Below are 71749 nucleotides of genomic sequence, written 5' to 3'. Positions count from 1 at the left end.
CAGATGTTTTGAACGAATTAGCTGAAACTACAACCTTGTGTTGTCCTTTGCTAGAACTGACAGTAATTGTTTTCATGGTGGGGCTGTCTGTCAAGCAGTAAAGAGACCTCTCATCGCTTTTCTCCGCAGCTACAGAGGACTAATTTTCACTTTTGATTTAGGCTGGGCTTGAATAAGTGACCTGTCTGCATGGGAAGGACTTTTCCAGTTGCTGCAGTTGCTCACTTTAGAGTGATTTTGATCTTGTTTCCTTTGATGCATTCCTACTGATATTCTTCTCTTAATGACGCTTATTCAGTATTTTTCTTAAACACCTTGCCTTTACAGAGAAGCTCCTTGATACAAATCAACCATTGTTGTATTAGGGAGATGTGCAAAGCAGTGACTGATACAGCAGGGCAAACTAATGGCTCAAAACCAGAATCACTAAGGAGTATAGGTCCCTCCATTTTTTCTATTTTTTTTTTTTTCCCTCCTCTATTATTTTCTCCCTGCTCAAAAAAAATCACACAAAGTGTATTCTCAATAGTGAAGAATACAGGAAGGGGAGGAGGCATTTATCACAGCAGCTTGAGTGCTGGAAAGGGACCATTTGAAAAGGACAGCGGATGAAAAGCCATGAATCAATATTTCTATGTGCCTTCTGCTGCTGTTTATTTGAATCCATTTGTTTTGCTGACATATTTCCCATGTGGCTGGAAATGCTATTTCCTTTGATAACATCAGCAATTGATGTGTTGCATTTGCTGTACAGCTAGGTGTATCCTAGGCAAAGGGACATCTCTCTGGCTCCGTGAGTGTTTGGTGTTTTAAAAAACCAAGTACACGTTGACTTTTATCACTTTTCTCTTCCAGCTGTGTATCCCTGTGCAATAGGCACTAGGTTCTGCTGCTGGGTGGTGCCTTTCTCACAGGGAGTGAGCTGACAAGGAGCAAATGGCTGTTGACCAAGGGCACACCATTATTTTAGTTGCATGAGAGTTCTGGGATTTAACATGATGCAAGGTCTCCTGGAATGAACGCCTGGGAGGTCTAGGAGGTCTGCTGCTGATACTGTGTGCAAGAGTGCATGTGGAGAGGATGTTATCAGCAGAGAGCACTTCTACAGGTTTTCAGAGCTGGAAAGGACCTCTGTGTTGTGAGCCAGCATGCATCACCCGCTGACAGGTTTACTAAGTGAAGAAGCTTGTAACAGAGAGTCCACTGCTCCCTTCACTGGCCACAACCCCTAATTACATACGTTCATTGTTGAAAAATTACCCCTGAAGCCTAATCTTTTTCTGTTTGTTGATTGCAGTGGTGTAACAAGTGTGCATCAGTCTAACAAGTATAAATTTAGTCCAATATTGCTTAAATCTAAACCCTCAAAATGCAAAGGATTATAAAAGATGAAATATTTTAGTAGGAACTGATATGGTCACAGCTGGAATAATGGAAAATTAATTTTATTATGATTATATATGTAGGGTATATATAGAAATATATTAATATTATATATAGGTATAGGTACATACAAGCTGTAGGCTGGTATTTCAACAAATCTGCAGCTACTATGAGAAAATAAAAGGCAGATTTTGTTAAGCTGCAAAGTAGGCTTTGTTGTAAAAAAGTAAGAGGAGGTGATTTCTATTTTCCTGTCTTCCTTTCATTACTTGTTCTGAGATGATGTCACTTCTGCTAGAAGCTCTCCAGCTCCTGCAGGAGTGATTTTAATGAATGAAATATTGCTTTTTGTAAATATGCTTTTACATTTATGTAGAAAATGTACCTTGGTCTCTCTCATCATCATTGGTATGTGGAAAAAGCAATTATATTCTCTTTCAATATTCAGCAGGGAAGGAGAAGCTTTCCAGTGAATCACAGCACAGAACTATTTATGCTTTGGGGGGAGTAGAGAGGGGAGGGGAGTGGAAATAGAAAACATTTCCTGTGCTTTGCCTGTTTTCAGTGACCTAGATTTTTTTCTCGTAGCCTCTCCATAGCTACCAGAATATCCATTTTTCTTTTTATGTTTTGTTTTGTTCTCCTACTCTGGCACCTGCAGCAGGTGATTTCTGTGCTCTTTGAGCAAGGGATCAGTAAGTGGAGAAGAGCACATTCTTTCTTTGTAAAAACGTGCAGTCTTCTATAGTTTTTCCTATTCAAGAGCCGCTCGAAAGAGCATACCTTTCAAATCTAATTCCTGCTATTCAGGAGGTGGTGCTGAACAAAGCAGAGGCTGAATACTTACCTCTTCAAGGGAACTCTTCTCTTTTTATCATGAAGACGACTGAATTCCTGCTCGGACTGGCTGCTCTTTCTGCTTTTTGAAAGATGAAGAGGCAGATACTGACATAAAAGTATACAAACCGCTGGGCGCCAGTCGCCATTGACTTGAGTCTCACTGCACGCATCGATATGGGAATTGTCAGTCTGTTGCTTCCGAACCGTGAGGGTGTGGAAACAGATAAATAACCTGGTTCAGTGTGATTCAACTTCAGGAGAACGCTCCTATCACCTGAGCTGTTCTTTTTATCTTGTCCACAGCTACTGAGGAAACAGCACAGAGAAGCCACGTTGCTAGAGCACGGCCTCATCTAGAGCCCTGGGCCCTGGGCCTGCTCCTGACTGCCCACAACATGCACCTGTCCAAAAGCCATTCTCTTTTGACTTGTGAAACCAATTTTTGTTCCTGGATAAAGCAGGGCACCAAGGTCACGACGGGGAGGGACACAGGCTTGTCACGCCTGAGTCTCGCCTTTGAAGAGCCAGAACATGGAGGGGATTCCCCCGACCTGGGAACTGGGGAAGGCTCTGGGGACACGCTAGAGATTTCCCAGAGAGGTCACGATACCACCTTTATTTATTTATCTGCAGAAATTTGGAATGTTTGGGTCCAAGGGAACTGTATATTTTGAACTTATAAATTTACCAGCCAACCAGTTTCTGACATCCAACTCATCAGTGCAAATTAGCAGCATCAGCCCATCGCAACATGTTGCAGGTTGATGAAGTTCTGTGAGCTTTTCCCAGCAGTTCGTGAACACACTGGGTTATAAGCACAAGGGAGGATAGTCTTGTGGATGTAGCCTTTCCTAGCATTATCTGAAGCATGTTCTCTTAAACAATATTTGACAGGTGAATGCAATAGACAAAATATGATCCTAGTGTGTATATGGAAAGCAGATGCAGTAAACTGCGTTCAGTGGCTCAAGAGGGGAAAGCTGCTACAAAGCCTGACATAGAAGATAAATTATGAGGTGCTATTTCTGGCCTCTAGTGGGAAAAAAAAAAGGTGGGTGATGGAAAACATGACCTGAAAACAATCACGTTAAATGATTTTGGTATTGTATAGGTTAGAGATGTGCTGCATTTGCACTGTCGGATGTGTCCAGAAGCTGACCTAATTCCCCTGATTTTTGTCACACAGGCTTTTCTTTACCTATTTTGCTAACAGAATAAGCATTTAAAGGGAACTTACAGTCATTTTCTGTCTCTGAAGCTACCCAACTAGAGAAGCTACTTACTGACTTTTATTTTATTTTATTTTATTTAAATTTTTATTTACTTTTAAGTAACAGATTGCTAAATTTGGTGTAATTCTGCCAATTCCTCCTTAGTGATTTATTTACTTTTTTTTTTTTTTTTTTTAATGGAAATTAACTTCTTTGATAAGAAAACACATAAAAGCTCACCTACAATATGGTAATTCTCATTACACCTCAACAGAGAAGTGTTGAAGAAAGTTATATGAAAAATTGGTTAAATTCAGCTGAGATTTCTTCCTGTAATAAGAAGCCTTCCTTGTGCTTTTCTTAATTATGCATTACAGCAGTGAGTGTTGTAGTAAAATTTTCACATGCCTGAAGCCTCAGTAATGAATACACATAAGGAGAAGTGATTTGTTTATTTTCCCATGCCCTATTATTCTCTGTAAATAAAGCTTGTTTTGTTTATCTTTGCTCCTGCATTGTTTTCCATTCACTTTGTTGTTTTGTAGCATCTTCTTTTTGACTTTGATCTTTGGATCCAGCATTTTCAGCTGGTGTATATCAAAGAAATTGCACCAATGAATTAAGCTGTTTAAGAGCTAAGTCCCTCTGTTCTAGGCTTAAGCATATGTAAAACTTGTAGAGTTTGCAATGTAAAGCGTCAGGAATGCTATGATACCTCTGCTGCCACTATAATTCTGCCAACAAAAGTTGCCCTAGAAGGAAATATGACTTAGAAATTGCTGTTTAACAGAAAAGCACTTTTTTTTTTTTTTATTTTTTCTTTTACTGTATTAAGATGAAAGAGTATTGTCTTTGAATTCTGCTTTGACTTCAAAGAACATCTCTACACAACCAAGTGAATAGGGCTCTGACTTAGAAATAAAATGTCAGGAGCAGCTTGCAGGAAAGACAGGAGCAGAGAAACTACTTGTCCTGTAGCGTAATCTGTTAATGTTGCTTATTACCATGGCACAACCACAACAGGAATGGATCAGATATTTTTTGTAGCACCAGAAGATGACATTTGAAGGCTACTGGAGTTTTAGGAATTCTTTAAAAGCCTCCTTCTCCTTCGGTTCTCATTGCAGGGGGATGGCACTGTGCCCCAGAAAACAGGTAAAGGAAGGAGATAACGTAGTGAGCTGGGAGAGAAATCAAAGGCTCTCTTTGAAGCTGACCTTCTAGTTTGCTGTGCTGAGCTTATATGACTGACAGGAATGGAGGCAGTAGGAGCGCAAGTTAGGCTTGGGACACAAACAGAACCTGGGTGGGTAAAGACAGGCTGAAAGGAAGAAATGGCTGAAGTAAGAAGAAGATTAGAGAGGACTGAGCAAGGAAACCAGGCAGGACAAGATTTTAATTGGTGAATGATGCCAAAGTGCTGGGTTGATTTGGGGGAATGAGGATGAAGCACTGACTGTGAAGTTTGATTAAGACAGGGCCTCTTGCTGCTCTGGTAATAACAGTAATCATGTGGGCTAGAGGCTGGTGTCTGCCTGTGGCTTTGTTCCTTGGCTAAGAACACAAAAAATCTCTCACACTTCTTATTTCTGATTTAAGTTTGTCTGTAAAACCTCTTGCATTTGTATTATTCCTTTCACCCTGAAGTATTTCCCAGATGGGACAATTTGGCCGGCTGAGATATTGGAAGGGATCTGACCCTGACCAACGCAGAATGGAAAGTGGAAAGCAGCACCAGATCCACAGGGTACGTGGGTAGAGATTCCTTTAAGTACTCGATTAAAAGCAAACCAAGAAACCAAGCAGTAACTGTGATAACCAAAAAGAGACTCATTAAAGCCTTCCCCAGCGTGTCAGCTTATTGAAACTGAAAGTTTTAATGGACTGATATTTCCCTGCTTCTCAGATTTATGGAAAGACAGCGATCCGGCTTAAAACTTAGACCTGGTGAATGCATTATTTTCCAGCAGGGGGAACTATGGATGCTGTTTTTCTGTTTCCAGAGAACATACAAAGAATGAGGAAGTTGATATCCCCTATCTAATACAAAACAAAGACTAGGCGCCAGCTCTGTTGCTGCGTGCTGATGGTTCAGGCCAGCTGGATATGCGGTGCCCAAATTATTTCCAAGAATGTCTTAGATGTGACAGCAAACAAAAAAACTGTGATGGGGAAAGCTTTCCTACTATCTGATTGAAATCTCCTAGAAAGACTTATTTTTGAAACAGCAAGAGAACTGCTGCCTGAAGCTTACAAGCATTTTGCAGGACTAATCATGAGAAGGCAGCAAAGCATTACTCTGTAGTGGAGCTCATAGTTGTTCTCCTCCCCTTTATGCACTGCTTTTCTTGCGCAATTCTTGTTCCATCCTCCTTCCACTCCCTCAGTCTCCTTTCCCCAAAATTGTCTTGTGGCTATCACAAGGTATCCTAAACCCCCAGTAATCTGCCACTCACTACTAGTGATCACACACATACAGCCGTTACTCGAGAAAATATCTGACTTCAAGTATTTCAGTTTTCCTGCTTTTTTCTCACAAAACATCATTCCTCCGTGCTTCAGCCCTGCAGATGACTGGCTCCACCTCTAGGCGAATGACAGTTCACTTTGCAGGATGATCTGCCCATCAATGTTTATACTGTGTTTTTTTTTTTTTTATTATTATTATTATTTTTAAATTGTTATTATTATTGTTGTTGTTGTTATGATTATTATTAATTATTATTTTGCCAAAAAATCAAACCAGAATGTTTTGTTACATGGATGGTTCTTTGTAACCAGCACAATGCTGCTGTTACACATAACTGGGGACAGTCTATAAAACTCCCATACATATATTTATGCCTGCCTGTATTGGTAATGTCTCTTTAAAAAACAAGTTGCTCACTATTAAGAAAATCAAGAAAATCCTTTATTTATTTATTTTTTTTTAAGTGACTAAAATTGTTGTGCTTTTATACCCAACACATCTTTGTATTTGAATTCTCAGGTTACGAAGTGGAAAGGGGAACCTGGATACCTGGATCAAGATTTAAATCATAAAGAAATTAGTGCAAAAAAAAAAAAAAAAAAAAAAAAGCATCGTCAGATTCTCAGAAACCATTATGTGATATATTCTATTATTTAGCTTTGTTTAACTGGAGCTGAAGTTTTCACAGACTCATGCATATTCTCTGAATACACTGGAAGAAAGAAATTAAATACTTAATGACACAATAAACAAATTGCTCTGAGAAGCCTTGAGTTTCATTTTGCTTTTAGTCAAGGAGCACTTGTTTGATAAATGGTGTGCTTTTAGAGGGCTTACAATAGCCTGCACACATGCGCAGAGACGTAGGATGGCAGAAAATTACCAGGAGATAATGGAGCAAGTCAAATGAGAAAACATGATGAAACGGCAGAAAATTTACATGCTGTTTTGCTTCTTCCTTTTGCCTTAATAAAACTGGGGCTGTCGTGTTTATCGCCAAATGATACCCTATAAGTATGTGCCACTGGATGCACTTGTGTGGGTAATGACCTGCACAGCGCCGCCTGCCCCGGGGGAGCGTGCTGACATCTAACGCCATAAAAAACAGCCTCAGTGAAATGTCCTCTGCCCTCTTTTGCTGTGTTGAATTCATCAGTGCTGATGAAGAGCCTAAGCCTGTTATCTGGGAAAATGGTGTGCTGTGCTGTCCTGGGAGCTCCGGATGGCAATGGCCTGGAGACACACAGTCCCTTGATCCAAGGGTTTTAACCACACTTTTTGGACTGGCTGATGAAAGACTCAAGAAACAACCAAATCAATAATAGCCAATAGGCTTTATTTTTTAAGTGTGCGTTCCTTTTGATATTGACTTATGGGGCCGAATAGTCTAGGCATGTCCACAGTAAGAAGGATTAACTTGTATCACATGCCACAAAAATGCTTTCAGTGTGATTATGCTAAAAGAATTGTGCTTTGTATCAGCGCTGTAAAACTGAATGCAATGGGCAAAATACATGGGCTGTAAAATTACAGGATACATTCGGCATCCATCTTTCTGCCTTTCTTCGGTCTTTTTCCTGCCTGTTCCCATGGGCTGAACCCAGAGCTGTCCTCACATCCAGGAGCTGAGCAACACAGACCTTCAAATAATTCTGTCTAATAGTTTTGGAGGGAAGGTAACACAGGGAGACCTGGCAGTGAGAGGTAACAGGACACAAAACAGTACAGGGAAGGGCTGAACCATCAGTCCTGAGCTCCTGGACAAAAGGGCAGAGAACATATCAAGAACATATCATGCAGGGAAGGTGACCACTAGTGGAGAAGTAGGAAAAATCTCAGCAGTCACTGTGCTTTAAATATGTTGCTGACACTGGTGGCTGGGCAGAGAAAAGGGAGCTGGCTGGGAAGTGTATCTGCATTATAAACAGCTTCACGCAGTTCTGGGTCCTGATCTCATTGTGTCTGGAGAGGAGGAACGCAGCCTTATGTGCTGAAGGACATAAGCAGGTACACACATAAACCTAATACATAAGTTTTCCATTTACCCTTGTACAAATTATCCCATGGAGGTTTTGCATATACCCCCAGGGTAGCCACGAGCAGAGCACAGTGTGTCCTCTATGACTTTTTTTGGAGTTTCAGGGGGATATTTTTTAACTCTGGCACAACACAGGGAGGAAACCACTTGTCTCTTCCTGTTTGTCCCTGATAATTTGAAGTTTCATTTAATTTCTCTTGAATTAGCATCTTCCACTAATACTTAATGTGATGTGCAAACATTTTCCTCTATGAATTTCTGTTTTGCTCTATGCAACAGGAACATACCTATGTATGTTTCTTGTACATCACAGGGGTAGAAAGGACAAATAAATGTCCTGAAGCACTGTGTCTGGCTGTGACCAGCAGCTTGCACACTGCTGTTCCCTGGCTACATGGAAGGTGGGTGCTTCTCTCCCCCACCACGGCTGTCACTGGGCATCAACACACCCCTGCTCTGTGGGGAGTGCGCAGCTGGGATTTCTTTACTTCTAAAATATGCTGCTTCTTTGGATTTCTTCTGCCTGTGGGAGATGGCAAGGATGATTTCTCTTTGTGCAGTTGATTTCAGCTTGTGCCATGTTTCCTTCCTGCTCAGAAATCAATACTGCTGATAAAATGTGAGTCATTAAATCATAAAATGCCTTTAGTTCTCAAGGCCTTATCCCACAAGCTACGAGATTGTAATATAATGAGACGGATGTGTTTGCAGTCTGTATATAGTCAAAGAAATGCTAAGGGTCATCTCTCCATAGCCTGCCTTACGTAGCCTGCACTTGCTTGAAAACTGTACACTGATCAGCTTGCCCTAAGTGCTGGAAGGGGACTGCCACAGACTGCCAGGCTTCAGAGGGACGAGTAGTTCACTGAGCCTGAGCAGGTCACCTCCTGGACACTGCCAAAATACGTCTCAAAAATAACAGGCACTTGAACCTCCCTTGTCCATCCTCCATCAGTATTCTGCACAGGGCTATCTTATTTGCCATGGAAAGAGCAACATTTCATGCTCCTCCTGACAGAGCACTGTTTAAGGATCTGCTTAGCATTTGTATTTACTTCTTTTCAGAATTATCTTCCTTTTTCCTATGGTGTTTAGAGCCAGAGCTATAAATCTGGAAAGCATTTTACCTGCTGTGTTAGGACTTGATTGAAATCCCATTTAAATCAATGAAAATTTTCCTATTGACTTTAGTGGGCTGTGCACTTGGGAAATAAGGAAAAAAATGGGTTATTTTAAAATAAAAATTATATTCATCTTATACTGTTAATCATTAATAGCAGGAAGCATTGTGTATATCCTTTATTAATAGGCTTCATATAACATTTACCTGCTACCTCCACGAGAGGAAAGAAAAAAGAAAACAAACAGAAGACGAGAAGAGAAGCTGAAGCAAATACTCATCTAGATAATTAAATATGGATTCAGCAGTTTGAAATAAAAGTGTTGTTGCAAATCTGACATCAGCATGTTGCTTTGTGTGCTAAAGTACTAATAGTCTACCAATGAGCTAATTACAAGAAATACAAGTCACACATCTCCAGGGATTTTATGGAGATGTGAAGATGCTCTGGAAGCTCTTATCAAAACTGCATTTGTATGTGGTGTTCTCAATTAATACTGAATAATTATACTTATATACTTAATAATTATAGTTGTGGTATTGCAAAATATAATTTTGCAAAGATCATATTTAAGCCTAAGTCAAACTTTCACACACTGACGAGGAAAAAAGGAAACCATACGGACAAGTCTGAAGCGCATGCAAAACCAAGTGCTTCGTTAATGATGAAATATTTGACAGTGCCTTTATCGGCATGCAGTCGTGTTTAAATAGCATGAGCCACAGATTACTGTTTCAGCTTGCCACTTGCTGTATGGGAGGAAAGAAAGAGCTCCTTGTTTAATTTGTAAGATGAGACAGCTCGTTGCATAAGGCAACAGAGGAGGCTACACAGAGAACGCCATAGTGAAGTACTCCCCAAGCTTTTTTGGACTTCTGCCACAAGGAAGTGCAGTGAGTGTAGTCATGGTGCAAGGAACGTTGTGAAATGGATTACAAAGGAAATGTACCTTTAAAGATCATGGCAAAGAAAATTAAAAGACCCAAGCTGGCCAGTAAGTTACAAAGACAGCAACAATAACAGGTGTGTGCAACACGAGGCTATGAAACAGAATATAAAAAATAGTAGAATTGAAAAATACTGTGTTTGTCTTGCCTTTTCTTACTGCTCTTAGATGTTAACATGAGAGTTTCTGAAATTAATCAAGATAAAAACTACTGATAAGTTCCTGATTTCTCCTCAGGTCACGGTGTTCTTAAATACTGGCAACCTGAGTGCAGCTGCTGAGATCAGTGGAAGTGGATGAGTAGGAGGCTACAACGGAGTTGCTTTGCAGGTTGAGAGCACAAACACGTCTTTCTTGACGCAGTGAAGATATGCAAACCTTACTCGTGTTTCTTTGTAATTATCAGAAAATTACAACACGTAGCTAAGCTAAAAATGGTTTGCTGCTTTAGCTTTCAAAGTTTAATATTCACTGTAAGTGACTCCACTGATATTTGCACGCTATCACACATCCTCCTCAGCAAAAGATGCAGCAAAAGTGACGAACAAAAACAACAAAATCCCATCCTTTTTCCAGTTGTGTTTAAGTTGCAGGCAGCAACAGGTCAAGCACCACAACAGGAGTGTGAATCCCTCACCTGGACTCTGTGCATGGTGCACCAAGGCACCCTTTGGTCCCTGAGCAGTGCATATTGGTGTGAACAAAGCTCTAGTGGTCACAGTTTGATCAGTTTGATAACTGAGGAAAATACTGTTAGGTGAAACGTAAATGTAAAGAATGCGGTGGGGACAAATTGGGTTAAAATTCAACTCAAAAAGAGCACTGTTCCGATGCGCAGTGAAATCAATGGCACCTGCTGTCATGAAATAGGAAAACTTTGTGACATGGTAAAATAGAGTGGACACCTCTGCTTTTAACAACTTTATTCGTGTTGCTTTGCAGGGAAAAGCGAAAACCCACACAGTAGCAGTCCATTTTCAGTAAAAAAAACAACATCTCCTTGTGTCGTTTCATCCACGAAAGCAGCCAGAACCTTCGACTGCGAGCATAAACAAGCCCTGGAACATTTACACTTGAAGGAAAGGAGACAATTTATTCGTTATTATAAATATAAGCGAGCTCGGGACAACACAACCACCGTCGGCCAGGCCTCGTCCCGGCTGAGGGGCGGCCGGGACCGCCCCCAGCGCTGAGGACGCCTCCTCCCCTTCCCCACCCTCTGATGGCGGCGGGGCCACCCCTCCATAGGAACTACACTTCCCAGCTTGCCCGCTGGAGCCTGGTCTGTCGCAAATTGTCGCCCTGCCCTGCTCAGCTCCTCTCCTCTCCTCACTACGCGGCCGGGCCCCCGCGGGCCGTGCCCGGAGCCGAGAGCGGCCCCCATGGGCGGCGGGCGCTGAGCGCGGCCAAATGGAGGAGGAGGAGGAGAGCATGGAGGAGGAAGGCGGCGGCGGCGGAGGAGGAGGAGGAGAAGCCGCGATGGACGACCAGAACCACAACAACTGGGGCTCCGGCGGCGGCTACGAGCGGCACCTGCTCGGGGACAGGCTGCTGAGGGGGTCCCCGCCGCTGGCCGGGCCGGCCGAGGCAGCGCACAGGGGGGCGGCCGCGCCCGGCGCCGGGGCCATCGCCGCCGCCATCAACATCAACGCCTCCACCTCCAAGTTCCGTGAGTGGGGCTGCCCCCGCCGGCATGGGGAGGGGGTCGGGGGGCTGAGGGGCTGTGGGGAGGCGGGTGAGGGGTGAGGGGTGGGTGGTGGGGACGTGGGGGCTCCTTGTAGCTCGGGAGGGGCAGGGGAGGTCTCGCTGCTGCTCCTCCGGATTCTGCTGGCGTTTACACGAGGTGTTTCTCCAGGCAAAGTGGGCCCTGTTCTTTCATGGCTCTCAAAAAGCACAGATTTGGCTCTTACGTTCCTTTAACTAGCGATTGCCATGCTGAAAGTTTGATAGGAATCGCACCATTCTTCTTTCTTTCCTATTTTTTTCCCCTCTCTGCCAGCTGACCCCCGTAGTTCCTCAGCTTCGGAGCCGACCAGGAGGCAGAAGTTGGGGCTCGCGGCTCCCTGCCCGCCCGGGTTTCGTGGCTCCAGGCTCGCTGCCAAGCCCGGCTGCTTTGAAGCCGAGGCTCCCAGATTCCTGCAGCTGCCTGGCTCGCTGCCGGCCTTGCCGTCAGGGCCCCAGGTACCTGAGGGTGGCTCGTCAACACTCGAGGAGGTTGAAACGAAATGTCACTTGGCCTCGCTGAAGCGAGCTGCTCAACTCCCAGTTCAGGATTTAGAGATTGATTCCTCCTTCCTTTCACTTTCCTGAATGAAAGTGTTTGCGAACTTTGGACCTTCCCCGGATGGGAAGGTGAGTTTCCGCCTATCATCGGGGCAGAGGAGAAAGCTCTGCGTGATTTTGCTGCGTGTGTGGCTTCTGGGTTCTCGTTTTCACTTCTCCGGCCTTGATATTCCCAACGCGACAGCTGTCTCAGTGATATTCAGCATTTGTTAAGCCTTGTAAAATACAAAACTCGGCGAGGTAATACGGTCAGTAGAGCTTTTTTTTGTACACATTTGCCCGTTGTTGGTAGCATTGGTGTGTGTACGTGAAGGATACGAGTCCGGTGATGTGGTACAGGTGCTGGGCAGGGATCCCGCATGCTCTAATCCTGATGCTCCTGGGGACTGACCCCTCAATCTTCTCTTTTTAATTTCCACATATGGAAAAAGAGCGAGAGGTCACTTCAGAGGTAAACGTGCAGTGAGGAGGGAGGCAGCGTGCGAGTTCTGCCTGCTGTGTCTTCCCAGTGGCAGAGCGTGCCTGCAGAAGCTGCTTGTCAGGCTTGAGCTTGGTTAAGAAAGTTTGTCTGGTCTTTCCTGCAGGAAGAGGCCCGACAGAAAAAGGGCTCCTTCCCTGCCTGTGTCACGAAGCAGAGCACGAAGCAGTATGCAGCTCGGTTAGGTTGTCCTGCAGGTGAGCTGTAAGAGCACAGATGGTTGACAGTTTCCTGCGGTGCTGTCTCTGGTAAATTGGAGCTCCAGTGATGTTCAAGTTGGTCTCCCCATCCAGATTTTTTCCTCCAAAACAAAATAAATACATTGCTATATCTTAGTATATAACTACTTGCAGCTTACTGCTTTTGTTCATGTTTTTGGTCGCAGACTACAGCAGTCAAGCGGGCCCTTTTTTTGGTCTAATTCAGCTTGCACATTAAAGGAGGAAGAAGATTAGATGGAAACTTCAAAATCTTTCTAGGGGAGGCAAATGCATTTCTCTTCCCTTGAGATTTGGGTGAGACGGAGAAGTAAAATCAGAAATCAGGTATCATAATGCATAGCTCATTTAATAGCTTTTGTTCTGGTTAGAGCAATGTAAGACAATTTTCCGTGTTGTAGTAAACTTATAACTAAATCTATTTACATTGATTTGATTCAATCATAGCCAAGGATTTATAAAGTGATGCTATTAAGAAAAATAAAGGTCATAAGGGAGGAAATCAGAGCAAGAGCTTTTAGTACTCTAAGGGAAACCACTTTTTGCTAGCAATGGCAGCATACCCTAATTGGGGGAAATGCAGCTTTCCTTTTTTCATCCTTTTCAAGCAAGGGTGATTATGAATGTATTTAATGCCAGTCTCATTTCGGATGGGCACGTGAGGCTGTGAGTGTCAGCATATCCCTTAAATCTCTGCCTACCCTGTTGCATAATGTAGTTTAACACAGCATAGACAGATTGTGTCAGGAAAAAACAAGGAGTTTAACGCTTCTTTTGCTAACCAGCCGTAGTGCAGACAAAGGAAAGTATCACTAAACCCAGGAAAGAATTGAAGGCCACGGATTCATGGACTTGCTAAGGTTTGCTAGGATGTTTCGGGCAGGGTTTACAGGGAGTCTCCTTGGCAAGTGTGTGTGAGAAGTGAGGAAAAGAGAAGCGTGGAGCTCTAGTGGTGGCCATGAGATTGTAAATTAGTGTCAGGCACGTGTCTGCAGTTTCTACTCTTGCATGAAATACTTTCGGATTGTAGTGAGCATTGCTAATTAAGCAATAAAGCTTCATATATTTCACTCTTGAGGTGAAATAATCAAAACTTCTGAGAGATGTCTTGCTTCTGTTTTTATTGACTGAGTAAATGACGGAAAATTGATGGACCAATGCCTGCTTCGTTGGCAGTAGGTTGGATTCCCTTACACCTACGCCTTCATCCCTTGCTTTTTTAGCCATAGCTTTAAAAGGACAGGTTTTCTATGTGACTATAGTAAACTTTTGGGGTATGTGTTCAGGTAAAGTTGCCTCACATAAATAACAGAATCAGTGGTATCACTGATTTATACTATTATGCCGTTCTTCATGTTCTGTGCCTCTTACCTTCCTAGCATCTTTTTTTGAGCTATGCAAAACATGTGAGTTTGTAAGTTTTTCTTAATGCTTTTCTGGGCAATGTATGCCTACTCTGGGATTTTTTTTTTAACTTAGTGTTTTTGCCATTTTGCTTGATATCTTGGAGCAGGCTGTATTTCAGTTACAGCTGTGATGCTGAAATATCTAGGCTATCATGAAGCTCATGCATATTCTTTTTCACCTAAGTGATTTCACTGCTGCATTTGACTTGCACAGATTTTCTTTTGAACCTTTTAGTGTGTGGAAAAGCATCAGTTGCTTCTCTAGCTTTACTTGTGAAACATAAATCACTGGAGAATATTGGCTTCCTTTCCATTGAATCAGACTCGGGTGGGGCAGGGAGAGAAATCAAACTTGCTGTAGTTGGATAAAATCATGCATTCTAGCATGCCGTGTTACAAAATGCCTGTGTCACTTCCCAGAAATGTAAGTCTCAGGGAAATCAAGCTCATCTTTGAGCTTCATTCACCCTTGCCTTGCAAAATGGAAATGGAGGCTGTTGGACAAATTTCTTTTAAATCTTGAGTACCTAGTGTAGGGAAAACTTTAAGGATGTCATCCTAAAAAGATGTGAAGAAAAAAAAAGAAAGATGTTTTTAGAGGGTCCATATTTTTTCATTCTTTCTTTCCTTCTATTTGTGGCTCCTTTCCTTCCTGGCCTTGAGGTTGTTCTTGCGGAGTTTGTAGGATACTGCTTTGAGCCATCCTTTGCTCTTTGTGTGTGTGTTTGTAAAAAATAAAAGGGTACTGCTGGCTTGTGGCAGCTGGTGAAACTTGAAAGGAGCTTGTTTTCTGGATTAGGAGAATAAAAATAGTGATTGTTCAATGGGTAGTCCTTGGACTCTTAACTTTGTAAACATTGCGGTTGGCTTATTTTCAGAAATGGAGTGTGGAAATCAAATGAAATAATACTTGTAAGAGTCTTTTGAATAAAATCGAAGCTTTTCTAGAAAGTTACTTGGAACCCATGAGTGTTTTCCCTGCAGACCTGCTGGGGCTTGTCATAAGTGTTTATCTGCCACCTTTATCTGTGGAGTGCTTCTACTGGGCAGGCCTTCCTACCTGCCGCCTCCTTCTATTTCCACGTTGTTAAAAGAAATACTTACATTGTGCAGTGTTCCCTGTTCTTCCTTGCTTCTTTTCTCTTAAACGAATAGAACTTAATATGTTAAACCAGATGTGGGCATTACACATTCAAATCCGCAACCAAGATTTGGACTGAGATTTCTGCTGACTGCAGTTCAGTGTTTTCTGCGGAGCAGCACTTCTGCAGAGATCCACCTTTTCTGGGTAACCAGGGGAAATGCAAATCCTCAAAGTCTGCTACTGAGTGCAAGTGTGAGTAGTAAGGCCCCCAGGTGGGAGCTGCCCCAGGCTGGCACCCTGCAAGGGCTGAGAACTGGAGCAGATCCTTGTCAGACAGATGGGCAAGGGGTGAATTTGCACTTCGATGCCTTGCTCAGCACGGGTTCTGGCTGGGATGCCCTCAAAAGGCTCGTGGTAGGAGTAGTGCCTGCTCTTACAGGTAGTGATTGCACATTTTTCTTGGCTTTCACCTCTCTTTAGTCTACGTCCTCTTCACACTCTTCTTCTCGTCACCATGCTGTTAACTGTTTTGTCCAACTTCTTTGAAATTGTTCTTAGTAATGCTGCCAACAGCGACCTACCAAGCTTTCTTCAAGCCCTCATGGAGATAACATTTTGTAAATCTTGCTATCCAAACCCAGCAGTGGATGTACATTGAGACCCATATTTACAGTGAGTCCCTATTCAATGTAGTTCTTCTGTGCGGTGCCTAAACCCGGCAGTTTGGGGTGGGAATTATCTGTAGTCTCTGTTCCATGTAATGCTGGCCCAGACGTGGTGTTGAAATGAAGAAATGCCCTCAGATTTCCTGGAGTAGATAGTTTTGAGGTTAAGTACAGCTTGTGCTGTTAGTTACTGAGGTTTTTCTTCTTGAGTGGCTGCTGTGAAGCAGTGGTGGTGTGACAGGCCAGCAGGTAAGTCTCTGAAGGGAAAGGTGCTGCCCCTTCTAACGTGGCTGCTGCTGGCACTGAGCTGCATATACGAAGGTAGTTCAGAAATCTTCTCTGAAAAAAGAGAGCACAAAACTCTCCTGTGCCTGTGGCTTGCGCAAGAGGGTGCAGTTGGGAAGCGCTGGAGTAAAATCAGGGAGTGATGGTGCTAACGTAAATGCCTCCTGTGGGGAAAAGGAGATAGAGGGGGAACTGAAACGCGGATCCAGAAGAGTCTCCCAGGAGCCTAACTGCAATTGAAGGCAGAGGGAATTGTGTAAGCTTTTAGGCCAAGGAAGCTGTTGGTGTCATCTGAGGCTTGTAAAATTCATACAGCTGCTTGGAAGGACCAGTCTGAAAACTCGTCAGTCTTGGCCAAAGCTTGCTCTTCTGCCTGCGAGGACTCAGTGGAATTGTTGTTTCTGGGCTCTCACAGAGTTCTCTAACTTAGTAGTCAAGTGACTTAAATGTACTGTGTTTAATAAATTCTGTCATGCTAAAATTCCTAGGAGTTGATTTTGTTTGTTAATTTTCCCTTCCCCTGCCTCTTGGGCCCCTAAAATTTATCCAAGCACTGATTTGGCAGCTTTTCTGATTTCTTATTATTTTCTAAATAAAAGGATGCAGAGTCAAGTGTGGGCTTTATTTTTAGGTGAGGTTATCTTAGCAGAAGTGAGCTGTTCCTATTTTTTTTTTTTTTTTTTAAGGCCAGCTTATCAGTGCGATCAGAATTGCAGCTAGTTCACTTGGTTATGATCTTTTGGCTGAAGCTGTACTAAAAGAACCACTAATTGTAGCTTTGTCTTTTCCTTGTAGTAATGAATGTTATAACGATTGAAGACTATAAGAGCACATATTGGCCAAAGTTGGACAGTGCCATAGATCAGCTTTTAACTCAGAGTCCTGGTGACTACATCCCTATCTCCTATGAACAAATATACAGGTAAGGAAATCTTGTAAGTGTTACATGACTTTTTTTTTTTATTTAAAAAAAAAAAGAAGTAAATGTTCTGTCTTGCAGCCTATGCATATGTTGTTTTTGTATTTATGGGGAGGGATGAGGGAAGGTTATGTAAAGTACAGTATTTTTTAAATAGTTGGAATGGGTAAAAAATAAATGCCTTGATATCCCATGTTAATAGGAATAAATGCTAAAGAAGAAAATGTGTAAAATGTTAACATTAAAGTAAGCTCTACCACAGCTGCTTAGCATCATATATTAAGAAATGCATTGAAGTTTCAACATCCCTTTCCTCAGAGGGGAAGAAGAGAATGGCATGATAGGTGTTTGACTTGACATGGCAAAACAACTTTTGAAACATTCAGTAGGATTCAGCTTGGTGCAGTAGAAGTGGGAGAGTAAGATAAAGCAACTGATACTTCCATATCAATTGTCATTTGTGTGCTTTGAATCAGTAGATTGGGTCTGATTCCCCTCTGACCAGCCATCCTGCTGCATGCATGTGTGGTAGAGCTGTGTGAAGGACTGGCATGCAGTTCAGTGCCTTACATCTGCTTTCCTGCCTGGAGAACACTTGATTTGTGCCTGGCCTGGAGCTTTGCTTTACTTTGCTTTGAAAGGAATCTCTTCATTCACCAGAACTGCCCTGCAGACTGAGCTAGTGCACAGTTGGGAATGGCAGGGGGATGTGCTTCAAAGCCATGCTAGCGCTCTAGACAAACATACTAAATGCTTTTGAGACCTGACAGTTTCTTATGAGAGTGATAGAAACAGGTATTTTTGTTTTGTAGGTGAACAGGATAGAAAATGGGGAGCTGCTGCTGTGTTTACGGGCCCTTGCCAGCAGCACAGCTAGTAGCCTAGTGTTGCACCCTAAGGAATAAGGCAGGCAGTTCTGGAGCCTTTCAGTTCTACTGTCTTCTGCCCACTTGCTCGTAGCCACTTTGTCAATTGTTTGGGTTAGGGAACCAGATACAAGACTGGCAGGTGTTTAGTCTTCCCTTTTATCTCCAATTAAAAACTTCAGTAAAATTCCTCTTTTTTCTTCAGACTTCTGGAACTGCGGTTGTCGGGACTTAGACATCAGCATCTGTATAGACAATAAGGGCGGTCAGTTTGGTTTGAGATGCGTTTTGCAGCTTGAGTGTAAGCAATGAAAATCCTCTCCCCAGCTTGAAATCAGCTATGTGTAAACAGGCATCAAAAACAGTTAACATCTACTAATACTTGTCTCTAATTAAGAGTAGGTGTGCTTTAAAAAAAAAAACAAAAAACCACATATTAAAGGAGTAATAGGTTTTAAGTTCCTCCTATTTAACCCTTATATGTCAGGGTGACACTTAATGCAGTACTGTAGTGATGCATAGATGTCTATTGCATTAATTTTTACTATTATCAAAACAATAGGTTATAATTTAGTGTTACTCATAAAGCTAGCGTGTCAGTTCTAAAGTTTTCTTTTGAAATTATGTCTGTGGGTGTAGCTACTCTGACACAGCCTCTTCCAGCTGAGAGATTTATTTACTTAATTTTAGAGTGTCCTTTTGCTTGACTTACAGTCTAGACAAGCTAGATTGAAGATGGAAGAAAAAGAGTTCCTTTTCATTGAATTTATTGATGATGCTTGCTTGGAGTATTATAGAAAATATGTATCAGACTTAGGATTTAGATCCTCTGTTTCTGTAGGCTAGTTCTTTACTCTGAAAAATAGGCTGTTTTTTATCTCAAGTGGTTCAAACAGCTACATATCTTATTTTTTTACAGTGAAATTGAGCTGAAAATACAGTGGCCTTTTTGATCATAATTGTGCTGAATAAAGGAATCGAGGTTTCTATAACGCAAATGTGAAATACATTAATAGACACACACTAGCTAGTGTATTTGATGTGATAGGTGGTAACTGTAGATGTCTACTCCACAGCAGTGAAAGTTGGGAGAGAACTTTTAAGGTGTGTATACAGATACTTACCGTGGATCAGCTTACACATAAGTTATCAAAGTGTGCTTTTTGACTGTTTTCATCTCCGAGTATAGTTGCTTCCTATCAAAAGGGTTTAATATTGATGGGAAGTTGTAATGAAAACTGAGATAAGGAAATGTGAGCAGTTAAGTTTTATTCTCTGTCCTTTCTGAAGGTAATGCAGTTAGATCAGTGTTCTTCAAGACAACTTGCAAGTCTCAAATCTCCATACCTCTCATTAAACGTTGATCTCCTAATGTCCTGCTTGAGTCTTCCCTCTTTGTTAAGGTGCTTGGTTATGTTAAAAGACTGACAAGCTGGTGACTTCTTTTGGGGTAATAGCAGGGCAAGGATGAATCACAGAGTCAGCCTGCAATCAGGAACTGAAAACAGGATCTGAAAATGGGGAAGTAACCTCTAAATAGAAGTGTTGAGATAAAAAAAGTACAAATGCCCTGCATGTACATATGAAATCTAGTGTTTGGCTACAAGAACCTTGCTGAAGTAAGTGTAGTGATAGCGCATGTAACGATAAGCAGATGCACCCTAAAATTCAGTTTAGTTGCAGAGTTATAAATGAAGTTATAGCCAGGGCTATGCACTGGCTAGTTACTGAGCAAGCTTAAGGTCATTTGTTGTTGTTGACTTGCTGGGTGGTTTACAAGAGATCACAAAAGTCTTTCTGGCTTTCCTTACCCGTGTTTCTTTCTTTGATCAAAATTAAATTCATGTTTATGCTGTTACTAGCTTGTTCCAAACTAGGATCTGCCATTGATAGACTTCATGTGAAAGAAACAGGACTTCTACTATTATTTAAATAACATTAAACTACAGATACACATTTATTTTCCCAATATAATAGGTGGGATGGTGCAGGGTGTGTTTTCTAAGAAGTGGTGTGGCTTGCCAAATGAAAAGACTTTGCATAAGGATGAATAAAGTAATTTTGGTGCCTTTGAAGTTGTCAAAGGTATTAAATAAAAACTTCTGAAAGGTAAAGGAATGTTCAATCTGTTAAGGATTATCTGCTAGTAAAACCTTCCAGAAGACTCAGAGTGGCAGTTACTGAACGAGAATGTTGGATAGGCCCCTGAAGTCTTGGAGCTGGTACCTAACCTCTCCCTTGCATTACAAAATTACGGTAGCCCTTAGTTGTTTTAATCCCTTTTTTATTTTTATTTTTTCAGTTCATTTTCCTTTGTAACACCTGCTCAGTAGGGAATTGGAATGTAATTATTCCCATAGAGGGACGTGATGCTGCTGTACCATGTCTTTAGCCTTTAGGTACTACTATAAGTATAAAGTATTAAAGTCTGGGATCTGGACCTGGCTGGAAATAAGTTGGTCTGTGCATGTTCTAAGAGCAGTCTCTGGGCTAAACTGCTTGCTGCCGCAGTAGTGGGGGGGGGGAGAAGGTTTGGCTTGCCTAAGATATCAGGTGAGGTCTCTCTTTGCCTCTTGATTTTTGGCAGCTGGCTTTCAAAGTGCTGACTTGAAAGAATGAAAGCGCTGAAGTAAAGTTAAGAACTGCTTGGTGCTGCTAATGCCCTGAAGATGAATACTGTAACGTAACTTGGGGCTGAAAATAGTGTGTGTGTGTGTTCATGTGTATATCCATACCTGCACGTATGGATATGCACACCGTTATATGTGTGTATAAATATATACAAACAGTTTAACAACTGCTGTAAATGTGCTTTCAGTACATGGAGTCATTGCAGATATGCTGTTATTGCAGTATGAAAACAATGAAATGTTCTAATAAAGCAAAAGTGGCACTGAAGAACAACAGAGTTAATACAGCCAAGCCTTCATGGAATGCAGAATGAAAGTTTTGTTGCTCTTTCTCTGTGTCTTTGCTTATTATGAGAGATGTATATATATTTAATTTAGGATTTAAGTCATAATAGATGGAATAACCTGCATAGGTCTTTATTTTTAGAACTCTTTGCTAATTCTGTTTAAAGCACTAGTATGATTTCAGTACAACTTCTCTGACTGCCTGCCAGTGGTGTCCATCTTTTAACAGGGGTTTTGCCCTAGGACGTACATGTATGATAATCCTTTAACCTGCTTAGTTTTCTGGGGACTTTATTCACGTTATTATTGTGGGGGGAGAAGAGCCAGGACTAGGAGTGTGCTGTTGACAGAGTTATCTTGTCTGTTCAGAAGTGCACTCTTGAGAGAATTCATTGTAAGTTAAAGCCAAGTTGGGTGGGGGCAAGTGGTGATGGACACTGGGGCCTTCAGGCAAGACCAAAGAGTCTGCTGGAGCTCATTCCAAGCTTAGGGCTGTATTAAAAAGTTCAGCAATCATTCACTTAAACCTGTTAGCCTCTAAGTTGAGACTTGAACAAAATATTTTGAAGTCTGTTATCCCTCATTGCAAACTGTTGTGAGTTCATCGTTTGTTCCTATATTTGTTTCTGCAGTTGTGTGTATAAGTGTGTATGCCAGCAGCATTCGGAACAGATGTATAGTGACCTAATAAAAAAGATAACTAACCACTTAGAGAGAGTCTCAAAGGAGCTGCAGGTAAGAAGCTGCACAATCTAATTCTATCTTTCCTGGGATCTGTGACTATATTGCAGCATGTAGATGGCCTGTGGAGGGGATTGCCATTAAGACTAATTTACACTAGCTTACTAAATTGAGGACTACTTAATTCACTGCCTGACAGAACAGCAACTGCTAGGTCTGGTTGTATAGCACGGCTTAGCCTTAGAGAGATGCTCCATGTGGATGGAGAGCAATGCCTAACATTTAATATCATGTAGAATCAAAGACTGGAGAATGGGAAATCTATTGTGTAATCTAGTGTGTAAATACTTCAGTCAAACATGATCCGAGCGTGTGACATTGATGTCTGCCATTGCTGTGCTAATCTATATAAACTGTTTGTGGCCTTTGTGCCTCAAAAGCAGCACAGAAATGAAAATCTAAAGGAAGAAGTTAAAGTGAATTTAATATGAATTGTGAAATTCCATGAATAATATGAATAACTGCATATGAAAATCGTGTGCTACAATTTATTCTGCATTTTTCTTGCCTATCTGTAGATGTCAGTGGTTTACAGCAGTCCTAAGAGAACTTGTATGTCCCTATGCTCTCTACATCTTATTCGTGCATCCATGTTTGTTTTCATGTGTGTTCCTTGTTGAAAATTACTTTGGGACTAGAATTTCCAGACACATTCTTGACGTTGTTATCACTCTAGCAACAACACTGTTTTATTTCCTTACAGCTTTGTCACTTCCAAAACTGATGTTTGATTTCTGTACTGACTTGTGTTGAGTCAAATAGATGCATCAAATGAGTAGGAACCCTAAGCTACGGCAGCTTCTTTAGTGCTTCTAATAACTGAGAGCTAATTTCAGTCAGTCAAAAGCAGTCTTACTGCTGTTAACTGCAGCAGGTACTTCTGTCTAAACATGCGTGTCTGTCAAAATACACATCCCTGTGATCATTCTGATGTTCTTCTCCCTTGTCACTCTACTGTTGCTTTCCTTATAAAAATAATAAGAAGCCAGCAAAGCAACAACCTGAATTTGACGGATACGGTATTTGGGACAGTCTTTGACTAGGAAATATTTAGGTCATCTTGAGCTAGGTTCTTTGCTGCTTCTTTTCTGTTTTACTATTTCTCATTTCTCACACAATGACATTCTCCTCTGTTCTGTAAAAAATCTGCTAAAGCAGACATAATACATTTAGAATAAAGTCTTCCCTTGGTCCTGCTGAACTGGTGCAGCCTGTACATTTTTTCTCTGATTGTGAGAATGAGGAATCATTGCAGTTGTATGGGTTTGACTAGTGCTTATGATACATCCCATAGTAGTGTGGTATGCTGCTTTGCTTTGAATTTGGGAATACCTCAAATTCTTTTCTGGGTGGTAGTCCTTGATTGATTTTTCCTAAGTTCTGAAACTAACTGAGCAGCTGGGTTTAAAGGTCGCTATATACATGCATTAACTTTTTCTGCCTAAAACCAAGGTTGTCTTCGGAACATCTGTTGTTAGAAGAATACTTGAGACAACTATTGAATGCAATCTTTGTCTTGCAAAAGGTTTCTTATGTAGGTTAGACACGCCTTATGGCGGGTGGCAAGACTGCTGTCAATATGGCATGATATCATCTTTGAGTGACTTTGTTTTTGGATGGTAAATCCAGCTTTTTTGAGCTGCTGGAAGAAAAACTTGTATGCCTTAAAATCTGTTCCATAAAGAAGCTGTTTTAACTAGAGACTGTCAAATAGTCTCTTAAGAAATTACTGCATTGTATTTTGATATTCTTATCTCTATGATCTTAATAGGTTTTGGTGACGGTTAGTTCCTTTATTGGGTTTAATGATGAAACATGGTGTTAGGTCTTTACCCAACCACCACCAACAAAAAATTTATCTTGTAAATGTTGGTCCCGTGGAAGTTTCTGGTTCACACGGGCAAGCAATAAATACATACATAGTGTGAATCTTTTCAATGTGCAATAAGTGGTGGTTTGCTAACTCTGAGAAACTCACTCCACCTGCCAACAATATTTAACCAAATTGTGGAGTTCTGTTTAGTTGTCAATGTGCAACTTAATGCAAGATACATAAATATTTTTGCATGCAGAGAGGCACAAGTAGCCTGATACCAGAATATTGATTTTATGTCAGAAAGCAGATGCCATGTAAACTGAAATGGCAGGCAAATGCAAAGTGATTTTGGATAAGCCAAACAACTTATTTGCATAGAAATGCAACAGTTTTATGGCAGGTGGATTGCAGAATATCTGTGTAACCAACATGCCAGAGCAAGCTGTTTCCTACAAGAACAACTCATCAGCAGCAAAAGCAGTAAAACTGTCAGGTACCAAATTGTGGAAGCATCCAAGTGCACCGGTCAGACTTGCTCTTGCTTGTTTCTTGCTGTGCTGGAGTTTATCCTCTTTCTTTGTGGCATTCACTGCAGAAGTTCCTTTTTTTTTTTTTTGCCCGGCGAGCTTGCCTCTGGCTGAAAGCAGATGGGTGGCAATGGGTGAGGTTGGGCTGGGTGTCCCCCTGGTCGTCCATCCCCTGCTGACTTTGCTCGTGGTGACTGCACTCCCCAAGGTCTGCCCCCTGGGTTTTCAGCCCGAGAAATTAATTAGCTGTGCTGGGGGAAGCATTATGAAAATGTGGGTGTGCTGATGAATGCTCTGCGTGCGAGGCATTGGGTGAAAAGCAGTGAGCATTACCTGCCGGGAGGGGCGTTTAAATGAGATGAATTACCAGGTGTTGTATCAGCAGCCCTTTGAGACGGGGCCTCCTGTATCTCAGGACATTTCTAGCTCCCTCCTGGCTACACAAGGAAATGATCCCTCTTCAGGCTGCTTCATGGAGAGACCATATCTGAGCGAGGATTGCCTTCCTTTCCTGCAGTGGATGCCTGACAGGTTTCTCTGCATGAGTAAGGATGTGTTGCCACATGAAGCTTCCAGTAATTAAGAGAACGAAGTTTTCCTAACCCTTGAGTTGGTCAGAATTTTTGACTATTTGTGTTTAGGAGGAAAAAGAAAATTGGTTGGCTGCAGAACACACAAATGAACATATTTTCTGGTGTCTTGAGGCTTATGACGCCTGTCCGCATATTGATGATTTTTTTTTTCAAGGTGCTTTATTTGGAAACATTTTATTGGTAATGGACATAGCCCATTATGTTGCGGTTTAAAATAATGGCAGCTGTTTTCGTGGGTAAGTGCTGAGTCATTCAGAGGTATGAGATAGGGTGGATACACAGACATACTTTCAAACTAAATGCATTTGTTTTTTTAAAACAGTAAAACTATATTTGCATTAATGACGAGTGCTTGGCCTAAACATATTCTCCTGTGCTCTGATAGTCATTTAAAACTAATTACAGTGTCCATCACGTATCTCTTCATCAAATGACACTGGGAACTATTTTAAGAATTGACCCATGGATGGCCCATGATAAAAGTGCTTTTTTTGTGCAAGTGTAGTTAAGTATTTTTGTTTTAGTTAGAAATATCGATAATTCCTTTAGGAAATGACTGAGAGCTGAAAAACAACTCTGTCATGTTATGCATGGCTTTTATGTCAGAGTAAAAGAGAAAAAGGGATCTATTGATTTTAAATCCTGACCAGAAACAGTTCAGTTCACCAACTGTAATTCCTATGTTCGGTGAAGTTAATAAGTGAAACATTAATCTGACAGTTACTACGCTGATAAACACGGTTTGTCAGAGGCCAGCTTCTGAACTTCAGATTAGGTTCTGAACTTCTTTGTTCATTTCTTTAGAAACAGTTGTGTAACTTTCAATATTTTTCCTGATTACAGGAGTAAAGCGTGAAGCTTCAAGTGGCTTGTCATGTTTACCTTGCGAGCCTTACCGTGTAGTCAGGTGCTATAAAATGCAGCCAAGCAGAGCCTTGAGTGAGTGGTGAAACTGAACTGTGGGCAGTGTTCGGTACCTCACAGCACTTCATCATATTTATACCTTAAGGTAATTTACCCCAAAGAGTTCTGCAGATATGTTTTGCTTTACTCGTAGTAGTTTCTTGAGCACTTCTGTAGGAAACAAATCTGCCACCGCTATGTCCTGCCTATAGGAAAAGAGCATAAATAGATGGGGAAAAACGGCAGTGAAAACTTGCATTTTCTGTTTTCTTACTAGGTATGTTAACTATTACTGCTTCTTGAAGTTCTTTAGCATCAAGTGTACGGCTGGTTACTCTAGAGTACATTTTTCAAAGAGGAAACTCAAAGTGGCCAATTATCTGGTCTATAATATTTCCAAGGGAGAAAAATACCATTCTAGTGCCATGGGCATCCGTCCATCAGTTTTTCCAAGGAACATTGCTTAACCATCTGTGAAACAAGCTTTTAATGCTGTGATCACACCCAATTGAATCAGATCAAATGAACGGTAGTAGAACTTTTTTATCCAAAGCCAGATGTGGTAGAAACACGTGCATCTTGATGTAGATAACAGAAAGAAGGCTGTTGACTTGAGACAGAGGTAGGGATCACCATGTTGCCAGCAGCAATCCCATTGTTCCAAGCAAGCTAACCTAAGGAAAGCATCCTTGCCTGCAGCTTTTCAAAAAGGCTGAGATCCCTGCAGTCGCTCTTGCTTTCTTGTCCCACTAAACCAAGGGCAGCAGACCCTGGTGTAGTTGCAGAAGGATGTAAGCGAATGCGTATGGATTTACTGGATAGAGAAGGTTCTGCAGATTTCTTAGGACTAAACAGTTTTGACAGTGCTTCGATATCATGTAGTTTTGTTTCCCAGACGTATTGAATGGAAATGGAAACGGCGTGTACGTGTACCTTTGAAGGATCATGCTCTAAGACAATTAGGAGTCTTTAATGATGCTGTAGAGCTCGAGGGCAGACTTGAAAAGGATGACACAGTCAGTCTTTGAATGAATTGTACTTTGGCTTGATACCTGTTTTTCATAAAAAGTTTCGATAGCACGTTTGTCTAGTGACACAGACCTGGGGATCGCATATCTTGTCCACAGGACAAAGTAAATAAACGATGCTTTACTGAGGAAGAACAAAAGCTGCCTTAAAAGACGCAGACCTCTTACATGAAGAACAAGTTAGTTTGTGTAGTTAGAGCTGTTCTCCCTTTTCACTTGGCAGGCGTGGGAGAGACTCTGCAGCGTGTGTGCTGGCTTTTTGGCAGTGAGTGTGTTCCCAGGAAAATGGAGCTGCCCATTCAGTGTAAGAATGCAAGCTTTACCAAGTATACTGCTGATCGTGCCAGATGAGTGTTCATAAACAGATTAGCTTTGTGTTCTCAAACAAAGACCTGTTGTCATCGTTTCTCTCTTGTGAGCCATTTCTGAGTTGTCTTGAGCCAGCAGCCTCTCTTCTGATGTTTGTTCTTTCATATGTTCTGTCAAAGTGTGATATTCAAATTGGAAAACAAAAACAAAAAACATATTTTTCATGTATACACAAGTTCATTGAAATGACTTGATGGTAGATTTCAGACGGGGCAAGGGTAACGTTGTGTACCAGGTCTCTTAATGCTTGTTTTCTTTGAAGGCATCTACATCTTGTGTCATCCTTTCTCAAATGTCTTTTTTTGTTAATTCTCATGTCTCTTGGTGCTGAGATGTCCACTGTGATGTGCAAGGAGATGTGTAAATGACGTCCTTAACATCAGCGTTTCACAGCAGCCATAGCATTTTCTGCTAGGAAAGGCTTCTCAAAAGCAAGCTGAAGTTGTAAAACAAATGCAGCCCAGCCATGAATTGAGAAGTCCAACCATGCTTTCACTGCTCCTGTGAACAGGCACGTTAAATGGTTGCTACTAGAAAACCATTCTTAACCCTATGAGTGTTAGATGAGAGCAATTGTAGGAGAGGATTTAAGCTGTTTCCCCATGTAGAGGCTCTTGACAGAGGGACTGAATTGCCAGATTGATGGGATTCAGAGTAGGGTGTGGAGGAATGAAGGTTCTTCTTCCTTTCAAGACTAGCAGCACATTTGTCTTTTTCTGTTTGAAGAGCTGCTTTCATATGTCCCTCAGGTACAATAGGAGTGGTTTTTAAAGACTTAATATTTTCTGGGGGGTTGTAAGGAGTCAATATCTTTTAACTTTTTTCCCCCCATCTGTAATTAAAGTAGCTGAACGGATGTGTTGTTGTTTCTGGACTAATAAGACCAAGAGTTTTTTTTTTTTTATTTTTTTATTTTTTTTTTTTTTTAATAAAAATCTTAGTATAATCAGTTTCTCTCTTTTTTTTTTTTTTTAATGGCTATGGCAGAATGTATATAGATTTTAGATGCACGTCTACTCTAATGGTGCCGATTTAATGCAATAATCTTAGCAACATCTATTTACTTGTGACAGCACACGTTCAGCTTGGTGCCATGCACTCCTGGTTGGTTGTAAAATTAATGTAGTTTATACAAAGCTAGTCCCACTCTAGTTATTGTCTTAATAATGTGAATGTAAGTATGTGGAGGAAGTTCTGCTGGTGAAACAAGTAATTGAGATCAGGCTGGCGGTTTGGAGCAGCTGTACAATAACACCCTAATGAACAGAAAACAGCGAGATGTTTGTTTTCCCCACGCTGAGCACAGAAATTCACAGATGACCTGTGAAAGCACCGTTACTGAGCTTTCTTTGGCCTATGTGTTATTTTTTTCCTCCTTAAGTTTCCATATCAAACAATAATTGAGGAGTGTTTGATTGTCAAGCTCTTGCTTTGGGAACAAGGAGAATGGAGCAGTCAGGGCCTTCTTGCTAGTGCCTTCACTGCGGGGTTGTGAGGGTTGCCACAAAACAGTATCATAAAAATAAAGCTCCCAGATAACTGCTCTGTCAGTGTGAGCTATGTTAAGGTCATGACTGCTTTCCACAGGTTAAGACCAAGGCTGAGCATTTTGCCTGATGCTAGTGAGTGCTTCCCCTGGGGCTTTAGGACTCTCCCAGTCCCTCGTCTTCACCCAGCGCAGTTGTTTTCTGCTCGCCTGTAGGGTGGAGGGAGCCAACAAGTCAACAACTTCAGGTATTCTCTGAAGGCTTGAGGTTGTTCCCAGAAGGTGGTTGGGTGTGAATTTGTTTTTCCTCTCTTAAAACTGCTCTCTCAATGTGACACAGGCTTTGTGAAGTGAGCAAACAGGTTTCTGTGGAGGAAAAAGTTATCGAACCTTAATGTCCCCTGTAAAAAGGAACGGCAAGCTGGATGCTTTCTGCAGGATAAAGGCTGCACATGCGACTAAATCCTTTACTGTCCAGACAACTCCAGTCTTTTTCTTTAAAACGAAGAGTGCAAACTCGGTGTGAGAAGAGCAGCACCCTGTGTCAGGCTATTGTCTCCTTTTGTTTGATGTGCTCTTTGAAACAGAACTTTCTTTTTTCTTTAATCTTCTAAGTTGTGTACCGAGTCGTTACAAATCTGAGAGTATAACCATATTTAAAGGTGAGGTTAGAAAGGAGGGAAGCAAGCATACACGTTGCTTAGAAATGCAGATTTCACTGCATGTGATTTGCAACAAATCGTATATGTAATTACATATGAAAAGGAGAACCTGGAGCTCGCTGCTGTACGTTGTTGGAATTTTGAACTAAAATTTGTTTGACCGCCCCTGAGAACTGCATCTGCAAAAAGATTAAAAAGTGATGATCAAAATGAGGAATAACCAGATACAACCTTTGGCAACGATACATGGAATAAAATTCTTTATTCCTTTGCCAGTTTTGCTTTCCTTTCTGAAATGTCTGCTCTGTATCTGCGTTTGCTGTGAAAATTACCCACATGTTCATCAAGCATGTTAAGCAGGGAAGCTAAAGAAGCTAATATGAAGGAAAAATGTTTCATGGGTTGAGAGCACTTAATGGAGCAAAAAGTCAGTGTGAACTCTTAACCGTGTTATTGGGGCCCCTGCTTGAATGTCCATGCAAAATCTGCTTCTAAAAGCTAAGAGCTGGAAGTTGCCATAAGGTGCAGCCAGCCCGGAGCACAGCTCGCACCGCAGATGCTTTGGCTTGAGAAAAATCTTTCAGCTTGTTTTCTCGCAAGGTTTGTGTTGCTGCTGCATTTTTCATCCTTTCTTGCCCAGTGCTGTAGGAAAGGAAAAACAGTGCAAGAGAAGGGAAGGCAGCTTGTAAGCAGGCAGCACTTTGTCCTGGGGTGCGTGCAGGGCCCTGAGCAGCAGAAGCTCCGGCAGCTCATCCCCTGCCTCCGGAGGGATGAAGATGGCAAGAGGTGGGCAGCAGCCGAGCGCTCTATGTGGGCAGCTTGGGACAGAGCAGGGAGAAGTGGAGGAGCACTTTGCCCCATCCACTTCCATCCCTGGCTGTGTAAGTGCACTCCTGAATGCTCTAATGTGGCTCCCCGGCGCTGTGAACCAGGCAGTTATGAAACAAGCCGTGGTTACTGCTTCCCATTTTCCTGCTTCACCTCTCAATTTAACTTAGCTTGCTGTGGAATACATCTTTACAGCTTCCTTATTTTTTTTTTCTTTGAGACTGATGGCACTCTGCACAGCAAATAGCAGCGCTGTCACTGTGGTGCCTGGCGTAACGTTGGCACCTTCAGCTTTTGTGTGGCAGTGTTTTGCCTGGGGCTGCACGGCAGTGCTGTGTGTTGGAGGACTGCTCGACACCCTGCATATTTGCCTTGCCTTAGGTGACCCAGCTGAAACTCTGAAACGTTTTCTGTGCAGGGCAGTGCTCCCTGGAGCTGGGGGATGTGCTGCGTGCCAGCCTGGGTGCCAGGCAGCTGCTTCACGTCACCCTGCTGCCTTGGAGCAGGAGCCCACGGGGGGATCAGTGCACACACCACAGCACTCGATGAAATCTCATTACAGACCCCAGACCTGACAGGCAGCTTTTTCAAAAAGAATGTTTGCCCTTCAATAACTGTTTGTATTTGCATATGCTAAGTACAGGTTTGTCCTAGGCATGCTGTAGTGCTTATCCAATGCACCTTTTGCTAGGCACTGACACGCAGTCCTAGGCAGAAACCTCTTACTGGTGAGAACTTCTTTTTTGCTGGAGGGAGCGATAGCAGAAACTCTGGAATGATGTGTGGCTTGTTTTGTGTAGGTTTAGTGTATCAAATACTTGGTAGATCTTGGAGTTTGCCATGAAAGCATAGCCTGTGCTGTTCCAAATCTTTCCCTTGTTCCAATGACAACCTGACTTTTATGGTTTCTTGCAGGCCAGCCCTCCAGATCTCTATATTGAAAGATTTAACGTAGCTCTTGGACAGTATATGGGAGCATTGCAGAGCATTGTGCCTCTTTTCATATATATGGTAAGTTTTAGAAAATTCTTTTCAAATAACGTATGTCCATGTGCATAATGCTGACTGAAAGGGAAAAGAATAAAATGCAGCTATAATGGTTTTTCGTACAGAACTTGGGATGCATGCCTGCTTTTGCATAGAGTTCTGATCAAGTTGTGTGGGGAGAAGAAAGGGAGGTCATGCTTTTAAATGCAGAGCTTCACAACTGGTTTTCTACCCTGATATTTCTTTCTTGGGAATGATTTTTATTTGGGTTGGAAAAAAGCCTTACCAAGTAGGCTGTTGTTTATATCTTTTTGAGATACTTTATTGGCTAGTTATACATTGGCTTGGTTGTTTGGGCAGATTACAAAGATGATTTTCTTGCTTTAAATTGAACAAATTCAGACTAGACAGCCAAGGACTTCTGCCTGAAAGATTTTTTTTTTTTTTTGTAGATGTCTTTGTCAGTTGACAGAGCAATTTAGAGTGTTGATGGGACGAAGGCAAACTTATTTTCATAGCTATGTCAAGCACACTTGCAGAGATTCAGAACCCATTGACTATAACTGTTTGTCGTGCAGATTATGTACTTTATGAAGTCTTCTGTACCTCTGAAGAAGTATAGCATCTGCTTGACTTTTGTCAAAATGCCAAGACTTTTATTGCTTTTTTTAGGGTAATGTATAACTCAAGCTTGGAATTTGCCCTTCTCCCAGAAATGGTCCTTGCATGGACATTGCTTAGAAATAATAAATAAATAAATAAATAAAATTGTCTTTTAGGACAGAATCATCTTGGAAAAAAAAAAAAGAATAGGTTAAATAACCTAACCTCAAATTCTTCAAAAAGTTATTCTCATTGATAGGAAAGTTTGTATTTTCTGTGTCTGTACTTGAAATGAAGAAGTTTGCTAGTCTTTCAGCACAGTGTCACCCAAATTTGTTGCTTTACAACAGAAAGCTGTCTTTCTTGATCTGGGTTTCTTCTGATGTAGTCTTATAAAGATAAATATTAGATAAATATAATATATTTATAAATATATTTATAATAAATTATCTTTATAAAGATAAATATTAGATAAATTATCTAATTTATCCAAAACGAAATCCAGTTGCCTCACTTGTAAGCAAGGGGTTTGTTCATGGTGACAATTTTTATTTTTCTTCCAGTTCCTATCATAAAATAACAAGGGAGAGAGACTTTCTCCCTCTTGCATTTGGCATTTTTAGGTGCTGGCCATTTTTCTGCCAGTGTGTACTTGACTTGTTACAGGCAGGTGTTTAAGCGATCTCAGAATTTAATATCCGTTTACAAATGGAGATAAGCTGTTCTAGGTGTGCTTTTATTGAATGCTCAGCGTTGTCACAGAGGTTCTTCCATCATGGAGGTCAACAAATCTTTAACAATTATGACTGCAGAAACTGTCACATCAAAAAGAAATGTTAATGATGGTCATAAACAAGGCTATGTATCATTATAAGCCTTGCCTATGTGGCTAGACAAGGTATAATTGCTTAATAGATTTCCATATCCTTCTTTGTACACAACTGTGGTTTCCTCTAATGAGGAGTGTGTGATATTCCCTCACTTTTTAATTTTTAGAGTTTGAGTCTAAGTGATATGTGAGCGCTGAATGGTTGGTGAGTAATAAACAGATCTGTACGATGAAGAGTTGGGTAGTAATTTTGGTTACTTGTTTTCTGTGAGATCCAAAAGAAGTGCAAGTGCTCTATTTTTGTTATTTTAAATTGAATGTCTTTAACGCAGTAAAACCCAATTCCTGCACACACTTTCTCATTCAAGTGACTTAATTCAACATAGGCTTGAGCGTTAGTGACTGCATGGGATGTGGAAGATACCTTTAGAAAAGAAAGGACAAAAAATGTTTTCCTTTCTAAGTTTTTCTGTATGCGTTTGGAAGTCCTTGTATGCACAGTCACTTACAGCCTTACATTGTTGTATCTCATTGAGTTTTCTCTCATGCAGCAGCAGTTTCCTTTATTTAGACAAGAAAGTACAGTAACAAAATGATTACAAGAGGTGAAAGGCTAATTATTCTATAATACAAATTACAGCTTTGCAGTTGCTCCCATAGGTTCTTTCAAAGTATTTTTAGATGCAGTGGACCAAGTTGTTGGACTCTGCCTTTTTATCAGGAATTGCGAGCTTTCCCTTTTTTGGCAGTGATGTAGCTGTTTTAGTTGGGAGTTTCCAAGGTTGTGGAGTTCGTAGAATGGAATCCCAGAGCCGTGGAATGGCTGGGGTAGGAAGGGACCTTAAAGAGCATCTGGTTCCAACCCCCTGCCATGGGCAGGGATGCCTTTATCAGCTGCACTGATGCTTCTTCTGAGAGGATGCTTATATTACTGCTTAGGAGAAGTTCAAATATGCATTTATATATTTAAAAATCTAGGAAACCAAAGAAAACTTAAAGGTTTGTAATGCAACTGGGACATGTCGTTGTCTCTCAGCAAGAGGCTTTGCAATTTTCTTTAGGCTCAGTCCTGTGTGTTTGAAACAAGCAGCAGCAATTCTCTTCTCTCCACTGATGCTTACCAAACCATGTTGCTGTTTGTATGCTGGAAATACAGGGAAGGGGGGCTCTTAACCAGCTTGTATGTGCTGGCCAAGCTCTGGAGTGATGGTTGAGGGGGCTGACTTGCTGGGAGATTTCTCTTTTTCCTTCTTTTGCTAGGAGCAGGAATGATTTTCATATGGTGATGGATTTTTCCATCTGCTGCTGCTATATGGGACATTTTAAGGAAGGATGGAGATCCAAAATACTTTTTCCCTCCAAGATTTAGTGGGTTTAAGCCTCTTCAAAACTTCTTGGATAGAGCCACAGATAAAGCAAACAAAACTTGAAGTCTGCACATAATGCTTTATTCCACAGAACGATTCCTAGTAAATAACTGCTCTGTTCTGTATTTTTATAAACCTAAACGATGTTATTATATGCTTAGACTGTAAATATGACAGTATACTGCACACATGAAAGAATAAAAATCATTTCTACTTCAAGAAAAATTAAAATCAGCCTTTAGAAGGTAATAGGTTCTTAATCACTAATTAAATATAGAGAGGTAGTTGAAAATCTGTTATGTTGTGGTCTGAAATGAGCCTAATACTTGTGAGCCCTGTAGTTTTTGGATAGTTGAGATTAGAACTTTTTTCATTACCTCCAAAATGTTACTGTTCTTAGTGGGTGGCACTGTGCTTTGCGTATTAGCTAGAGGGCATGGTGTGTGCGTGTGTCTGTGTATGGGTGAGGTAATGAGCATTCTTGTAGGTTAGTTGGCTCTGAAGAGTTTTTTTTGCTTTCCTTTTAAAAGTATTAGCAGCATCACAAATCGCTGTGTGGCGGTTTCTAAAAGAAATGATTGTAATACCTGAGTTTCTCAGGTATTGATATCTTTATACTTTTTACCTGTCTGCTAAACCTTTAGGTGACATTGGCACGCTTTTCAAGAAATACTGATACAACCTAGCTAGTGAAATATTACATGAAAAATGTTCCTGTCTTTCCGCTGACAAAAATGGGGAAGATGACAGCTCTTCTGCTCTTCTCCTCTCAGCACTCTGGATTAGAAGTGAAGAGAAGGAAAGAAGTTATTTCCTTAGCTGCGTGCATCTTGTCCATCAGCGTACCTCATAGGATGAATTAGTTCGCTGCTGTCCCATTCTGGTTGAGATTGGTAGCTGGTGGGTGCCTGGTGGCACAAAGTCAGGAAGCTGGAGGTAGAAATGGAAGTGAGGTCTGGTGAAGGACTGAAAGTAAGCCTAATACTTTCTAGAAAACGTAGAGGAGAACTTCAGTTACTGTGAATTTCAGTTGCAATGACAATTAACCATTGACCAACAAACAAACAAAAACAGATAAAGTTAGGCTGTTAGGACTGCCTTTCTTCTAACAGGTTCAGTTTTCATGAAAGGTTAAAAACCAAACAAACAAGCCACTAACCACCCAAACAAAAAACCCACAAAATAAACAAAAACAAACCCAAACCAATCCAAAACCAAAAACTGAGGCTGAATGCTTGCCTTGAAAATGTGAGTGGTTTCTGCAGGCAAAGTTCATTGTGCTATGTATATAGTTTTATTAATGCCTACGAGTATGGATTTCATAGAAAATATAATGATTGCTCTGAGGGTTAAGATACTCTCTCTCCCAATAAATCTATTAATTTAAGTGTTCCAGAACAGAATTTCTGATTAAGTTGGTTTTCTGTGAATATCTCTATGCACCTCTTTATCATGAAAGTTGTCCAGATGAAATCAGTTGGTCTATTTCCATGTCAGTATTAAACTGATAGGACATCTATCTTTAAACAACTACTTTTTTTAGTTATTTGAAATTCACCTATAAATAAAATACACACAATAAATCTTTCTATTAATTGCAGGTTTGGAGTTGAGGAGTAGCACCAAGTAGTACATTAGATTTGAAGCCCCTCAAGGAACTCATGAATAGAATTTCCTCTGAGGGCTAAGGAGATGAATTTATTAATGATGGGTGGGCCAAGAAAATTGAATCCCCAAATTTTTTATGTAGGTTAGTTTTTTATAGGTTTGTATATATATATTGCTTATTTCTGCAGTTCGATCATTTTATGTATTTGTCCTCTGAGATTATCAGTGAACCACAGATGTGGATAGCTCTACTGCTGATTTATTACTGGTATTCATGATTTATTAACAGGTATGTTAATGCCTGTTTTAATGGCTTAATCACTTTTAGACGTTGGTAAAAAGGGTTTTTGTTGTTATAAACATACCTAGCCCTATTTCGGTATTACAGCTTCTATAATGTTCTAAAACGATGTGTTTTTCTACAGATTCTTCTGACTTAATATGGAGGTGTATCAGTAGATATATATATACATATATATATATTTTTTTTAAAAAAGCACATCCATAGGTAATTATTAATGTCAGTAGTACCGCATGCATTGTTAATTTTAAATACATGGCTTTCATTGTACAGGACTGTTCTATGCAATATAAATGCAGGCACCAAGGAAGCACTTTGCAGGTCAAATGTTCAACAATTTTAAATTTTGAGCTATTTTCTGCAGGGGGAAAAGTTTAATTTTATTTTGTGTTATGAGAAACAATCTTGAAAACTTCTGTCTTATTTTCCAGAATAAATTTTACATAGAAACCAAGCTTAACAGAGACTTAAAAGATGACCTTATAAAGCTGTTTACGGAACATGTTGCAGAAAAGCACATTTACAACCTAATGCGTAAGTATGCTTATTGAATTTTTCTTATAATGGGAGTCTGGAAAACTGCAGTGGTTTCACATATTGCAGAAATCTCTAGCAAATAGAGAGAAAATGGCAAACCGTTAGAGGGCTTAAATACAAATTCCTTTTGAAGTCATAGGAAGGCTGTTTCTTCTGTATTGTTTCTCATTATGAGTTGAAAAATAAGTGTATTAAAATTAAGCCTTCGTTACCAAATTAGTAACTGCTGATATACCACGTGAAAGAGTATGGCAGGTACTGTAATATTTTTAAAATATTTTATGTGAAGTCAGGGTTGCTTGAGTATTTGGGGGAGACCAGTATGGTTTTCCATATGTCCTGTGGTTATGACATAACTAGTATTTTACTGTCTTGCTGCTTATGCTGTTACTTCTTAATTTCATTATCAAAATGACAGAGTTAATTAAGAAATGGGTTTGTCCCAAGAACTGTGCTATCACTGGGGTTATTGCCATGGTGTGCTCCCAGCTAGTTGGTGAATGGTGTAATGATGAGAGTAGCTTCTCAGTTGAGACAATGGGTTAATGCAAGTAGAAAATACCAAACGATGGGTGATGAGAGTCAAGTTTTATTTTATCTTCCCCTTTATTTGAACAGTAATGTCCTTCTTCCAGTGAAGGGCCTGGGGAAAACATCTTTGCTGTGTTTTTTAGGGCCCGTGTGACTTGCTGTTCTGGGAGAGGAATGGGTGAACAAGGTTAGGGAACCTGGTACACTAGAATGATGGATGAGCAGTTGAATGCCATCTTCTTCTTGCCATCTGGAAAAGTCTCCTGCAAAAATCTTTGAGGCATGATTAGATAAGCTAGGTAATGGCAGATCGATGAGGAATGCCCACCTATCACCTGATGCTTTATTTTGGGCCAAAGATGTTCAGCAGTATCGTGAAACCTGGTGAGATGATGCCTCCAGTGGGATCATGGAAAATGCAGCTGATGTTGCGAGGTTTAATTTCAGTGTTCCAGGCAATGAAAATAGGAATGCGATTTTTCAATGAGGAAAGCAAAGGTTACGCTTTTATATTCTGAAGATTTGACTAAGTAATGTCAGATGTATGTTGCTACGTAGTTAGTTTTCTGGGAATTGCAATACGAGAATCCAGTAGAAATTGCAGATAATCTGCTGCAAGGAAAGGAAAAGACATGTGATTATGGAGGGGGGGAAAAATGATATACCGTTCCCAGCTCTTTGTTACCGAAGTAAAATTAAAGGAGAAATTGAAAAGTGAAAACAAACTCTCACCTGCTGTGTTGCTCTATGTGCAGAGTATTATTTAATAAGCACTGTGCTTGGATTTCATTTTAGTCTTTCAACTTATTAAAGCTAAGTTATTTAGTTATTGGTTTTACTCTTATGACTTGTATAAACTCTTAATTGTGATCTGCCTTGGTTAAATATTGAATAATAGGCTCTTTAAATTGAGTTAAAGTATGCCTAAATGCAATTCCAAACTTGTTAGCAGACTCCTACGAAATAACTGAAGGTACACAGCACATCGTATCGTACTTTTGAGGTGCTGACAAATTCTAGTTATTATTTTCTCAGCTCTTCTAGCATGAAATTCCTACTAGAAGAGAGATGAATATTACCTTCATTTCCAGATGTGAGAGAGCTCTGAAAATAAGAGATGTCAGGGTTTTGTGACTTTACTTTCAGACGTAATTTTCAATATGTGTGATACAATCTTTCGAAATCAGATGTAGATTTGCGTCAACAGAAAAGTGTTAGTGTATTCTGAAGGAAAAAAAAATAAGGTTGTGAATAGGTATGTTTAGGAAATTAAAATCTAGGAATTTGAGATCCATATCCAAACGTGGAATTCTGTGGGGGTTTCCTAGGGATGATGCGGCTGCCACTTCAGCATGAAGAAGCTTGCCTTCCTCTTCTTTCTTAGGAAAAAACTTATCAGTTTGTGATTAGACTCAGAGAAAAGAATATCTGCTCTTCCTCTTGAAACTGTTGCTGGGTTTTTCATAGGTGGGGGTTTTTGTTTGTAATGTCTTATCACTCTGTCAGCCTGGAAGCTGGTATTTCCACGTGAAGTTGTTCAGGAAGGACTTTAAGTTAATTTCAGCTTCATTTTATATCAGTAAAATTTCTTCCTACTTCAAATTTTTAAAAGTGTCAGGAAAGAAGCGTATCACAGATCTGTTCTTAGTGCTTGATATTGCTCAGGCTCTTGGTAGGTTCTAGCCCTTGTGCTGTGTGGCTGGAGGAAATACTAAGAAAAAAAAATAGAGCACTTCTGAGCAGCTAAAGCAAATATACGAACAATTACCTAATGCACAGATCCATGAACACAGCTGTGCTTTTACAAAATAATTCTGCACTTGCACATGTTTATCAGGTCAGTGCTCTTCAAATTAAAGTGGTTACATAGGAACTAAATGAAAATAACCTGATTTTCCTTATGAAGTCTGAAGCTGGCTCTTGCTGATAAGACTGCTGTATGAAATGGCTTGGGAGACATTCTTATGTGCAGAACCACTCAAGTGAATGTAACAAGCAAAGATACAGCATCTTATTTACAAGAATGCTTAAAATCTTTAAAAAATAAAGAAAACAGATAATGCCTACTTGTCTGTGAGGAAGGAGTGGAGGAGGATGTTGTCTGTGCTCTTCTAGATCCTGCATCAGATTGCAGTAAGCAGCAAAATTCGAGCAGTAAGTGTGTTCCTGTCGTCAGGCCACTGTCTGTGTCCTTATGTCACTGACGACAGAAGTGGGTTTCCTGAACTGTGATCTCAGTGCCCTGGAAACACCCTGCCTGGTTGGTCTTGTGTCTGGAATTATTGCAAATATTAAATGTGGTGAACATAGTTAACGGCTCCTGAAACTCTCTGTTTCTAGTACTTGCAACAGGTAAAATCCAGTGACAGAGGGTGCTTGTAAGTAACTGCTGCTCTCCTCTTTTTGGAGACCTCGAGGTGGGTGCCCAAAACAAGCTTGTTCCTTAACAAATGAAAGTGGCTATTAACAGCGCGCTGTAGTTTCTGTTTGGTGGATAGATGAGTTGGTTCCCACTTATAAGAGTGTGAATTGCCCCTGCTCCTTTTCCAGAAACTAAAGAGGCACACACACAGTTATGTCACCGAGATTTGGCTAAAATGAAGGGAAAACTGCTGCTCCGTTTTCTTAATTTTTTTTATACGTTGTTGGTGGAGGTGTGGTACAAGAGAAGGGCCATTCATGTTGCAAAAAACTTTGCTTTTAACAAGTTGGTGGGATAGATGTTTGGTGCTTTCTGAGAGGTACCAGAAGAGTTGACCTGAAAGTTGAAAAAAAGGCTGCTAACAGCTTTCTGAGGAAGTAGTGCAGTTGTCCTGTTTGGTTGCAACAGGTACAAACTTGGTACAGAACTGCAAACAATTAATGGGGCTGCAACTGCTGGACATTGATGAATGTAGCAGGGAAGGTGTTTCCCTGGCAGAGACGTGTGTGATTATGCTGTGGGTGCGCAGGGAGGGTGTGCCAGCACACGTAAACCTAGGTTGTTAACAGATGTATATTGTTGACCTCCAGAAACCTGTTAGCATCAGTGAAGCAAGGGACCCTTATCTCTTTGGCTGTTTACCACCTCTCTGTGGCATAACTCCTTGCACCATTACGTTCCATCTCTAGCGTTGTTTGTGAATTCCCCAGGAGAGCAGCAGTGCAGAAGGCTGAGAGATGGGCTGGGGCTGATGCCAGGTTTGTAGCCTGTACACCTACAACAGATAACACGGGGCTTGGGTTGGTGTTATTTTTTTTTATTTATTTATTCCCTGTGCTTCACCCTTTGGCAGTTAGACAAGAACAAGATGGATTAGTTGACCTTTCCCCTCCTTTAGCTGACTTTTTTTTTTTCACCATTTTGATATCGATCTCAAATGGGCTGTATGAAAGAAACAGCCTTTCATCACCTTCACCCACAAACAGCACAGAAAATCCCCTGAAAATAGGGGGAGCAAACTATTTTTCTGGTTCTTATGGAAACCATTGCCTACACCCTTTTTTTGTCAGTATTTTTACACTGTAGGAAGAACTGAAAGTTTCTTTGCACAATTTAGGCAATATCAATATTAATTAACAGGTGGCATGGTATAAAAGGAGATCTAGAGTGTGAAACACCAATACTTTGGTGTTGAGGACCTGTTGTTCACATTGATGTGCATTTTGGAGAGCATTATCTCAGGCTTGCCTAATATCTGTTCCTGTGGACAGAATGCCATTTGGCAGTTTGAGCACATCTGGTTAATTTTACACAAAAAAGAATTAAATTACTGTGCTCCGAGGCAACTCTGTCATACAAACCGAGGAGCAGTAAGTGGGGACAATGAGTGAGTTTGCTTCAGAAGTACATTTCTAACCTGCCCTAAAGCATTAATGTGGAGTGTGCCCTCAAGCATTTGAATTCACTATTATTTTGCTCCCAGATACATGGATTGACTACTGTGATGGCAGAAGCAGTATGATATATTTATAAAAAAAAATAAAACACAAAAACCCCACTTCATTGCTAAGGCTCTTTCCTTCTGTAATATACCAGATGTTGCTCTGCCCCTAGATGCTGCTGTACTTTTTTCCCATGTGCAGAAATCAATACAAGAAGAGGATCTGCACAACCTTAGTCTGCCACCTTCATAAAATGGTATTTCTTGCTTTTTAAGTTTGATAAGGGAAAATAAAATGGTCGTTTTTTTTTTAAAACAGAAAAGAAAAAAAGGAGAAACACTTGCCTGTGGAGTGACTTGCTGAAGAGTCAGCCTGGGTGTCTCAATAGGTGAAATGAGACGCGAAAATTCCTTCCTGAGGGCCTTAAAAATGAAGGAAATGAAGGAAGGTATCGGAGCACTAGCTGAAAATACTGATCCATTCCAGTGTATTTCTACCAGACTCAAATGGGGTGATGTCTGTTAGAATTTCTCTCCAACAAAAAATGAATTCACTTCTTTTTCCTCAGCTATAAGGCTGTTGATCCATCAACTTCTGACAGTAGATTCTATGAGATTTGGGGTTTTTTTGTAACGTAAAACCAAAGGTCCTTCTTGAGATGTGGTGAAGGGACGCATTTATTGTTGCATTATTTGCTGGAAGTCACTTTACTTTTTTATGCATCCACAGGATTGTGATTTGGTTCACAATGTTTAATTCCTGGTTTGTTCTATGTAGGCAAACAGTGTAATCCCATCACCTCCATTTCAAATTTCCATTCTAAACCCGAAAACAGTACGTGTATTTAAATACATTTCCAGAGACAATTTATTTTGCAAATCTTCATGAAAAGCTCCCATACTCTTCCTTCCAAATACTGGTAGACACAGGTGGTTGACAGTGAAAACTAGCTGCAGGTATGTTTTATTTCTTTTCTAGTGTGCTGTGGCTCTGCTGTTGTGGGATAACCAGTCATTCCTCCATGAAAACATGGAATTGACAGGTTAATGTCAGCCCGTTCTTTGACCTCAGAGGGTATCTCTGCATTCTCAAGGGCCATATAGGTTATCTGGCTACTAATATATATATATATTTTTTTTTATATCCGCTGTGCTCTGCAGACCTGAAGGAATAAATGAGAACAATAACACAGGTGTTACCACTTCACTCTCACCAGTTTAAGGGTGGTATTGGGATTGGACAGGCCTAAGTAATTGTAGTGTAACCACGCTGGCAATGGTACTGTTACCAAATATTATAAAATTCCCTCAGATTCTTTAAATAATGCTTAATCTAAACACAAATTTTGTCACTGAACTAAATTCACACTTGAAGTACCAAGTTATTTTAGAAAGTTGCAGTTTCTCATTTTTTGTTTCACCATGATTAAGTTGCAGCGCCACAAAGCAAGGAAATTTTTTAATCAAAAATTTTATTCTCAAGAAATGGCTGTCGTGTTTAACCCGGCTCCTCAGTAAAGGAATAATGTTTGCATTTCAACAAGCCTGCATAAAACTGTAAACATGGAAAATATCACCTCTCCACTTACAGAAAACCAAAGGTCTACATTTCTCCATTTATAGCTTTTGTTTTTCATATTTATTCTTGTTACAACGCTGAATATTTTCCATGTGATTAAGACTTGAAAGTTTCAGTTTGTAGCATTTTTATTAGATATTTAATAAAGCTTTTGGGCTGTATAATGAATATTTTAATAGTATTCTGTGGCTTCATTAAAATGCCTAGTGGCAAATGCTTAGTTATAAATCTATTTTTTTATGTTTTTCTCTCCTACATTTTAATGTATTTCAGACTTATGAAGCATTTAAGTTGGTAAGAACTTCTTTTAGTTCCTTTTAAAAGAGAATACAGATGCAGCATCAGGAGGGATTTGATGTAACTACAAATGTGAGCATTAAGCCAGGGGGAAGGTCACGTTCATGCAGAAGGCTTTTAAAGTTCTAGATCAGTGGTTAACATGCGCAATAATACTGATGATATGATAATGACCTTAATAGGATCAGAAGGGCTAACTTTTGGTTAGCCCTGAGGAGGTCAGGCAGTTGGACTCGATGATCTTTGTAGGTCCCTGCCAACTGAACTATGCTATTAAACTGTGCTAGGGTTAATGCAATACGTGATCAAGCTTCATTAATTAATTTAGTAGGAAACCAGGCAGCAGGTCTATGAGACAAAGCACAAGCCAACCAACAACAAACCAAACACAAACCAGCCACCCCCATCCACACGCTGGGGACTCCAATCACAGCACTGCCCTTCCTGTTTCATTGCGTTTGGCGTGGGAGAGGTGAAGCCAAATGCTTTGCATGGACGGGGTTTGGGATTAAAGACTGGGATTCAGAAACCAAGGTGAATGACATCACCCAGGAGAAGTAGAAGGGTAGATGTAGTCAGATGGACCTGATGTTTTTTGGCTGACAGGAAGGTGAGCTGTTATGCTATTGATCTGACTGTGTGTTCTGATGGTATTCTGAAGGGCAAAAATGCCAGGTAAGCCTACTAGAGCACACTTTGTGCAATAGGATAAAAACCTCCTTAATGAATTTGTTTTCTTTCACAGCTTTGTTAAGCAATCAGTTCTGCTTCTGAAGACTTCATAATTTTAAGAGTATGGTTAAATAATTACACTTTTGGAACATGTCTGCCTAAGCCGTACTTAAGGATGATTTATTTGAGTATCTTTTTTTGAAGTTCTGTTAGATTATTGCAAAGGGAGGAAAGATCTTGTGAGCTAACACACAGCTAACATTCTCCCAGGAAAAAGTATGTTTGCCAAACAAAATAGCTGTTTTAAAAGGAATGTGGAAAGTTTTTTTTTTTTTTTTTTTAATAGTTAACTCTTAGTTTTTTTCAAGTAAAACTTGAATTATGAACAAGTGAGTTTGAACTTGTAATGTACCATCTGCTACTCCTATAATTATTGGGGTCCTTGGTCTTGCCCCAGGTACCCCACTGTAATTATGAAGTAGCTTAAACCTTCATTAAGGGACAGGCTACATCAGCATTACTACGGAGTGAGGGAGTAACTCAGTCATTGCAGGGTACCTGAAGTGCTGCAGGCTCACACCTTGCTTACTCCAATATAGTTCCTCCACTGTTCCTCAAAAAAAATCCTGAGGCCGTTAAGGCTATTGTCTTCCCTCAGCGTAACGGTGTTTCAAAGCATCTTGTATCTTCTTGCACTCAAAGCATTTCATCATGGGAACCCACACTTCTCTTCTTTGATTCTGCCGTGAGTAATTTTCAAGACTATTTGCAGGGTAATTAGCTTCTTTACATACTGGTTACTTAGTCTGTAAAATGCAATCTTAGTTCACAAACACTGCGGAGGTGGTCAGATCATATCGCGGTGTCATTACCGCTGTCATTCATCTGAGGTTTGGTGTGATTCTGCCTCACCCTGCTCTGTCTTTTGGTACAAATGTCTTTTGGCACAAATGTCTTTGGGTGCCGCAGGTGGAGCTCCTGGCAGGAGGTTGAAGGAGTCTGCAGGAGTCTTCACATCTGAAGGTCTTTTTGTAAGCAGAAGAGTGCAAAATAACAGCTAACTTCAGTGTGACTGGCACAGCTGAGGTTAAGTGACACTTAAGAAGTAATACAGGATTGAAAGTTTGGGTAGGAAGTGGTTAGGTGTCCTTGCAAAGCTGAAAACAAATATCTGTGCAAGGAAGTTTCACTTTCATCTGTGTATTTACACTCCACTCCGTCAACCTGCAGTTTTCAGATCTATCCAGAAAGATTTGGATCATTCCTACAGAGATCACTGAAAATACCTGTCCTTGCAGTACTGTTAACTCATCCTTCAGGTACTGGTGTCAAGCTTTTGGAAAAGGTGTCAGCTGGGCTACAGCCTTCCCCCTCTGTTTGAGAGGATTCAGCGAGATGGAGCCAGGCTGCTTTCGGTGCTGCCCAGTGCCAGGGCAAGAGGCTGTGGCACCGACTGGAGCCCAGGAGGTTCCGTCAGGACATCAGGAAGCCTGTCCGTGCTGTGCGGGTGGCTGAGCCCTGGCACAGGTTGTCAGGCTGTGGGGTCTCCTTGGAGATCTCCCAAAGCTGCCTGGACGTGGCCCTGCTGGGACAGGGTGGGACCAGAGGGACCCAAATGTCCCTGCCCACCTCAGCCAGCCTGTGATTCTGTGGCAGGTTATGCTGTACGGTGTAATGAGTAGCATATTCTTTTACCTTTCCTTTTTCTATTGGGAAATATTAAATATATGCCAGTACTTTGTGCTTTTGCTGAGTGTGATGCTATCATGATGTATTTATGACCGTAAATCAGGAAGGAGGGAGCAATTTAAGCTTGCATTGTGGCATGTGGTGTAAGCAGTTGCCAGAAACGAAGATGAGAAATCTTGATTTTCAAAGCTGCAACAAAGTGATGAAGATCTTCCTGTAGGAGTGATCTCCAGGTAAATTCATCCACTGATGTTTTTGTTCATGAAATCCCTTCCTACTGCTGGGTGACGTGGTCAGTAATCTAGAATAGAAACAAGTGGCTGCTCATTTTCCTTGCTTTATTTTGCAAATACGGCTGTTCAGGTTATCTGATAGGACTGCAATCGAAATTAATTTTGTGGGTGAATACCAGCTTAAAATAAATTGGTAAGTACTATTGCATGTTTATAATGGTGAGCTATTTGTACAGTGCAGACTGTCCTCTTAAACTATTGCACGATTAAATCTGTTGGTCAGAAGCTGAGCATGTTAAAGGATCACCTGTGAAAGCGTGTATACAGGGAGCGTTTGTCTTCTGGAAGGGAGGAAGAACAGGGAGCATCCTGCAGCCCAAGTGTGACCCCAGGACTGCAGGCTGAGAGGAAAGAGGGGGGCACTCAGTCTGGTGTGATCGTCATCTCCTGTCTTTGATATGTCAGAATTCTTTTTCTCTGCCTACTTTTTCCAGTATTATTTAAAACAAAATAAAAATAAATTTGAAAGATGCTAGTACATGTGAAAGCGTGGTCGTGGTACAGGCACCATAGCTATGGTTGCATCCATACATGGAATACGTATGGCCTGCAATTTTCCTTTTGCTGGGGGGTATCGAAGCAGTCAGGTGCCCTCCAGTTGGTTATGTGGTTGTAAAGCTTCCTTTAATGCTTGGGCTTGTGCCCAGAGCAATTCTGAATAGCTTTTTTCTCTCCCACAGTATGTCTTGTACATAAACAATTACAGCTTTTGAAGTATTTTTCGATTGCTTTTGCTAGTTAGAACTTGGATGCTACTGGAAAGCGCAGTTCTCAGCTTAACAGAAAGAAAGGCAAGAAGCTATGTTAGTTTAATTGGTTTTTAATATCTTTTAAAAAATTCAAGTGTTGTTTAACTGACTTTGTGGTCCAGAGTCAGTATTAATTCTGAGGCTTATTTTAAGTAAGTTGATACTGTTTTAGAACATAATTTGGAGTCTGTACGTGAAGAACAAATGTACAGTTCTCTGGATACTTCACGGCTTGTAGTGAAGTTAATCAAATATATGCGTGCTTGTGTATATGCACTGTATGGATTGTGCATGACCATCTACATACCTTCCTTACAAAACATTAGCACATTTTTAATGTAACTTTCTTGGCTGCCAGGAGGCTGTTTGGAGAATCTGTGGGAAATAGGCTGTAAATACATCATTATAAAACAAATCACAGACCCTCACCCATCAAGGCTCCAGCTGAAAGGAGCAAGCACTTCTAAGACAGTTCTGTGTAAAATAAATTAATCTATAGCGGTTAAATATAACTACTTTGATTACTTGGGATGAGAGCTTAGAAAAAATACTTTCTTTGGTAATCTCTAAACTGAGCCACTTGCACAGTTTCAGGAGGAGAAGAACAATATCGACGATTTTTCTTTTTGTGCTAAGTACTGGCAGGTATAGAAGATAGAACTGGAGAAGCTCTGTGGTTTGAAAACCAGTCTCTAGTGTGTAAGCACAAGAGAGATGCCCTTTAGGAAGATTTGTAACAGTCTTTTCTTCTTTCCATACTGGGTACAAAAGGGTTTATATACTGCTCAGATGCTTCAGAGAGGCATAAACATTGAGAGGCAGCAGTTGGTTCAAACCGTATTGATTTTTATTTCTTACGTGTTTTTATAATTCAGATGTAAGTACATACTTCAAACAAATACAGTGCAGTATAAATGTTTGAATAGCATCATATAAACACCAAACATGCTACTGACAGCATTTTACACTAGCGGAAGATGGAATTAATGCAGTGTTTACTACAGGGGATACCAAGAAGGAAACAGAAATTATCACTTTTATTTAAAAGAACAAACAACTTTGTTATTTAATTTCTGCATATTTTCTATGTTGCTTGTACTTCATAAGCTTTCAATCCAGCCTTAGTTTAAAGGCAAGATGGTAAATGATACAACGCGGGGATTTGTGTGAATCTCTCAGTATAAGAGTGCTTCTAAAAATAAATTGTTTTCTTCTGTTCTGTATCTGAATACTTACAGCCATTGCTTGCTTGGTTTTTCCTCACACCTCCTGTTCTCTCTCTGAAAACGTGAAAATGTGGAATAACTTATTTTTTCATTCCTTACTTTATGTGAACAGAATACTTCTGTATGTAGGTGATTGTTTTATTACCTTTGAGCATTAAGTTGTCGATCAGATACCTGGCACTTTCCTTTAAGGACATCTGATAACAACAACAGCAACAACAAAAAGCACAATTACTATATTTTTTTTTATATGAGTAAGACCCTAGTATTTATTAGAAAGATGGCTAATTATACTTCTCTTAATTTTATTTCAGCTTTACTTTTGGAAGCTCAGTCAACACCGTTTCAAATAACTCCGTCAACCATGGCAAACATTGTGAAAGGCCTGTATACACTAAGACCAGGTAAAAAAGAAAACTGTTTGTCTGTCAATACTGTTGTTCATATATGTTTCACTAAAAATGCAGCTGTTAATTATCTAATATATATTTAACGTGCAAATATGTGTTGTATTCTGTCCATTGTGGTGCATAATTGTACTATGTAAAGGGGTCCCAATTCTTGCTGCCCATCTCTGTGACCTGCACAAGGTGACAAGATAACCAACCATGTGGGTACTGAAATCACTTGTGGTGGGCAGTGCTGGGGAAACAACAACAACAAAAATCCTCTCTTCTGAGGATAATGGGAAGACCTATTTCTTGTGCTCTGTAGAGATAAGGAAGGCTTCGTAATGGGTCAATTATGGCAGAAATTTAGAAGCTGATGTATTGAAATGGTGAGAGTTGTGAGCTGCTCCTTCAAAAGGCCAGATCTTTGATGTAAGATGAATGACAGTTTCTTCTGTGAAGCCATTATTTCGTTGGTATTATTTCATGCAAGAGCTTAATTTAACTCCTGGACATCCATCATGGATGTCTTGTGCAACAATTCTATTGATAGCAAAGACGTGTTGCAGATTTTAATCAATTTTGTGCAGAAATCCTTCATTCTGTAATACTTGGAGAAGAGAGCAGAGCTCTAGCTTACACTTGTAAAGAGTTCAGCAACACAGGAAATATTCAAAATATCTGTAAATAAATGGTACCTGAAGCTTGCTGTGAATTTGATTTTCATGCTGAAATGGCAGTTCAGCTTGTAAAAGTAAGATGTATCGTTCTAACAATGTTGAAATGATTTTTCATTCTCTAATGATGTACTGCAGTCTTGCTGTCAATCCCTATCTGCCTCTGAGAATTGGAAAGGAAATGGTTTGGTCATCTTCTGAAACTTCAGAATCAAAATGGTTCTCTTACTTTTCTACATCTTTAAAAAGCAAAAAATCAATAAAAAAAAATAAAGCAGATTAGATCTCCTTCCCTTTCTTTCTATTTTTTTGTTTTGTTTTGAGTACTGCAGTGTCCCAGCTTCAGTCTATTTTTGTTTGGGAGTCCCCATTTATAGAAATAGAAAAGGGGATGGTAAAGCTTCACAAAAGACTCTTTTTTTTGTAGAGCAATCTCTAGCATTTATGCAACACAGGAATGCAGTGGACCCTCCATTTACAAAATGCATGGATAAATCACTTTTACTAAGCCAGGTTATTTTCCACAACAAAATTAACATCCTACTATTTTTATCATGGTATTTCTTTCATTTTTATGAACTGTTCAATGTCAAACAAAGGAAGGGTATATAAGTTAAGGAAGTATGGTTTCTTTTGAAAGCAGTCCCATGGGGTTGTGTTGTACTGCACTTAATGTTATGGGTGGGGGTCTTATCCATTTCAGATGATCCCTGTCTGGTTTGTTTACTCCACAGGCAGATACTAGTTTGATTTGGTGTCATGGGCCTAATCAGATTTTGAATAGTTGCCTTATGTCTGTAAGGTCTTTGAGTATAAAGGTTGTTCCAACAACTTGTGAAATCTGCTTTCAACAGCTGGGTAGGAAGACCCAGGTAATTGACTTTATTGCTTAAACAGGTACACATTTACTCTAATTACCTGCTCCTTAAATTCTTCAACCTCTGGGAAAGATGATCAAAGGGCTGGAGCACCTCTCCTGTGAAGCCAGGATGAGAGTTGGTGTTGTTCAGCCTGGAGAAGGGAAGGCTCTGGAGAGGTCTTCAGAGGCCTTCCAGTACCAAAAGGGGCCTACAGGAAAGCTGGAGAGGGTCTCTTTGTCAGGGGGTGCAGTGATAGGGCAAGTGGTGACAGCTTTAAACTGAAGAAGAGTAGATTTAGTAGATTATGTAGATCTAGTAGATTAGGTATTGGGAAGAAATTCTTTACTCTGAGGGTAGAGAGGCACTGGAACGGGTTGTCCAGAGAAGCTGTGGATGCCTCATCCCTGACCAGGTTGGATGGGGCCCTGGACAACCTGACCTAGTGGGTGACATCCCTGCCCGTAGCAGGGAGCTTGGAACTAGATGGTTTTTAAGTACCCATCCATATCATTCTGGGAAGAACAAAAAGGGTAATGGAAATGGAGAAATTCACCCACTCTTAGCAAGTCTTCTCTCTCGGCTGAATTCAGTTGCACAAAGCAGCGCTTCTCAGCGGGCCTACAGAGACGTGCACAATCATCTCTTCAGGAATTGCTCTGTAATTTTTCCTTTTTCTCTAGGAACACAGCTGTTGAAGGAGTTGTTAAGCATTTTATTTATTTATTTTATTTATTTATTTTTTACTGCATTGTATAAGATGAAAAGTGCTGTTTCAAGTCTGTATGGTTATTTTGTTATCAAGCACTGCTATCATGATGAAGGAGGTTAGTGCGTTGTTTTTTTTTCTCCTGTTGTTTAAACCACCTATACACCAGTAATCATTACTTTTGTGGGGTTGCTGATGACAGACTGTTGAAGCTTGGCATTAACCAAGCAACCATGTGTGGGAATTGGATAAAAACTTACAATGTGCCTTAGTGAACATAAAGCACTCCTTTTTTACAGTGTCAAGATGCAGTTTAAGATAACTGCTACAACCTCTGGAAAATGTAGGTTTAGAAATGTTTGAAGTGTATATACTTTTTCTCAGAACTTCTTACACGGTTGCTATAAACACTGTTTTCATCCTTTGTTCAGTCTCCTGTGTTTCTTAGCTGCATTGAAGAGGCTTTAAGGTAAACGCATCTTGCTCCTGGAAGGCAATGTTTGGTGTAGTGAAATTAAATCACGCTTGCTATCCTGAAGCTGAACCCATACAAGTTAAAATTGTATGATGGATATTAGCAAATGTTCATCTAAGCTTTGGAAGATCAGTGCAAGAATTGTCAGTCCATCTGAAGTGGGGGATGGAGAGGCAGGGTTGTGTGGTGTTATTACTGTGCTTCCTAGAAGGTAAGACTCAGGGAGGAGTGGTGCAAGCTCTGAGAATCTCCTTCCCAGAGTAAAATGCTGCAGATAATCTTTTTTTCAAGGTGGGTTTGCATCTGCAATACATCTCTGAGAGCATCCAAAGATTCAGCAGGCCTCGAGAGACACAGCAAGAAGTGAATTTCAGTTTGATAGTGAGGTTGATGACACAAAGAAATTCCTTTATCTACATGTAAATATCTGAGTTTAACAGTCTGAATATTTGTTCTGCTTTCTGAATATTTGCTCTATTGGTTTTTAATTCAAAATCCTAGAAGTTATTTAAAATAGAACAAAGGTATATAATAAATTTGCTACTAATTCTTTTCCAAACAGCAAAATTTTCACAGATCTCCTTCCATTTTTATTTTTTTTTGGTTGGTTTTCCTTACAGAATGGGTACAGATGGCACCAGCTTTATTTTCTAAATTCATCCCAAACATTCTACCCCCTGCAGTGGAATCTGAGCTTCAAGAATATGCTGCTCAAGACCAGAAACTTCAAAGAGAACTTATGCAGAATGGATTTGCTAGGTAATAATAATTATTAATAATTAAAAGTCTTCTGTAACAATTGTGATGGTCAGTGCTGAAATAGTAAAAATGGATACACATAAAAATATTGAAGAATTACTTTAAGAGTTTATAAAGAACCTTCAAAGCTCAATATCTAAAATATGGCCTAATTTTGCATGTTTTGAGCACTACCAACCCTGCAGATAGAACCCATAGTCAGAAGACCAGAAGTCTTAAAATATTTTCATGAAACAGATTACTTAACAGTTCATGCTTCCTTGTGCTTTGATTGCATTTCTAATGCATGGTCATGGTCTCATTCAGCCTTTTATGTTGGCCATTTATTTTCTGAGCTGACTTTTTTATGATGTTTCCAAATGTTATTAAGTTGATGATTTCTTATTCTACCTTCAGAGCTATTTATGCAGGCCAGGTATTTAGTTTAAATGAGAATTTCTCTTCTGACTGAGCTTTGAATTGGGGGATGAACAAACACTAAGAGATAGAAAATTTTCCTTACCTATCTTGTTCAGCGTGGGCTCTGCCAGTTACTGTGTGCTCTTTTATCTGTCTGGCTTGGTGAGAGCAGAGCACATTTACCACGTTTGTGTACTGCTTTGGCACTAGTCTGACAAACCAAGATCAGGCTGGGAAAGCTATCATGCTCAGTTCCTGGTAGTTTCATTTCTGTGTGAAAAGCACACAACTTTCTTTACTTTACCTGTGGAACGCTGAGAACCTGGTCTTGTAGTTTGAACGCCTACCTGCTGTGGGTATGTCTCCTGTTAGATGTAGTCCTGGATTTCATACTCTTGTGTAGTTTTCCTCTAAGGTCATCTCAGGCTCTCTCTCTTCAAAATGTAGTGAATCAGTGAGCTTCTAAACTGCGCTACTGACCCAAATAAAAATAGTGTTGTCGCTACACTCTTTATCAAGAAGAAGAGAGAGAACTGCTTTTGTTTGCTGGCTTTTTATTGAGAGAAGTTGTTTTTGTATGGATGTGCAAGAGATAAGATATTGAAAACAAAGCCATAAGAGCTGTGAAATGCACTGCATTTGGCCCAGGAAGCAGAAGTTGGAGATGGTTTGAAACTGAGTAGACGTATAATGCTGACAATAAACATAATGCACAGAACAAAACAAAAAAGGGACACTTAATTTTCTCTAATTTTCAACCTTTTCTTGCACTGGAACCATTGCAAATCCATAGGAAACTGTTTCTGCCTTGTGTCATGTACAGCAGGGGGGGGACAAAGAAGAGATTAAGGCTTGAGGATGGTCATACAGGGAAGAACTAAGTAAAGGTTTCTGTGTGACATGTTTGCAGGCTGACTTCTGAGTTCCTGTCTTTTTGGTTTTCTGCAGTTATGTGACCTTCCAGTTATTGGCCACCTGGAGAGCGTTGATATGGCTTGTAGGTTTAGAAAACTGGCCCACCCTAGTGGTGCAACTGCTCTTTCTGTGTGGCTTGCTTTCAATTTACTAAATAACCAATGCAAAATATGACATTGCAGTGGAATAACTGACTGCTTTTAGTCTGTGGTGAATGTGTTTTTGCCCAATATTCTGTATGTCAGGGAGTTGGTGCATTCTTGTAAGCCTGGAGGGTATTCAAAGAGTTAAAGTACAGTGTGTACAGTTAATGTATTTGTTGTGTGGCATTTTGCAGTGATATTTGAAATGCATTTTGCCTTGAAATGTATTTCAGGATGTAATAAGCCTCTCTCCATGTTCAGAAATACACAACAATTCTGAAAGGTTATAAATGATAAGGTTATATTTCTACATATAGATTTATATGTACATATGTATAAAAGGGTTGTTTTTCTTTTTTAACAGACTTGGCACGCTCCTTTGTACTCTGTTGGGTTAGCAAGAAATATCATTCACTCTTCCATAATTGTGTCAAAAATGGTGATGTCTTCGCTGCAGCATTTCCTACAACAATAACCATGAGGAATACAGCACAGTGAGGTGTCTTCAGCATTAATGGCCTGTCAGGCTCTAGTTGAAATAGTCAGCTGATCAGCACTATTATAAACGATTGCTGCAAAAAATGGGAATGCAAGCCAGTCTCCCAGTGGTATTTCTCCTGTGAAAGAGCTTAATCAAGGCATACGCAGCAGGTCTATCACCTTAAGAGTGGTTTTAGAAGAAAAACACTTCATATTATTAGAATCCCCAATTTCAACCAGTTTCCAGCAGATAAACGTGAAATTATAACTACTGTGATGAAAATATATCGGAGCCTCTCTTCTTTATACAACAGTTTCAACAGTGTATCTGTTGTCATAAGAAACTTGTGAAGGAGCAAGATTTTCCAGCCTTAAGAGTTTGTGTGCATAAGAATAAAAGCAGTGGTGTTCTTTTTTTCCGAAATGGATAGGAATTTTGCTCTGGGTTTTCAGGAGGAATGCTGTCAACATGTGTTTATACAAATCTGGTTATTGAAATATTCTGCTTGGAGAGGGAATGCTGTCAGCTTAGACTTACTTAGACTACTGGGTTTCCAGGCATATCTTACTGTTTTAGGCTGATAGACGCAGAATTTTAAATATAATTCAAATTTCTCAACCAAACCTTATAGAACTAAAGGAAACAACTTTATGCATGACGAGACCACAGTGTGCATGGGCACTTTCTCATCTTCATTTTGTACAAATACCGTTCTACAAAGATGAACTTTCAGACTTTACTAATTAAGTAAATAAAATTATCTAGTATTCCTGCTCAGCAAATTGAGAATCCTACAGTGATGTATTATTGCTACCGTGTTTATTTTTTGTTTCTAAAAGTCCATGAGAAGTTGATGGTTGTGCTGAAGTATTTTGTTACCATTTTGCTTTTTTCAAGTGAACGTCTCTCTCTTCTTCCTCTTTCCTAGAGGTGACCAGTCACGCAAGAGAGCTGGAGAAGAGTTAACTTACAGTAAGTATGAATCTTCTACTCTGATACTGTACCAGCTCTGGTTAAAGTTCTTTTCAATAAGCAAGAAGAGAGGATATTTGTCTGTCTGTGTGTTTCTCTACTAAGTATTCCTTTTGAACTGTGCTGCTTGTACTCTATAACAAATCTAGTTTCCTTTTATGCTAGAATAATAGGTTTTGTAGGCACTTTAGAAGTGGTAGTTGTGGCTTTATTTCTTGGCGTCAGTGAGGGTTGTGACTGTCTTGCCCGACAGTCGAGGAAAGTCTTGCCCAGAGTCAAGCATCTCAAGGAAACCTGGAGCAAGAAAGATGCAGTGCTCGGGCGTATTCTCAGAGCGGTAAGATGAAATCGAGGGATGTTCTGTGGACGTGTGCCAGATGTGGCTCTGCAGAGGTCTGTTCTGGGTGCAGTGAATATCAGTATTTCCGAACAAACTGGGAGTAGAACAATGTAGACCTGCACTGAATGTGGCTTCTAACCCTGCCCTGCAGTATATTGCACTCCCCCCCCAGCTTGAGCGTATGGGCAGACCTCTGGGCTCCTGGGGATGGTGAGAACTTGGGGGCTGCACCTCTGCATGCAGCTAGCTGGCTGTGTGGCCTCTAGCATTTGATTGCTTGTCCTTAAATAGCCTTCAGGTTTGGATAATAGTATCTATTCTGGCGCTGTTAACTTCAGTTCATTTTATTGTACACTTTCCACCAAGTTTCTTCCTGTCCTTTCAACAGAGTGTGTTTGCTTTATTTCCTGCCATAAATGTCATACGGTTCTATTGTGAATACTTATTATAACCTGAAATGAATGGCTGTTTGCTTGGTATATCATCTTCAGGCTACGCTGTTGGTGTTTTGCAGGCAATGCTGTTTTTAGGATTGTTTGGGTAAGGGGGCAAAGGACAGAGGGTGGATTTTTAATGAGAGAATATCTTGAACTTTTTTTGTATTTCAGATGGCTCATCAACTTGTGCAAGCTCCAGGGGGTACAGATAGTGAATATACTGGATCAGCTTCTATTCCTAGCCAGAACAGACACTGGAGGAGCACAGGAGGTAACTGGAGCCTCCTTTGGCAACTGCTGATACTCAAGTTCTGACACGAACTATGCCTCGAAGAAGAGTTTTGGACTTTCTTCTTTATATGATAAAATGTCAGTTGCTGCTATAATTGGGATGACTTTGAAAGACATGTTTCCTTGGTCTAGTCTCTCAACAAGTTCATGCTCTGCGATTATTGTGAGGAACGCACCTTGAAAAATAATCCTTTCAAAGTGGGAATGGGCAGCCGAAATCAGCAGCTTCCAAAAGCGTTAGAATGGAAGAACCTTTTTTGCACTCTTTTCTTAATATTAAGGACATTCTTAAAACTAGTTAACACGTCAGTGTATTAGTTTTTAAACTTCAAGGTATTTTCTGGATCTTTTACTTAAATAATAAGAATAAAGTTTCATTATTTTGCAGTATTTGTTCATTAGTGTAAAAATTGTCACCTTTTAAGAGTTGGTCCCATATAAATGTATCTTCTGTCAGGGAGTTTTAAATTCCAGATTTTTCTTTTTTCTTTATTTGTTACTTGTTACTTTGAACTCTGTTTTCCTATGTGTTTGTACTCTGTGCCTTCAGCTTGTGCACTTTGCAACTTTATAGACCATACTTTGTTACTGCAAAATGTGTTCTTGAGGAAAAACTTGATGTGAACAAACATGCTGCAAAGTTGCACTTTTTCTCTTGTATGGATAGGAGGTGAATTTAAGAAGGAAGAAAAGTTGAACCTAATACCATCACTAATAGTGGCTTGGAAGTTTGTCCCTTTTCATTTTTCATATGTATTAGTGTCTAATGCTGGGACCAACTCTTGTAAAAACCCCTCTCTAACTTTTCATTGGCTTCCATAATTGCAACAGTTTGAGATGTGAATTCGAGACTAAAGGAAATACTAAATTGTATTTTATGCTGTGTTATGTAGAAACAGAAGCTGCCAAGGCTAATTTTTTTTTTAGGGTGGATTGTGGACAAAATTCTCCAGTCTAATAGGTCTGCAAAGTGCATCTCTGTCAGCAGAAACCAGCTTTGCACCTGATCAGGGAATGATGCCATCTGTCCAAGATCACTTTGTGGCTCCTGCGCCACTTCTCTTGCTTCAGGGACACGATGGGGGTGTGATAGTGGATGTAGTCAGAATCAGGGAATTCGAGAGTGGTGTAATGCATGCACGTGTACCTATCAGCCTCCTGCTTCCAGGCTTGTGTAAACTCAGCTGCAAGTCCAGCTGAGTCCAGTGCTGGGAGATCTGGACCTAAGGTCTGAATGCTAATGATTGTGACATGGGTTTTAATCCGTATATGGCTAATGCAATTCCTTTATGAGGGGAGAAATGTACTTGAAAGAGCAGTTTGACTGTTTTTCTATTAGTATGGATTTATTTTTATCATCTTTTAGTTATGAAAAAGAAATAAGTTGCTAATATAAAGTCTTTCTGAAATGAAGCAAAAGTTTATTCAGTTTTGTCTTGCACAACTCTTAAGCCTGATGGGGGGAAAAAACACAACACAGACACCAGAAACCCCTTTATGCTTGCATGTGTTACATTATAAAATGCAGGAAAAATATTAATAATAAAAAACCAGAAGCGGCAGGGATGAAGTTTCATTTTCTTTCTGCTTTGTAACCAGACTTCGTGTAAATGAATTTAATTCCATCAGTTTCACACCAACTACTCTGGCAACACATTTAATTTGGAGGAAAAAAAAAGAGAAGGAAAAGGACATTGTTGTGATTTGACAGTCTGATTGCGATTCCAGTCTGGTTTACCTATATATTTCTTTGCATGCTTGCAAAGCTGATTTAATTTTGAGGAAGTTTTTCTTTTAAAAGTAAAAATGAATACGTGTCTCGTTTTCCTTGTAGAACAATGCCAGCAGTCTGACCCCATACCTAACAGTAGAAAAAGCAAACCACTCTGAGTAGGGATTTTCAAATGCTCAGAGCATTTCTTTCAACTTTGCTACCAGCTACTTCAACTGAAGCAGCATTAGACAGAAACAGGTGTTTTGAAAAATTTTCCTGCAGTACACAGTGGAGAAGTTGATGAAAACTGGTAGGGAACAAAAAATGATCTGCCGGCTTCCAGATTTTTACCAGCTTTGGCTTTAAACAAAAATAAAACCTCTGGTAGCGTCTTTAGCTTTAAAAACCAGTCTGTGCTGAAATGACAATGTTCTTGGGTTAAGAGTAGATGCATTAACCAAATTCGGTTGAAGTTTGTTTACAGCATCACGGCCGTTCCCATAGTACAGTAATCAAGTTCTGTCATCATTGTCAAGAGATTACAACTCTTCTTCCTCTTTTTGAAGTGTTTTTCTGGGTTAAGTTTGAAAGTATACAGTGAGTGCTCTTGCTTCATGGCTGAGGCAAGGGTTTTGCATTCATTTTGTTGCGTTATGCTTGGGACACAAACTTTAGGACAACACTTCCTTCAGAAGGTAAAGCATTCCTGGCGGCGTGTTCACTTCGTACGCACTACGAGTAGCGTTTGGATGCTTCTCAGTCCTGTGTAGCCTTCTCACTTGGCCAACATACACAAGAAATCTGTTTGTTAAGCACTGTATTATGTTGTAAATCTGGCATTAAATTTTCTGTATGTTTTGGCATTATCCACATAATGCTGAAATATTGTTTGTCTAAGACTTTATCATTGTGACGGAGCATGAAACGGAATACAACATACTATACTAAATTATTTGTTTCTCTGTAAACTTGCATTTTACAGTAAAACTAACTCAGCCAACTTACGCATTGGTACTGTAAAGCCACAATTATGAACAGCATGATCCTAACTGCAGTATTTAATTTAACCAAATAACTTGTGGTAAATCCATTGCATCTGTAGCTTACTCTGTTAAGATTAAGCAGTAAAGTTGGTTATATGATGGGTGTCCTCTTTATGTTGCACTGGTTCTATAGCCAAACTTGCTACATTAAACTATTTTTAGACAAATTTCAGTTGTTGATTTTGAAGGCTGTAGTACTTAAGTTCACGCTGCTGACTGCTGTGGTGGTAGGGATATTGCCAAGATATGGGCAAGACGGTCTTTGACACAAACAATGAAGAATGGTCCATGCAGATAAGTGCTCAGCTCTTCTACGGTTGGATTTCCTTGATGCCTTCCTGCAGTTGAGTGTTTGTGAACTGACTGCATTCAAGCAAAAGTTTGACTCCTGTTCTTTGCTCGGTCCCATTCGTGCCTTTTAATTTTTCTCTGACATGATCATTTCCTTTCTGTGTGTTTACAAGCAAAACCCAACCAAACAAAAAACCCCAAACCAAACAACAAAAAAACACCACAGAGCCAAGTTCTGAGTGGCAGATCACTGCTTTTCACGTCTGTGATGACAACCCCAAGGGACAGGTGACGGTGATGGGACCTGGGGGAAGGGCATGGAGCTGCAGCAGGGGCAGCTCATGCTGGGTATCAGGAAAAGGTTCTGTACTGACAGGGTGGTTGGGCACTGGGACAGGCTCCCCAGGGCAGGGGTCATGGCACTGAGCCTGCCAGAGTTCAAGAAGGATTTGGACAATGCTCTCAGGCGTGTGGTCTGATTTTTGGGTGGGCCTGGGTGCAGCCAGGAGTTGGACTCGATGATCCTTGTGGGTCCCTCCCAACTTGGGCTATTCTGATTCTTTGAGATCTTAACCGTGGTGTTCCAGCACTTTTCTAAGCGTGGAAAAAGCAAAGAAGTTGCTCTTATGAATAAAACTGTCACGAAGAGGCAGGAGCAGACGCGGTGCCTCACTGCCATGAGGTGCAGCCGTCCCTGCTCTGCCTTTGGCCACATGCAAGCAGTGGGGGTGGAGTGGCTGTGGAGGCAGATGCACGCAGATCAGGCCAGCACTACAGCACGTAGCCGTGTCCTGTCACACAGCCTCAGCACAATCTCCGATCCCAGCCCATAGCTAGTATGCCTTTTGTGACAGGAAATGCTGAGTCCTACTGAATCTTTATCGCTAGGTAAGATAGCAGAGACTTTGTAGGCAGAGTCAGGGATCTTGCCTTCTGTAGCTTTCTCTTGAAAGGGTCTTTAGCTGGAAGAGAAGGTTTTTTCCTCCAGGGATGGGTTATGGGTGTCTGTCACTGATCTCACTTGCTGGTCTCCAACATAACTTGGTCCAGGACAATCAGTCGCATTGGGGGTGCTGTGCTTGTAGCACTGCAGTGTTTGAATTCTAGAATTCATCTTGGATAAAGGATCTTTTTAGTAGCCTTTCAAGCTTCAGATAAAATGGCAGCTGTGGAAGGCGTGTACCAGGGTAGGCTTTGGTAGGTGTCATTTTCTTAGTAATTACAGCACAGAGGAAGGTATGTTGCCCAATAGGACATTACTTTTTATACCACAAGTTGGTGTGATGCAGGCCTGATGAGGTATTTTTGTACCAATGGTTACAGAAAAAAAAGGTTGGAGAATGTAAATTCATTTTTATCAGTAGTTAAATATGCTGCCTTTGGATGCGGAGCAGAATCACGTATGAGGGGAAGTCTCAGCATCTGTCAGGAGGTGCAGGAGGTTGGTGTTCCTGTGTTAGAGACAGACCTGCTGATTTGGCCTCAGCTGAAAGCTCCCTGACTTTGCACTTTGCTAGAGGGGCTGGAAGGATTAAATCCGTGTGTCTTGACCTAACTTGAATGACTGGTTGAAGGGGATTCCAAAACTTCGTAGGCAATGAGCACTCAGAAATCCCTTCTGGCAGTCTCTCTCTGTCTGTTCCTGCAGTGCTCCAGATGCCCTTGATTGATGTTCCTCTTTCTGGGCTTCTGCCGGCTGGTCTAATTAGCACAAAACAGGAAAGTTGAGTCTCCTAATGATGGCATCAAAACAAATTTAATAAAAGCACTTACTGTCTCTTTAGAGTTGTGTTTCAGCTAATCATTCCTTAAGACAAACTTTCCGAGCTGACCTGGGTTATCGCCAGTTCCTCTTGTGGGCAGCAGGTAAGTTACTTGTTGGCTGCCATCTGTCAGCAAGCTGAAAGGTTTTGTACAGAGAGCAATCCGTAAATGTCCATCCCGGGATGGGCAGAAGGTGTTACCCTGTGTCAGGACGAGAGCACCTCTTTGAAATACAAGGTATGCAGAGCCATGAGCTTGCTGCTGATGAGGTGACGTGGTGTATCTGATTAGGTTCATGTTGCTGTCCCATAGAAGCACCTTGTGACTCTGAAGTAAGTTATCTGTGAGCATATGCCCAAAAAGAATCTCCACGGATATTCCCATGGAATAGCTGATGTACTGCAAATTCACATCTTATCTTCAGGGTGACTTGTTCCTGTGGTTAGAGGAGGAGGGAGGTTAGAGCATGCAATGTTAAATTGCCCATTTTTTAAGATGCCTGACTTAGGTTCTCTGTATGGATAAGATAAAGCAAAACCTTTCATGAGCAGGTGCCACATAGCACAGAGTGTGCATACTTCAAGATTTCCATTTTGTCTCTCTGTGTTGCCAGCCGTGGCCTGCTGATACTTGAAGCTTTCTCATCAAAGGAGCTGGGAGCAGAACTTGACAGGCAAGACCTGCCCTACCTGTGCAAGAGCAGCAGGGAAACAGGCCTGCTTGGTTCTTAGATTAATTTAGTGTTTAGTCTTGAGTAGGCACCTGCTGTTCCCAGTTCCTTGCATAGCCCACATTGTTCAAGGTACAGGATTTTGACTGCTGCATGCCTGCAGTCCCCTTGAAGTTCCCTTAAAATTATGTAATGGAAAGAGTGTGTATCTGTTGTCATCCCAAGGGGGTTCACTGCTGTATCTTGGTAATGGCCACAGCTTCTGCTGTGCTTTTGTGCTGACCACATTTTAGTCTGTTCCAGTGAATGCTAGGCAAAATTTCATCCAAGTACAGAGATGCATCATACCTGGTGATTATCTGCTTATAATATAAATAAACTCATTAGCCTATTTGTTCCCCCAGTTACAACTTCTACAAGCATGTTCAAGTGATTGTATGCTATCTGGTTGTGGCTCCAATCTTCTGTTTCAGAGAGCACTGTACTTATTAAATACAGATATGCAGGAACGAGACACCCATGAATTAAAACAAGATCCTTCCTGCATGCTTGTGCTCCATGTCTCCCTCAAGGGACGTGTCATGAACTGAAAAACTGCACCCATAACTGTTGATATAAATCCCTCACCTGATTCATGGTTTGGTATAAAAATTCTTTATTATAATTCTCTGACATAACATTTGCCTTATCTTGATAACCAGTACATATGGAACCGACGCTTCTTAGAGCTTTTGTTCCAGTCTAAAGACCTCGTTTGTGGGTAGCAGTAACTCAGAGCTCCTCTTGGGAGAGGAGAATTCGGATTGTGTTTTTCTAATGCATCATGTTGACATTTGATGCAACGTTGAGTAAGCTGTGTCACTTACTGTGTTGCTTGGTGTAATGATGTCCTGTAGCTCTTTGTAGCCACCCTCTTTTCTACTCCCCTGGAAGCTACTTTTACTGTTTACCTCTTTTTCAGGTTTTTGTGAATACAGCGGTTGACGCGGTCCACCAGGCACTGTGGTGGTCTGCTGGGCACCTCTCTGCTGAGGGAGCTGTCAGCTTCTACTCTGTAGCTTTCAAGTGGCAGTTTATTCACAATGAAAAGCTTATCCATTATTTATTGGTGCTTTGTATTATTATTATAATATATATATATATCTTTAAGAGAGCTTTTTGTGAGGAATGTCACCAAGCACTTTGTGGAAATCACCATTAGATGTTCTCACTTGCCACGGGCTTGCTGAATTATCTGCCCTACTGTATTGCCATGTGAATGCACATATCCATGCTATAAACTACCAAAACGAGCCATCATTATTCATGCTTTAGAGCTCCCTGTTTTAGCACACAGGTGTTGCTGGTACACTCCCGTGTCCAAACCCTGACATCACAGATGATGACTTCAGGCAGGAATTTGTGATATCTGACTCTGATCCTGCTGATGAAATGGGAATTGCCAAGTTGATTTCCTTGGGTAAAAGTAAACAAGAAAAACTTTTAGCAAGAGAATATTCATTTTATTTAGCAAGGTGTTTCTGCAGTGCAAAGTGCACTGACTTTTTGCTGTGAATCCTCTGAGGCTGGACGAACTGATCCTCTGCAACTTCAGGATCTGCCATTACAGGACAGCAAGCAGCTTACAGTTTGCCAAGTCCTCTTGTCAGCTTGCCAGCACAACTACTCATCTTCAAAGCATCTACTTGCCTCTGAAGATCCAAAATGGGCGAAGCAGACTGAGCAGAGCAGTTCAGCAGCAACTCGTCTGCTGTGGCTGAGGTTTAACATCTGCGATTGTTGCTGCAGAACAAACTTTCACCTACACTTCAGGAGTCATCTTTGAGGCATGATTGCAAAAGCATGTCATCTCTGGGCTCTTCTGTAAGAAATCAAAATTTGCAAAACCTCTGAGAGATTGGCACGGTTTCTCTGAGCATCCCATCACAGCAGGGGTACCCAAGGCCCTGATGCTACATTTTTAATTAAAGGTGTAATGAAGGGTGTGCATGTGCCCCATAGCTAACCTTTGGGGTTAGAACTTGCTTTGCCTAACAGACAGGGAAACAAGAGATTATCCTTTGTCCCTGGATTTACTGAAGTGAAGTAAGTAGGCTGGAGGTGAGCACTGGGCAACAGAGGATATTATTATTTGTACCACCAAATGGTGCTTAGGTTTCCATTTACCAATCCCCAGGACTGAACAAACCTCCACTCTTAAGTAGATTTAGCTACTTTGCAGCAAATCTTTGGTTGTATTTAAAGTATTTCAAGAGCTTTATTGATTTTTAAAAGCATCCTGAAAGATAATGCTTGTGAAGTTAGTTCCCACTGGAGCTAATTTAGCTTTGGGTTGGTGTGCATCCTCAGAATGACTTATTTCAAGTTTAATATAATCTGGCAAATTCCTCTTGTGTCATATACAAGGAAATGCTTTAGCAATTATTAAATTATTCTCTTTACTTCTTCCATGAGCTACCTATACAGAGGGGAAAAAAAGCAGATCTGGCTGCTTTTAATAGAGCCATTTTGACTTCAGTTTTATATCATTCAAATTAAGGCTAATGAACTGATACTAATGATACTAATCTTTGAGCATTTTTTGGAATCACAGAGAGCTAACAATAAAACTACCAGATCATGTGGAATATGACAAGTCATGAACAAAGAGGAGGCAGCACTTTGTTCAGAAGATCTTGTCTTTGATTGCACACTAAGATTCTGCAAAAGGTGTGTACCTTCATAGGCACAATTTCAGCATCCTTTAGCTTCTCCAAAGCAATGTCTGTATTGAAACTTGTAGTTTTCCACCTAAAGTTAAATGCCAAGTCTCTATTTCAGCTCTCCAGAGTCTCCTGATTTGCAGAAGCTGAATTCCTTTGTATCCCCCTGACTTCCCTGCTAGGCTCCCTGTGTGGCTAGCATGCTCACAAGTGGGCCACTCCAACAGGATGGGAATATTCAGTTAAGGAAGGACAATGATGCAAATAGGAGGTTTCTGTCTCTTTCTGAAGAGAAATAGCATGACCTGAATTCCTCTAGGCTTAATAACCCTGCTTGTGTTAATTACCCTGGGTGAGGTTGCAGTTGTCAAATTAGGTCTTATTGCTCCCACTTCTGCGTGGATGATGTACTGGCAATCATTTAGCAGAGCTGCATTTTAATTTTCCTTAATAATCATGTTGCAGAAAAGATTAAAATGCTGGTAGCTTGATGTTCCAAAACAGATCGAAATGTTAGGTACCACCAGTGTCAACATAATGGCTTCCTCAGGAATGGGGGAATTAATTTAAATATATTTAAAATTTCTACCAGCAATTCTAGGCTGTTCTTCTGTAGGTGTTAATATGCCACTAATCAAGTACTCCTGATTTACTCCTCATCACTCCTATGATTTACAATTCTCTTCTGCTCTCACCTTTTTATAGTCTCTGTCAGTATGCATGAAGCTGATGCTGTTTGCAGGTGTGTTCTCTCTGCTTTTATTCTCAAGCTGTCCAAACCTGTCACTTCTGCCTATCACTCTGAGTCAGAGCTGTCGGAAAGGCTTATTCCCATTTTGTGGAGAATTCCTAGAAGTTGAGGACATGAAAAAGTAACCTTCAGTAATCTGCCTTTGGTAGCAGTGTTGGCTGTTCTCTTACAAACCAGGTGATAGTAAGAGGGGTTCCTTGGGGACAACTCTGTGCTCAAAAAGGGTTGCATGGATCTAGCCATACGGTGGTACCAGCAGTTACTTCAGTGTTAAAGGGTTGTTTCACTGCAGACTAACATTTTTCTTGTCTGAAAATATAGTTCAGGATTATTAAATCATGGGGCTGCAAACAAAACCCACACCACAAAGTGAAGCAGCAGCTGTAAAGACAAGGTAGGGCACAAGATAGGTGATGCTGGTGTTATGAAGACCGATGGAAGTTCTGCCTCCGTTGACCCCAGCAGGAGTTTCTCTGCAGAATACTGAAGGCTGTGTGTGGTTTTGACCTGGGGTGTTTGTTCAGCAAGCGCTCAGACACGTGGCTACATCCACTCTTGGCCAACAACGGAAATGGCATTCATCTGTTCCCTAAATTACGCACAAGCCAAATGGGGATGTTGTGTGGGGCTGTGGGTTAAACAAACGGCCCAGACATACAGAAACTGGTCAGACAATAAGCTAGGCCAGACACTGGGCTCTGCTGAGGTTGTTGACCTCAAAGAGTTCATGGCAGATCGCTAGCAAGAAATGGTAACAGAGGTGACTTGAGTTCAGTTTGTCACTGAAAATGGGTATAATGTAGGGGAAATGGAGCTCTGTTCCAGCTGTGGCTGTTACAGATCTCCTCGGTCTCCATCCTTCAGCTGTGCCAGTCAGGTGGAGTAGTTGGGGGGACATGGAAGATTGACCTCCGTGGTGTGGAGGTGAATGGGGTGGCTGGAAGTTAGCAAAGTGAGTGAAAAGATGTGCCTGGCTCTTGAGGAGTTTGTGGGCTCCCTAAGGGATGTTTTCTGAGTTTTGGTGGAGGAGCGAGTGGAAAGGCTTCATGTGGTGGGGGCAAACTGGCTGAATTGGCTGTCGCATCGCTTGGCTCCCTTTGCCTGAAGCCCTCATGCAACCTCATGAGGTGCTGTTCAGGTTTAGCACAGGCTGCTGGACGTTTCCTCAGACCACACATCCCCACACATGTCCCTGAGGCACCAGAGCTGGCTGGGGTTGAGGGCGAGCAGCTGGCAGATTCCTGCCTGCAGCCCCTCTGCGTGTGCACCTCGTGGGCACACAGGGGAAGAGGCCGGCAGCTACATGTATATTGGCAATATGGGAGGTAGAAGATAGTTTTTCCTACTCAGGAGGCTTTTAATGAGGATTTCATCAGAACTGGGTTGCCTTTGCCAAGGGAGAGAACAACTGGTGATGGAGGTATGGCTGGGGATCCTGGCAAAGGTACGTGACCCTTCGTAGATATGAGCCTGCTTTCTCAATAGACGCTTCACAAAGCTGCCTTTAGAGAGCAGGAGCTTGTAGCGAGTATCTTGTCTTGCCCCAAATAGGTGGCACAGCTCTTGGGGACTGGCAGTAGCAAAATGGAAGCATGGAGGGGGGAAGGAAGCAGCAGTAGTGTTTCTGACTATATTACTTTTATAGCAGGAGGCGAGAAGGGAGGTTGAGGTCACCTAGTCTGATCCCAGTTGTCTTCCCTCTTGTCAAATTTCTGCTCTGTGTGTTCATAAACTGTGACAGAGCTTGGGGAGGGAGAACAGAGCTCTTTGGAAGTCCTGTGTAGGTGTGGCGCCTGACTGTGCGCTGTGGTCTTGGAGCAGCTCTCAGGAGGACTTTGGCCATGCAGCTTGTGACAAATAGTTAGGTGTTCTCACATGGGTTCTTGTCCCTGAGATCTTCCTGTAGTTCTCAGCATTTCAGGTAATTTTCTCCACAGCACGTCCCTTAACCTGGGAGGTGGTAGAATAGTATCTCCTGGGGGGAAGCAGGCGCTCCTGACTTAGTGGGCTCATGAAGGACGTCTGGTGGCAGGTGGGCATCTGAACCCCATCTCAAGAGGGTGAAGCTTGTGCCTTGAAGCTCCTTTCTTCTTCGTAGGTCTCCTACTCCTCTATGCTCTTAGGCCCTACCTCATGCTGCTGAATTACTGTGGTTGGTATTCCAAGACTGAACATAACCATCGCCTGTCCCTTCCCCACCCCATCTTTGCAGGTACGGTGACAAGGTTCCTAAAATGGCTGAAGCTATTAATTGGGTGGGCACAGCTTCCTGCCCCTCAAAGTGACTCTGGGCTCCTGCAGTCACAGGCTCAGCTAGAAGATGTCTCTGGTCCCTGCATGTCCCCCGTGGCTCTGCTCCTGCTGGAGGGCCTGTTGTAGGGGGTGGTGACACAATTAACTGACACAAATTGCTTGTGGGCCTGGTGAGCCACCAAGATTTAATGCTGGTTGTTACCTTCGCTATCAGGAAATGCATACCTTTGTGGGAAAATCCCCACTGACTTCTGAGAAATAATTTTATGGCTTTGGCATGAGGGAGAGAGACTTTTTGTTCCAGTTGCAAGATCTTTTTCTTTGCTAAAATCAGATTTTGCTTGGTGTATTTCTTAGAGCTCCATAAAGTACAAGTAGTCACTAACATCAAAATTAATGTTAATGCTAGAGTAATGCAATTTATGAACAATTTTAAAAAGTATTCAGCACTTACATTTACAACAAAATTATAAGTTTAAAAAACATCTAGCTTTGCTTTTCCTCACACAGATTGCTAGTGTGACAGTCCCTTGCACAACAAGTCCACAAATCTTTCCAGAATAAGGCAAATACCCTGTTTTTGCAATGATTACTTACCTGCTGTTCTCCATCTCTGTGGCCATTGAGAGTGCCTGGGGATTTAAGAGTTCTGCACACTCTGTACTGTTGAAACTGCACTGACTATGGAGATTTGAATGTAATTTTTGGAAAGCAATTACAGTACAAGGTAAGGGGGGGGTGAGAGGGAGAATGCCAGTGATTTTGGAAATTTGTATTTCACTTCTTGCTGTACTTCAGCTGTACCTGATCACTTAAGTACCTGCTTCAACTTTGGAAATAGCAGCCAGGTATGGAAATGCTCCTGAGCTTGGTATCACATATTTTTAGCCCTCTTCTGTCCAGTACTCTCGATGCTTTTCCAAGTACTGGGGTACTTAACTTTAAAAATGTCATATAGCCATGCTAAGCCTCCATTCCTCACCCATGAAGAGGCCATTATTGCTTTTTTCTCATTTCTGTTTTGGATATTTCACAGATCAGGGCACCTGTCTGTCTGTCTCTCTAGTTCAGCCCTCCCAGCTCTGTTTCCCCTTAGATGCTGCTGCACAGATGATGATAAATCCTGTCTCTCCTTGCCTCATTAAGTAATTTTCAAGCTTAAAGTCTTGGTCTGCCTTTGACGTCCTCCTTCTTGCTGTCCACCACATTGTCTGGTTTGGACTGTACGCTCTCTGACGCACAGCAGCATTTTGATGTAGATTGCTCCTAAATCCTGCAGCATACACAGCCGGGACTGGTGCTGCTCAGTCTCTAGAAATGGCACTTTTGGTAATTAGGTAGCTCTTTCCTTCCAGAGAGCGGTTGCATAGCACAGCTGGCTGCGTTCAGTGCAGCGTGTTCCGTTACTGGAATTGCCTTTCTCAGATCCTGTTTTCTCTGTGTTTCTGCCTCAAGGAGGGAAACAGAGGTGACAACCACTGCCAGCTGAACAGATCCTGACCTGCCTCTATTCCTCTCCTCACTCCTGCCCAGCTGAGCTGGCTGCTTACAGGAGGCTTCATAGCAACGCGATCAAAACTGACAGCAGGAGGCATGAAGCCTCTATAAGCTGCTTCATCCTTCTGTGCAGCACTGGAGATGAAGAGGATCGGGTGTAATTTTCACTGGTAAAATGCTGCCACATGTGGATGGGGCTACAGGAGGCTGGGGCTGCCTGACGGGCACGCTGCATGCTCCTGGTCAGCTCGTGGGCCAGGCAAGTGTAGCCTCTTGTTCTGTAGCTGGAGAAAAGCACCATCCACTGACCTCCTGTCCCACCCAGCTCCTTGACAATGAGCACTTTCCTGGATAAAGCACAGGAGAACTGAGAGTGGGGCCCACCAGGGCACCCGCTGCTCTTCTTGCAGCCCGCCTGGCAGGTGCAGAGCAGCTCTCAGGGACAGCCTGCTGGGAGAAATCCCTGGGTCAGCCCCAAATCTTGTGCTTGCCACAGCACTTTGGTGTGAAACAAGCTCTCTGAAGGCTGCCTGAGCCTTTCACAAAGACTTTCTCATTGGATTTTTGTGGTATAAAATCAATAGCAGGCAGCCGGACTTCCTAGCATCGTGGCTCTTTGTTCTTGTTTTGTATTAACTGGCTGAGTGAAATCCATGTTTGCTCTCTTGTAATGGTGCTGGGCTATCCTTGAGAACCTCTCTGTGTGTGTTAACATCTTTGAGTGGTGCTCTTTGTTCACCATAGACTCTGTAAGCACACAACTGATGCTCCAAGTGAAGATATTGATGCTTTTTTTTTTTTTTTTTTTTTTTTTTTTTTTTTTTTTTTAATCTCAGGGTGAGTGAGTTCAGAGATCTAAACCAATAAAGAAACAGAACAGAAAAAAAAAAAAAAAAAAGATAAGGGTTTTTCTGCTGGTTGTCCTCCCTCTCCCTCAGCCTGTTGCCTGCAGATACTGGCACCTGTGCAGGACAAAGGCAGTGGCAACATCACAGCGTAATAAGTAATGCCTCTTAACTACTGAGAAATCACATCATCAGGCTTCTGAGGGATTTCTCTGGCTTTGGTGGCTGTGAGCATTGTTTCTTTTCATAACAGTTGCTAACCAAGAGCTGTGATGGTCCACAAGGGGTGTAGCTGCTTGCTGCTATGCTGCAAATGCTGCCTGTGCCAGCGTAAAGTGATTCACAATGGTATCAGCATGGTATGCTCTCTGTGGTAAGTATATCTCTGTATTTTTCACCTGAAGGGCAGTCTAGGTAAAGATTTGTTTTGCAGGCATCTTTTCAACACACAAACACATGCACACAGATTGGTAATTTTCCATATCACTATCAACTTCAAAAAGTTTCAATTCCCTTCTGTACAAGACTTTTCATATATGACTTGCAGAAACTTTGATACATGGAGATCAAGACCAGAATATTTATTTTTTAATGAGCCATGTCTTTTGAATTTGTTTTACCAGCTGTCACATTGGTTCTGTGTGGTGCAAAGATGATGTAGAATGGCTTGCTGCAAACTCCTAGCCTTAGAAAACTTCATGTTCTTGATTGAAAGCAGATGAGCAGCAGAGCATAGAGGCTACTCCTTCTTGATTTGCATTCAGAAATAATTAATTGATCGTTAATTTTCACGAAGGAGCACTCTATTTTTTTCTCTAAATTTCTGCAATCACAAGAAAAAAGATATATGAAACATATAGCAATAAATACTATTCTTAATAAATGCAGAACTTGATTTTGGACCTGTAGCTATGATCATCTACAAATGGAGGCAGATGAGAATCACTAGACAGACATTTTTGTTTGATCAAAGGCAAGTTGAACACTGCAGTCAAAATTCAGCGTGATTTCAGCTCCTGTGGGGCAGTACCTGAACTTATACTGGAACTTACAGCTTAAATAGACATAACAGGTAACCAAATACTGTTAAGTTCTTCATGATTCAGAAATACATTGGTTTGCTTTAGAGGTTTTACAATTAACTGTCATTAGTAATTTTCATGTGCTGTCTTTGGTGCAAACATCATTCCAGTCCAGTGTTCCCGATTTTGCAGTGCTGACTATGAATTCTTCCTCTCCATTTTTGGCATTTATTTAGTATTAACAAACTTCCTGGTCCCATGCTTCTTACTAAAGACATTCTGAAAAAGAGTGACACAAATTACTGTTAGTTTCCCATTGGCTATGAAATTGCTTTTCATTAGTAGCTGCCACAAAAGCAGTGCTTGCTTTAATCAACCCCAGTTGCATTGTTTGGAGAGGCTTGCAAGGCTGACTGGTTTTCTCAACTTGATCTGTGTTCACAGTAATGAGGCATCAAGCTAATGAGACCACTGCCATTACAATTAGCTGCTTATTAAATCCTAATTAAGGACCTAATTCTGCTAGGTGCTCAGTGCTGTTTGTAAGTAGCTGAATATCTCCATGTGCCTGTTTTGTGATTGCTAGTTGAAAGTGATACTTGGAGAGGATTGAAGCTCTCTGCTCACATGTAAGGAATCTGTGGTCTGTTTCAGCACTAATGGGGTAATTGACCCTAATGATGTTGGCTGGTATGTAATGGGCAGAGCTGCCTTTCCTTCTCTGGAGCAGCCTAGCATCAATGTCACTGTTAAATGGGCTGTGATTCACACAGCACCAGGCTGCATGATGCTGGAGCACAGCGCTTCCTATAAAACATCCTGTGGCAGATTGCTTTCTGCACGTTCAGGCACTGGTGAAATGAGTTTGCAACTTTATTGTTCATCGGGGCCAATTACAAGCAAACTTTACATTAGCCAGATGTGCTTCATTCTGAATAAACAACTCAATTCTGTCCTCCCGAGGCTGGAAAATGTTAACTGTGGAGTATCTCTTTTAGAATTGAATTTCCAAGTGACCTTAGCACTGCCTGCGTTCTGTGCTGCCCAAGGTGCTGAGCTGAGAAGGGGCACTTTCCTGAAGGAGAATCTCTCCTCCCTGCCACAGGCTGGTGCTTTCACTCTCGTTTCTGTAATGGGAAGATATTTGAAGTCTTCTTGATCTTCTTGTAGAGATGAGCTTTTAAGCTCACCTTGCCAGCCCAAGGAGCTGTGCTGTTTGTGGCAGCAGAGACAAGCCTGCCTTTATAGGCCTCAGCTCCAACAATGGTTGGCCATTGCCTCCCACAGCTGAGCTCAGGGAGCCCCCAGGGATGGATCTGTGCAGAGAAAGGGCTCCATTTTGTGAATCAATTCTGTCTACACCTGCAAGCACGCATCCCTGCCTGGGGCAGGGCCTCTGCACCACAGGGCCCTCCTGTTCCCCTGAGCCGCCAGGCCTCCTGCGTGTTGGTGTGAGGCTGTGACTTCCCTGTGGAGGCTAAGTCATGTTAACATGACAGCAGTCCTGTCGAGCCATTCCCACATCCTTCTTTATGCCCTGCTGTTCCCATTTACCTCCCAGCACCTCCTGCCGAAGCAGCCTGCTGCTCTGCCTGGTGGGTAGAGGCAGTGTTATTCCCAGCGATGCTCAGTGAACGTGCACCAGATGTCTCCCATTCTTCAAGCAGCAGCATAAAACCCAGTCCTCTTCCATTTGAACTTGGGCTGATTTCACCACAGCTGTCTTTTAAGTTAGATACCCTTAAATTTCAGTGCTCTGCCTTCTCAGCATGAACACCTGCACCAGTAAAAGTGAGCTCAGATGGGGCTCCCACCAGCCTGTTGCCCCATAATGCTGCCCTAATCACTTTCCGAGCGTTAGTGAAAAGGAACTGAGCTTATTTTACAGGCTTAGTTGCAGTCATAAATTTTTGCATTGCTATTGTGTTACAGATGAAAGCTAATTTCCTGGGTTTGATCTTGATATCTCTGTGGCTCTGAAGAAGTGCTCTGGAGTGCCCAAGGTGCCTGGAGCCAATTCTGACTTGTGGAGGGTTGTTAGCACAGGATAATAGAGCATTCAACTACTTGGTATTAATCCCCAGTTCTTTGCTTGCTATGTTAATTGGAGGAATGATGTCTTTTCTGTGTTATGGGAGTGA

The 71749-nt window shown here is 41.2% G+C and overlaps 1 protein-coding gene across 5 annotated transcripts; it reads left to right on the top strand.

Moving 5' to 3' along the window:
* The first annotated feature begins 11357 nt into the window (after nt 1-11357).
* Nucleotides 11358-57913, top strand: CACUL1 (CDK2 associated cullin domain 1). Of its 5 annotated transcripts, XM_084290309.1 has the most exons (11): nt 11358-11678; nt 17224-17350; nt 21761-21863; nt 30997-31092; nt 36208-36310; nt 47527-47616; nt 50940-51078; nt 52426-52474; nt 52900-52928; nt 53945-53988; nt 54937-57912. In XM_084290309.1, exons 1-11 carry the CDS (start codon nt 11420-11422, stop codon nt 54975-54977), a joined length of 1080 nt encoding a protein of 359 aa, XP_084146435.1. In that variant the 5' UTR covers nt 11358-11419; the 3' UTR covers nt 54978-57912. The 5 variants fall into 5 exon arrangements, 4 of the variants coding, with proteins under 4 accessions (XP_084146435.1, XP_084146437.1, XP_084146438.1 ...); XR_014618617.1 differs by lacking the exon at nt 52426-52474 and having other exon boundaries at nt 52900-53029; nt 54937-57913; XM_084290311.1 differs by lacking the exon at nt 52426-52474.
* The last annotated feature ends 13836 nt before the right edge of the window (nt 57914-71749 follow it).

The sequence above is a fragment of the Netta rufina genome, assembly GCF_964035555.1.
Source record: "Netta rufina genome assembly, chromosome: 7".
Lineage (NCBI taxonomy): Eukaryota > Metazoa > Chordata > Aves > Anseriformes > Anatidae > Netta > Netta rufina.
The sequence above is the reverse complement of the archived record's forward strand: the minus strand, read 5'-3'. Positions and strand labels throughout refer to the sequence as shown.

Bases quoted from the DNA above. Each gene is read 5' to 3' on its own strand.
- CACUL1 (XM_084290309.1), top strand. From the start codon at position 11,420: ATGGAGGAGGAGGAGGAGAGCATGGAGGAGGAAGGCGGCGGCGGCGGA. The intron at 21,864-30,996 runs GTAAGAAGCTGC...GGTTTCTTGCAG, and splicing joins GAGTCTCAAAGGAGCTGCAG to GCCAGCCCTCCAGATCTCTA. The intron at 52,475-52,899 runs GTAGGTTTAGAA...CTTTTTTAACAG, and splicing joins GGAGAGCGTTGATATGGCTT to ACTTGGCACGCTCCTTTGTA.